A 72,089-nucleotide genomic window follows, 5' to 3' on the forward strand; every position below is an offset into this window, starting at 1 on the left:
ACAAGGATACAGCAATTACAGAAATGCTACAGCCCCCTTTAAACAGCTGATTGGTGGGAGTGCAAACAGCTGGACCCCCAAGTGTTTAATATAAAACATTGCCTGCGCCAAGAATAAGCTAGTAATTTAGAATTCTGCCAAAATGTCTATTTATCAACAGATACAAGTGTTAAGGGCTCACCTGGTAAGGTGGATTCTCTAAGACGTAAGTCTGGGTGAGCAGCACGAACCAGAAGTGGTGGTTCTTAACTGACAACATCTGGAACAGCGAGAACCAGGACAGCAGAATATGCAGGATGGAAGACAGACAAAAAAGCAGGGCAGGTAGCATAGATGAAGCAGAGCAGGTGTGTGGATATATATGAGAGCAATAATTGTAAAAGAAACTAGTATATTCCAGCAGGGATGCAGTTAATCACAGGAATGCAGTCTGCGATCTACAAGCTGGGAAGTAGTTAATCCCAGGAATAACAGAGAAGTAAATGCTCTCTGGTACCTTCAAGCAGAAAAATGGTTTATATGAATGATGTATACAAACTTGGACTTGTAGCAAGGAAATAATTAACCACAGGATAGCAGTGTAGGAGAGACAGATTGTAGACTCACTTGAAGAGGTGCATTACCTTGATTGCAGAGGCCAAGTGTGAACTGCATCAAGAACAGTTGAAAGATGTTGGTAAGTTGCTTGCTGAGAGGTAGGTGTAGTTAACACCTTGTAAGTTGGAATGAGCTTGGGAAAACGCTGCTCGTAGTATGTAAGTCAGGAGTAGCAGAGGAGATGATTAGACACCTTGCTGGAGCTAAGCCAAGAGAAGTAGGAGCAAATTCCTGACAAACTTTAGGCAACTTTGGACAATACTACTTAAAGGGAACCTGTCAGTGGCATTTTTCTAAGAAAAGTACAGACAGGGCCATATTGGTGCTGTCATACTGATTAAAATGATACCTTGTGTGAAGAAGTCTGTTTTGTAGATTTTCTTTAATCTGTGTTTGAAGTTTCCTGGTATTCATATCTTCGTGCATTGTGGTGGGACTGTGGGTAGGGTCTTCAGCTTTGTTCCATCCCCTCCGCTGTGTCTGGGTGTCATTTTTTCTTTATTTAAAATTTTGCATCGGCGTCATCCAACCCGCTGGCGGCGCATGCGCAGATTGAGCTTTTGGAAGTCTTCAGGAAAATGGTGCAGTGTAGATTGTTCAGTGCACTGGCGCCATTTTACAAGTACCTGTATGAGATCTTGCTTTTGCAAGACACGCTGTTGTTTTTTTAGGCACCCTTTTCCCATACACATAAGTAAGCATTACATTTATATTACCTTTTATTAGAGGTAATTACTAATTAGAATAAAAAAATAATCATTTATATTTCTACATTTATTGATCACCATAAGTGACATGTTCACTATCTTAATATGTGGGGAGAGGCGGACGCAACATGCGCTGCTTACGTCATTGGTGCTTTGGTATTCTGGCATTTTCATTGGTTTTCATTTTACATAAATGGCCAGTCGTCCTTCACCCTCACACGCCCCCGGAAGAAGCAAGTGATGAAACGCGCGTCGGGGTGAGGGGGGACGCTGCTTCCATCCTTCTGACTTCTCCTGCCAGCTTGTCTATAATTTAAAAGGTATTTATCAGTGATCTAACCATGCTGACATGGGTATTGCTAACATGACTATATTTGGTTACTATGCATCTCATTGGGACTGTGTTTTTTAACACCGTTTTCTAATAGAGAATGCTATCACTGAGAGATACAACTAGATTTTCCTCACTTATTTGATTACAAATGCTTTATATACCATATTGACTCTGTATAATTATTTAACTCTTGGCAGGCTTGTGAATGTCAGTCTGCACTGCTAATTATGGAGTTCTATTCTTACGATCAATCCTGATTTGCCTATAAATATTGGACTATCCATTGTTTTCTATTATATGATTACTACTATGTATCATAGCTCGTAGTCATTTGACTTTATTTCTAATAGGTATCCCACTTAGTTTTATTTGGTCAGCCAATCTCCTACCAAAATAGCAGTTTATTTATTATTATATTGGATGGTGTAGTGTCCTCCCTACTGTGTATTATGCATTTATTTTAATTTATTTCAAATAAAGATTGTTGGATTTTACTCTGTTTCTCTTCTTTACTGTGGACAATTAATATTGTCTGAATATGTGTGTATTACGTTGTATTGTAGTGCCATTAATGTAGCATTTGGACACCATTTTGAAAATCCATGTTCACTATCTTGTATGGATTGTTTAGGTTTCTACAATAAGAAACTCTTTCTGTATTACGGTATTTACTGTTTTCTTTTATTTATCTAACAAAATGTTTTATGATGAATGTGCTAATTGGAATGATTTTTTAATGCCACCTTTATTGTATTATTAGTACATTTACAAAGAAATAACATACTTAATCTTTATCTCCTTGTATAATACAGTATACTTATATATAGATTGTGTAGCCTATGGTTCACTGTCAATATTTCTGTCTTTCGTACATCAGGTCCTGGTATGGAGTCTTGGAAGAGACTTGCTGATAGAAAAGGTTTAAGACATCTTTGTTATATACAGCGGTATCCCCAGCACTGTCAGTGTATTGGATGGTCACTCCTAACATACGGGACATAGGAAAGAATCTACCCAGCACCGCAGAAAGCCGCATTATCCTGTGTAGAGCAACATAACTATACCAACTATACCAGACATACATTTATAGCAAGGACCAGTAGCAGGTCCTGTTGAATCTCGCTGGGTATAATTTAGTCATGTATACAGTTTCTTTACCATGGTGTTCTTTTGTTTACGGGGTTTATTAGGGGCAGTGAGGGTAAGCCGTCACTGAGTGGGGGCACCACTTTGTCCCTAGGGTGCCAACCTCCATGGCAAGGTAGGATGACAATTAGGCCACTATTAGGGCCAGTACCCCTACTAACTTTTCCAGCTCCACCCTGATTAATTTATAAGCCCCTCCTTTTTAATTACTTATCAGTAATGTTTATGTACACAGTAGGTGGGTCTTTCTTGTTTTGTTTGAGTCTTTTGGGGCCTGCTAAGGTTTATTGCTTCTTATGTGCTTGACTTGTTTAAAAGTTTTGTGAAGTGACCAACTTAAGCACCTACTTAGATTATTCACGTATGCAAATCTTCCTTGATCCATTTATCAATGCCAACAAGTCAAGTCCCTTTGGGCTGTGTTTAGATATTGCCCAATGTGAAGAAAAGCCTAGCTGTGCCTCCCACTGTTCATTGGGGCACCAGGCCTCTTGGTTTTGGAAGACACCATAAATGGAGCTTAAAGTGGACAGCAAACTTCAACCTTATGACTCTAGTGTCTTTAACACTTAACCTTGAAAGGGAGTTCTAGAAAAATAAAACAAAGTAACATAGACCTCAACTACAAACATCAGGATATAAGAGACGTGTACGGTTCTCCATGGTGAGAATTTATGTGACCGATCTCAATGTTCTCCGTAAATTAATTTTGGGTGAAAGCCATGGTGTTAGTATCTTGGCAAGAGTTCCTAGTTAATTATGCTGCTATTTTCCTTTGGAGACTTTGCACAGAGGTTTCCCTGAAGGAACATATAGGATAAGTATTGTTTAGAGAATAAACAAGGATGAAGGAAGAGCTCTGTAGAAGCATTTCCTACCTGTAATAACAGTATCCGGTAGGTGCACTGAAAGGGCAGGTAGATAATGAGCAAGAGAGACCTTAAAGTAATCTACCCGTGTAGAGATATAACAGGACGGGTTTATGTGGGAATTACCAGTGATCCATCGGTCTAGTTCAAAAACAATGGCTACATCCTGTCCCTGTCTCAGTACATTACGGAATATTCTCTACACAAATATTGTAGGCTTCATTCATGCTGAGTCTTCATGGACTGAGAAGGAAGTCATTGTGGTGCCCATCAACTGACTCAAACTACAGACATAATTGGAATGTTAATGACTTGGGCTCCTCAACACAACTAATGTCCTTTACGGGTATGAACCTAGAAATAGAGTTGATATGTGTCTTGCTGTACTTGGGAATGACCACTAGACATCCCTTTTGTTTTTAAGGGAAAAAATCCTTTTACTGAAAGAAAGGAGATGTTTTTAAAAATGACAAAAAATTACAACCAAAAGTTGTGGGTGGATTCCCCCCAAAATTGAATCAGATGACTTTGTCAGTGTTGGAAAACATCTCCCAAATACTCTACAAGGGAATTCCGAGTTCATATTTTGGTGATACCATTCAGGAACATTATATATTAGCGGAGCCTAGTTAAGCTATATTCACACATCCCGTTTTTGTAGTGTTTTTTCTCTACGCACTTTTGCCATGAAAGTGCAGCATTTTACAGTCCCAGCAAAGTGAATGATACTTCTGAAATCTCATGCACATGTTTCTTATTGTTTCCTTTGAAGTAGTTTCATTTCTAAACCAAAGAAATGATCCGGAGCATAAGTTGGTAAAGACTTTTTTTTTAGAGACTAATTAGGACCGTCCCCATTGGGTACACCTTGTCGCGGTGGGATCGATTTTAGGCTTTTTGATCAAAATAATGCTAATTTAGTACCCTATATAATTTGCATGTACTATTACTATTTGCTTATTGCAGGGTATATGCTTTTTTTCCCTTGGGTTTTACAGTTTCATATCTGTAGAATGTCAACGCTTTTAGTGCTTTTGAAGCATTATCCGCCTATGCATCAAAAACACATGCAAAAACACATACTACAACACTGATTATGTGGCATATAAGCTGCAAAACTATCAAGGAAGTGTTTACTAGAAATGTTAAAATTGAAGATCTTTATTTATGTTAAGTTATAATTAAACACAACATATATGACAACATGAAAATGACAAAAAGGTGTCTCAAGCCAAGACACAGGGGAGGCAGCTACAGTGCACAGTATTGGTTGTCAGGGAGAAGCATCAGTGAAACGCGCGTTGGGGTTCAGGAGAGGTAGCGAACAGCTAGCACCACATAACACCCATGATTCCCACAGGTAATATGTATACTTTCAAAATTATTAGTCACTAGCAATGTTAACCTGTTTTTCTATTGCTATATACTGAATGGTGTGCACATACCCCTACAAAGGGTCCCTTTCGCTCTGAAGCACCTTGCACGCCAGTGCATTACATTACTTCCAATTGGCATGGTGCAGTTTTTTTTTTTCACTTGACACTTACGTTTTTAACACTTGTTTCCAGATTTCTCTTCAGGTTACAGCAAATTGTTGTGGATCTCAGAAGTAGGACATTGATTGGTCAGATCATTGATAGGGAAGATCCCCTCTATAATACGTGGATCACCAAAAGATGGCAACTTCTTTGGAAATAGACAAGATGAATTCCCACCTCTAGCAATGTCGGTGCAGCTAATCAGCTGCAGCCTTTACTATGTCATCAGAGCAGACGTCTACTCTGCTGGAATATTAATGAGCTGCAGCAGATCAGCAGCCGTCGATTGACTGCAGTGGTCAAGTGAAACAACAGTGTCACCGGAACAACATCGCTGACATTGATGGATTGCCACCACTGTAGGAGGTGAGTTTACAATATTTTTATTTTCTATGGGATCTTGAATGAATTAAGCAGGAGTTGGCCACTAGTGGACTACCTCTGAGTATGAACGACCATCCAACAACTCATACCAATGTTGGCCCAGCTTTTCTAGGTTCTAGGCAAATGTCATATCAAGAGCGAACGCAGGTGGCTGTCTTATAGAATAGATAGGAGATACTAGGATAGTCTTTCCAGTATAAGGCAATTACTTTATTGCAATGATTAATTACTCATTTTACATGTCAGGATTACTTATTCTGCCACCTCCACACTCCCATATAGTATGGTGATGATCTATACACCAAGGGACATCATGCATTGAAGACCGAAGTCATAGGCTACGGCAATACAGTGGCATTGAGTGAGGTTGGCCAACTGGCCAAGAGAACCTACAAATTGGTCATATGATAAAGTCCAACCAAAGATACTTCAACAGATACCCTTTAATTCCAGTCATTATAAAATGTCTCTTGAATTACAAGGACCATAAGAAGATAATCTCTGTTGATTCACCCAATCTCCTTTACTAAAAAAATCCACATTTAATAGATGAAGACCAAAATTAAGGTGTTAAAATGTTCTTCAGAGCTGAAGTGAAAATCCCCAACACTATAAGTATACCACAAAAAAGGTAGGAGCATGTCTGATGTATACCAAGAAGTCAAAAAACAACTATTAATTAAGTCTCCGGATACTCAACCTGGCTGATGCGTGGTCTCTTGGCAGGGTCCATCTAGTCCACCATGGTCACAAAAGATTTTTCATTGGATCTAGACACAAGCAAGGGTTTCAAAAGTCCAGCAGAAGACAACCCTCGTTGAAGCCATTCATTTGCTGCTAGGGTAAATTGTTCTAAATCAGCTGATGGCATGCATATACTCAGGATTTGATGGCTTTTTTTTTTTTTACGACAACTGACGTATTCTTTGGTCATTGCCAAAGATTTGGCTCCACCTAGGTTGAACCAGGTTTTCCTCATTCCAGGTCCTCCTGGTGCTCCTTCAAACATAGATGGAACCCTGTATATGACCATTTATTTTATTTCCTACTGCATTGACCTATCAGGGAGTCTCAGGTTGTATGGCAAATGCTTTGGCACCTGGTCTACAATAAATATGACAGGTCTCACTGGATGCCTCCTAGTTACCTCCCGATTACCTCACTGTACTGTCTCACAAACATATCTGTGGTCTCACAGTCAAAAGATCTCCCCACCCTGGTCTTAAAAGAAGGTTTCTTTAGGTCATTTCTTAAAGCAGGCTTGATTCATTCTTTCCGGCATGGAAACTATCCTTCCATTAGACTAAACGTGTGGTTTTGAGCAGCAGGCCGTTCCTTAGAGTGACTCTAGAATCTATCCATAATGTTTTTCTTTTCAAAGTAAAGTTTTCTCCCCCATTCATTTCAATGATTTTTGCATAATCTTACCCTTTTTATTCATTTAGTCTTCTCCTTGGGGAGCTTTTGCCACCCACACAAAGTTCAAAGATTACCAATGAGCTATAACGTTCAGAAGCAAAGCTAAAGGGACCATTCTTTAGCAGTTCCCGTCCCCTGAGCTTTCACAAAAGATTTCTCATTGCAGATGTAAAGAGCATCTCACATTTAACACTTTAGTTTATACTGGTTTCCATAGATGTTGATCCTTGTCCCATGATATCATGAGATCTAACTGAGAGAATATCACTTGATTCTGTGCTTAAAAATTGCTGGACATTTACAGATACCTTCTATCTAACTATCTATCTATTACAGTTATATGAAAAAGTTTGGGCACCCCTATTAATCTTAAGCTTAATGTTTTATAAAAATTGGGTTTTTTTGCAACAGCTATTTCAGTTTCATATATCTAATAACTGTTGGACACAGTAATGTTTCTGCCTTGAAATGAGGTTTATTGTACTAACAGAAAATGTGCAATCTGCATTCAAACAAAATTTGACAGGTGCATAAGTATGGACACCCTTATCATTTTCTTGTTTTAAATACTCCTACCTACTTTTTACTGACTTACTAAAGCCCTTTTTTTGGTTTTGTAACCTCATTGAGCTTTGAACTTCATAGCCAGGTGTATGCAATCATGAGAAAAGCTACTTAAAGTGGCCACTTGCAAGTTGTTCTCCTGTTTGAATCTCCTCTGAAGAGTGGCATCATGGGCTCCTCAAAACAACTGTCAAATGACCTGAAAACAAAGATTATTCAACATAGTTGTTCAGGGGAATTATACAAAAAGCTGTCTCGGAGATTTAACCTGTCAATTTCCACTGTGAGGAACATAGTATGGAAATGGAAGAACACAGGTACAGTTCTTGTTAAGGCCAGAAGTGGCAGGCCAAGAAAAACATCAGAAAGGCAGAGAAGAAGAATGGTGAGATCAGTCAAGGACAATCCTCAGACCACCTTCAGAGAGCTGCAGCATCAACTTGCTGCAGATGGTGTCACTGTGCATCGGTCAACTATACAATGCACTTTGCACAAGGAGAAGCTGTATGGGAGAGTGATGCGAAAGAAGCCATTTCTGCAAGCACGCCACAAACAGAGTCGGCTGAGGTATGCAAAAGCACATTTGGAGAAGCCAATTTCTTTTTGGAAGAAGGTCCTGTGGACTGATGAAACCAAGATTGAGTCTTTTGGTCATACAAAAAGGCATTATGCATGGCGGCCAAAAAACACAGCATTCCAAGAAAAACACTTGCTACCCACAGTAAAATTTGGTGGAGGTTCCATCATGCTTTGGGGCTGTGTGGCCAATGCCGGCACCGGGAATCTTGTTAAAGTTGAGGGACATATGGATTCCTCTCAGTATCAGCAGATTCTTGACAATAATGTTCATGAATCAGTGACAAAGTTGAAGTTACGCAGGGGATGTGCAGCGCCCCAGAGTCCTGGTCATTGCAGTACTGATGCTCCGCCGCTAAGGGGGGCTATGGTACGTCTGATGGCACTGAAGGAGTTCACCTGACCAGGTATCACAGGCACCAATACACTTCACAGTCTGGCCTCCAGGGAGAGCTAAGCGTGCTATGTATTAGGCCACTCCTCACAATCTGGTAAAACTGGGGGTTAGATAGGAAGTTAGTCAGAAGCTGACTGGGTTGGAACCAAGCAACATCCTGTGGCAGAGGTGTTATGGATCCCAATGGCTAGGGGATCGCACTGGACAAGCGAAAATAACTCAAATAACGGATGAGCTCTAGGGTGATGGAACCTGGGCTGACCGCTGCCCTACTCCTGACAAACACAACTAGAAATAGCCAGGGAGCGTGCCTACGTTGATTCTAGACGCCTCGCGCCAGCCTAAGAGCTAACTAGCACTGCAGAGAAAATTAAGACCTCGCTTGCCTCCAGAGAAATAAACCCCAAAGGTATAGTTGCCCCCCACATGTATTGACGGTGAAAATGAGAGGAAGGCACGCACATAGATATGAAAATAGAGTTAGCAAAAACGAGGCCCGCTATAACTAGAAAGCAGAAGGATACAAAAGGGGTCTGAGCGGTCAGCAAAAAACCCTAATCAAAAACCATCCTGAGATTACAAGCACCCATGTGCCAACTCATGGCACATGGGGAGCACCTCAGCCCACTAGAGCTTCCAACTAGCATAGAGTAATATTTAGCAAGCTGGACAAAAAACAAAACAACTGAAAAGCATAACTTAGCTTATCCTGAGAGATCTGGAAGCAGGTAGTCAGACTCAGAACCAAACTGAGCACATCTGAGTACATTGATAGCCGGCAAGGGAATGACAGGAAAGCCAGGTAAAATAGGAAACACCCAGCCTCTGATGGACAGGTGGAAACCAGAGACCGCAACCCACCAAAGTCACCCAGTACCAGTTGTAACCACCAGAGGGAGCCCAAAAACAGAATCCACAACAGTACCCCCCCCTTGAGGAGGGGTCACCGAACCCTCACGAGAACCCCCAGGGCGATCAGGATGAGCTCTATGGAAGGCGCGGACCAAATCAGTCGCATGAACATCAGAGGCGACCACCCAGGAATTATCCTCCTGACCATAACCCTTCCACTTAACCAAATACTGGAGTTTACGTCTGGAAACACGAGAATCCAAGATCTTCTCAACAACATACTCCAATTCTCCCTCCACCAGCACCGGAGCAGGAGGCTCAACCGAAGGAACAACGGGCACCTCATACCTCCGCAATAACGACCGATGGAACACGTTATGAATAGCAAACGATGCTGGGAGATCCAAACGAAAAGATACAGGGTTAAGAATCTCCAAGATCTTATAAGGACCGATGAACCGAGGCTTGAACTTGGGAGAAGAGACCTTCATAGGGACAAAACGAGAAGACAACCACACCAAGTCCCCAACACGAAGTCGGGGACCCACGCGGCGACGGCGATTAGCAAACTGCTGAGCCTTCTCCTGAGACAACTTCAAATTGTCCACCACCTGATTCCAAATCTGATGTAGCCTGTCCACCACCACGTCCACTCCAGGACAATCCGAAGGCTCCACCTGACCAGAGGAAAAACGAGGATGAAACCCCGAATTACAAAAGAAAGGAGAAACCAAAGTAGCAGAACTAGCCCGATTATTAAGGGCAAATTCGGCCAGTGGCAAAAAGGCAACCCAGTCATCTTGATCAGCAGAAACAAAACACCTTAAATAAGTTTCCAAGGTCTGATTAGTTCGCTCCGTCTGGCCATTCGTCTGAGGATGGAATGCAGACGAGAAAGACAAATTAATGCCCATCTTAGCACAAAACGTCCGCCAAAATCTAGACACAAACTGGGATCCCCTGTCAGAAACGATATTCTCCGGAATCCCATGCAAACGAACCACGTTCTGAAAAAATAAAGGGACCAACTCAGAGGAGGAAGGCAACTTAGGCAAGGGTACCAAATGAACCATCTTAGAAAAGCGGTCACACACAACCCAGATAACGGACATTTTCTGTGAGACAGGGAGATCTGAAATAAAATCCATGGAAATGTGCGTCCAAGGCCTCTTCGGGATAGGCAAGGATAACAACAACCCACTGGCCCGAGAACAGCAAGGCTTAGCCCGAGCACACACTTCACAAGACTGCACAAAGGTGCGCACATCCCTTGACAAGGAAGGCCACCAAAAAGACCTGGCCACCAAGTCTCTAGTACCAAATATTCCCGGATGACCAGCCAACACAGAAGAATGGACCTCGGAGATGACTCTACTGGTCCAATCATCCGGAACAAACAGTCTTTCTGGTGGACAACGATCAGGTCTATCCGCCTGAAACTCCTGCAATGCACGTCGCAAGTCTGGGGAGACGGCGGACAATATTACCCCATCCCTAAGGATACCAGTAGGCCCAGAGTTTCCAGGAGAGTCAGGCACAAAACTCCTGGAAAGAGCATCTGCCTTCACATTCTTTGAACCTGGCAGGTATGAAACCACAAAATTAAAACGAGAAAAAAACAACGACCAACGAGCCTGTCTAGGATTCAGACGCCTGGCAGACTCAAGGTAAATCAGATTTTTGTGATCAGTCAAGACCACCACACGATGTCTAGCACCCTCAAGCCAATGACGCCACTCCTCAAATGCCCACTTCATGGCCAAAAGCTCCCGATTACCCACATCATAATTGCGCTCGGCGGGCGAGAATTTTCTAGAAAAGAACGCACATGGCTTCATCACCGAGCCATCGGAACTTCTCTGTGACAAAACCGCCCCCGCTCCAATTTCGGAAGCATCAACCTCAACCTGAAAAGGAAATGAAACATCTGGTTGACATAACACAGGAGCAGAAGAAAACCGGCGCTTAAGTTCCTGAAAGGCCTCCTGTTGTGAATTTGGATTCTGGGCTCCCCCGGTGGCTACTGGTGGAATTGAACTGGTGTCTTCATCTTCTCTGTTCACCTGTTCCCATCAAGATGTGGGAGTCGCTATATAACCTTGCTGCTCTGTTAGTTGCTTGCCGGTCATCAATGTTATCAGAAGCCTCTCTGTGCTTGTTCCTGCTCCTAGACAACTACTAGATAAGTTGGACTCTTGTCCATGTTTGTTTTTGCATTTTGTTCCAGTTCACAGCTGTAGTTTCGTTACTGTGTCTGGAAAGCTCTTGTGAACGGGAATTGCCACTCTGGTGTTATGAGTTAATGCCAGAGTTTTAAAGTAATTTCTGGATGGTGTTTTTGATAGGGTTTTCAGCTGACCATGAAAGTGTCCTTTCTGTCTTCTGCTATGTAGTAAGTGGACCTCAAATTTGCTAAACCTATTTTCATACTACGTTTGTTATTTCATCTCAACTCACCGCCAATACATGTGGGGGGCCTCTGTCTCCTTTCGAGGTATTTCTCTAGAGGTGAGCTAGGACTAATATTTTCCTCTGCTAGCTTTATTTAGTCCTCCGGCTGGGCTGGGCATCTAGAATCAACGTAGGCATGCTACCCGGCCACTGCTAGTTGTGCGTTAGGTTTAGTTCATGGTCAGCTCAGTTCCCATCTTCCAAGAGCTAGTTCCTATATATGCTTATGCTATGTTCTCTTGCCATTGAGATCATGACAGTTTGACCGGCCAGCAAAGTGTTAATTGTTTGGGCTGAAGCAGGAGAAAAAGAAGTGTTGAAGGGAAATTTTTTTTTTTTTTTCCCTCAGAGTTTTGCTGCCTAGCCCTTAATTGCTGTCTAGCTGCTTCTTACCTCCTCTTAACCCTTGAATGGCTCTGTGTCCACCTGTTTGTAATGGATCTTCAGAGTGTAACTGCAGGTTTGAATAATCTCGCCACGAAGGTACAAAATTTGCAAGATTTTGTTTGTCATGCACCTGTATCTGAGCCGAGAATTCCTTTGCCGGAATTTTTCTCGGGGAATAGATCCGGGTTTCAGAATTTTCGAAATAATTGCAAATTATTTTTGTCTCTGAAGTCTCGCTCTGCCGGAGACCCTGCACAGCAGGTCAGGATTGTGATTTCCTTGCTCCGGGGCGACCCTCAAGACTGGGCTTTTTCATTGACACCAGGGGATCCTGCGTTGCTCAATGTGGATGCGTTTTTTCTGGCCTTGGGGTTGCTTTATGACGAACCTCATTTGGAGCTTCAGGCAGAAAAAACTTTGATGTCCCTATCTCAGGGGCAAGATGAAGCGGAAATTTACTGCCAAAGATTCCGTAAATGGTCTGTGCTTACTCAGTGGAATGAGTGCGCCCTGGCGGCGACTTTCAGAGAGGGTCTCTCTGATGCCATTAAGGATGTTATGGTGGGGTTCCCTGTGCCTGCGGGTCTGAATGAGTCCATGACAATGGCTATTCAGATCGATAGGCGTTTGCGGGAGCGCAAACCAGTGCACCATCTGGCGGTGTCCACTGAGAAGTCGCCAGAGAGTATGCAGTGTGATAGAATTCTGTCCCGAAGCGAGCGGCAGAATTTTAGACGGAAAAATGGGTTGTGTTTCTATTGTGGTGATTCTACTCATGTTATATCAGCATGCTCTAAGCGCACTAAAAAGCTTGGTAAATCTGTTTCCATTTGCACCTTACCGTCTAAATTTATTCTATCTGTGACCCTGATTTGCTCTTTGTCATCTATTACCACGGACGCCTATGTCGACTCTGGCGCCGCTTTGAGTCTTATGGATTGGTCCTTTGCCAAACGCTGTGGGTATGATTTAGAGCCTTTGGAGACTCCTATTCCTCTGAAGGGGATTGACTCCACCCCATTGGCTAATAATAAACCACAATACTGGACACAAGTAACTATGCGTATTAATCCGGATCACCAGGAGATTATTCGCTTTCTGGTGCTGTATAATCTACATGATGATTTGGTGCTAGGATTGCCTTGGCTGCAATCTCACAACCCAGTCCTCGACTGGAGAGCTATGTCTGTGTTGAGCTGGGGATGTAAGGGGGCTCATGGGGATGTACCTGTGGTTTCCATTTCATCATCCATTCCCTCTGAAATTCCTGAGTTCCTGTCTGACTATCGTGACGTCTTTGAAGAATCCAAGCTTGGTTCGTTACCTCCGCACCGAGAGTGCGATTGTGCCATAGATTTAATCCCGGGTAGTAAATACCCAAAGGGTCGTTTATTTAATCTGTCTGTGCCTGAACATGCTGCTATGCGAGAATATATAAAGGAGTCCTTGGAAAAGGGACATATTCGTCCATCGTCATCTCCCTTAGGAGCCGGTTTTTTCTTTGTGTCAAAAAAAGACGGCTCTTTGAGACCATGTATTGATTATCGGCTTTTGAATAAAATCACTGTTAAATATCAATACCCATTGCCGTTGCTGACTGATTTGTTTGCTCGCATAAAGGGGGCCAAGTGGTTCTCTAAGATTGACCTTCGTGGGGCGTATAATTTGGTGCGAATCAGGCAGGGGGATGAGTGGAAAACCGCATTTAATACGCCCGAGGGCCACTTTGAGTATTTAGTGATGCCTTTTGGTCTTTCTAATGCTCCGTCAGTTTTCCAGTCCTTTATGCATGATATTTTTCGCGATTATTTGGATAAATTTATGATTGTGTATCTGGATGATATTCTGATTTTTTCGGATGACTGGGACTCTCATGTCCAGCAAGTCAGGAGGGTTTTTCAGGTTTTGCGGTCTAATTCTTTGTGTGTGAAGGGTTCTAAGTGTGTTTTTGGGGTACAGAGGATTTCCTTTTTGGGATATATTTTTTCCCCCTCTTCCATTGAAATGGATCCTGTCAAGGTTCAAGCTATTTGTGATTGGACGCAGCCCTCTTCTCTTAAGAGTCTTCAGAAATTTTTGGGCTTTGCTAACTTTTATCGTCGATTTATTGCTGGTTTTTCGGATATTGCTAAGCCATTGACCGATTTGACTAAGAAGGGTGCTGATGTTGCTGATTGGTCCCCTGATGCTGTGGAGGCCTTTCGGGAGCTTAAGCGCCGTTTTTCCTCTGCCCCTGTGTTGCGTCAGCCTGATGTTGCTCTACCTTTTCAGGTTGAGGTCGACGCTTCTGAGATCGGAGCTGGGGCAGTGTTGTCGCAGAAAAGTTCTGACTGCTCCGTGATGAGGCCTTGTGCCTTCTTTTCCCGTAAATTTTCGCCCGCTGAGCGGAATTATGATGTTGGGAATCGGGAGCTTTTGGCCATGAAGTGGGCTTTTGAGGAGTGGCGCCATTGGCTTGAGGGGGCCAGACATCAGGTGGTGGTATTGACTGACCACAAAAATTTGATTTATCTTGAGACCGCCAGGCGCCTGAATCCTAGACAGGCGCGCTGGTCATTATTTTTCTCTCGGTTTAATTTTGTGGTGTCATACCTACCGGGTTCTAAGAATGTTAAGGCGGATGCCCTTTCTAGGAGTTTTGAGCCTGACTCGCCTGGTAACTCTGAGCCCACAGGTATCCTTAAGGATGGAGTGGTATTGTCAGCCGTTTCTCCAGACCTGCGGCGGGCCTTGCAGGAGTTTCAGGCGGAGAGACCTGATCGTTGCCCACCTGATAAACTGTTTGTTCCTGATGATTGGACCAGTAGAGTCATCTCTGAGGTTCATTCTTCTGCGTTGGCAGGTCATCCTGGCATTTTTGGTACCAGGGATTTGGTGGCAAGGTCCTTCTGGTGGCCTTCCCTGTCACGAGATGTGCGAGGCTTTGTGCAGTCTTGTGACGTTTGTGCTCGGGCCAAGCCTTGTTGTTCTCGGGCTAGTGGATTATTGTTGCCCTTGCCTATTCCTAAGAGGCCTTGGACGCACATCTCGATGGATTTTATTTCAGATCTGCCTGTTTCTCAGAAGATGTCTGTCATCTGGGTGGTGTGTGACCGTTTTTCTAAGATGGTCCATTTGGTTCCTCTGCCCAAGTTACCTTCTTCTTCCGAGTTGGTTCCTCTGTTTTTTCAAAATGTTGTTCGTTTGCATGGTATTCCTGAGAATATCGTTTCTGACAGAGGGACCCAATTCGTGTCTAGATTTTGGCGGGCATTCTGTGCTAGGATGGGCATAGATTTATCTTTTTCGTCCGCTTTCCATCCTCAGACGAATGGCCAGACCGAGCGGATTAATCAGACCCTGGAGACATATCTGAGGTGTTTTGTGTCTGCTGACCAGGATGATTGGGTTGCTTTTTTGCCATTGGCGGAGTTCGCTCTCAATAATCGGGCCAGCTCTGCCACTTTGGTGTCCCCGTTTTTCTGTAATTCGGGGTTTCATCCTCGATTTTCCTCTGGTCAGGTGGAATCTTCGGATTGTCCTGGAGTGGATGCTGTGGTGGAGAGATTGCATCAGATCTGGGGGCAGGTGGTGGACAATTTGAGGTTGTCCCAGGAGAAGACTCAGCTTTTTGCCAACCGCCACCGTCGTGTTGGTCCTCGGCTTTCTGTTGGGGATTTGGTGTGGTTGTCTTCTCGTTTTGTCCCTATGAGGGTCTCTTCTCCTAAGTTTAAGCCTCGGTTTATCGGCCCGTATAAGATATTGGAGATTCTTAACCCTGTTTCCTTCCGTTTGGACCTCCCTGCATCCTTTTCTATTCATAACGTTTTTCATCGGTCATTATTGCGCAGGTATGAGGTACCGGTTGTGCCTTCCGTTGAGCCTCCTGCTCCGGTGTTGGTTGAGGGTGAGTTGGAGTACGTTGTGGAGAAAATCTTGGACTCTCGTGTTTCCAGACGGAGACTCCAGTATCTGGTCAAGTGGAAGGGATACGGCCAGGAGGATAATTCTTGGGTGAATGCATCTGATGTTCATGCCTCCGATCTGGTTCGTGCCTTTCATAGGGCCCATCCTGATCGCCCTGGTGGTTCTGGTGAGGGTTCGGTGCCCCCTCCTTGAGGGGGGGGTACTGTTGTGAATTTGGATTCTGGGCTCCCCCGGTGGCTACTGGTGGAATTGAACTGGTGTCTTCATCTTCTCTGTTCACCTGTTCCCATCAAGATGTGGGAGTCGCTATATAACCTTGCTGCTCTGTTAGTTGCTTGCCGGTCATCAATGTTATCAGAAGCCTCTCTGTGCTTGTTCCTGCTCCTAGACAACTACTAGATAAGTTGGACTCTTGTCCATGTTTGTTTTTGCATTTTGTTCCAGTTCACAGCTGTAGTTTCGTTACTGTGTCTGGAAAGCTCTTGTGAACGGGAATTGCCACTCTGGTGTTATGAGTTAATGCCAGAGTTTTAAAGTAATTTCTGGATGGTGTTTTTGATAGGGTTTTCAGCTGACCATGAAAGTGTCCTTTCTGTCTTCTGCTATGTAGTAAGTGGACCTCAAATTTGCTAAACCTATTTTCATACTACGTTTGTTATTTCATCTCAACTCACCGCCAATACATGTGGGGGGCCTCTGTCTCCTTTCGGGGTATTTCTCTAGAGGTGAGCTAGGACTAATATTTTCCTCTGCTAGCTTTATTTAGTCCTCCGGCTGGGCTGGGCATCTAGAATCAACGTAGGCATGCTACCCGGCCACTGCTAGTTGTGCGTTAGGTTTAGTTCATGGTCAGCTCAGTTCCCATCTTCCAAGAGCTAGTTCCTATATATGCTTATGCTATGTTCTCTTGCCATTGAGATCATGACAGCCTCCACAACCGCAGGAGACCAATTAGCAACATCAGCACCCTTTTTAGTCAAATCAGTCAAAGGTTTAACAACACTGGAAAAATTAGCAATGAACCGACGATAAAAATTAGCAAAACCCAAGAACCTCTGAAGACTCTTAACAGATGTAGGTTGTGTCCAGTCACAAATCGCCTGAACCTTGACGGGATCCATCTCAATAGTAGAAGGAGAAAAAATGTACCCCAAAAAAGAAATCTTCTGGACTCCGAAGAGACATTTCGAGCCCTTCACAAACAGAGAATTGGCCCGCAGGACTTGAAACACCTTCCTGACCTGTAGAACATGAGACTCCCAGTCATCAGAAAACACCAAAATATCATCCAAATACACAATCATAAACTTATCCAGATATTCCCGGAAAATATTGTGCATAAAGGACTGAAAGACTGAAGGAGCATTAGGAGGTCCAAAAGGCATTACCAAATACTCAAAATGGCCCTCAGGTGTATTAAATGCGGTTTTCCACTCATCACCCTGCTTTATCCGCACAAGATTATACGCACCGCGAAGATCTATCTTAGTGAACCACCTAGCCCCCTTAATGCGAGCAAACAAGTCAGTCAATAATGGCAATGGATACTGATATTTGACTGTAATCTTATTCAGAAGGCGATAATCTATACAAGGCCTCAGGGAACCATCTTTTTTAGCCACGAAAAAAAAACCTGCTCCCAGAGGGGACAAAGATGGACGAATATGTCCCTTTTCCAAGGACTCCTTAATATAATTCCGCATAGCAGTATGCTCTGGCACTGACAGATTAAATAAACGACCCTTAGGGAACTTACTGCCAGGAATTAATTCTATAGCACAGTCACAATCCCTATGAGGAGGGAGCGAATTGAGCTTAGGCTCCTCAAAAACATCCCGATAGTCAGACAAAAACGCAGGGACCTCAGAAGGAGTAGATGAAGCGATTGAAATCAGAGGTGCATCATCATGAACCCCCTGACATCCCCAGCTTAACACAGACATTGTTTTCCAATCCAGGACTGGATTATGAGTTTGTAACCATGGCAGACCAAGCACTAGTACATCATGTAAATTATACAGTACAAGGAAGCGAATCACCTCCTGATGAACGGGAGTCATGCGCATGGTCACTTGTGTCCAGTACTGCGGTTTATTCATAGCCAATGGTGTAGAGTCAATTCCCTTCAAAGGAATAGGAACTTCCAGAGGCTCCAGACTAAAACCGCAGCGTTTGGCAAATGACCAATCCATGAGACTCAGGGCAGCGCCCGAATCCACATAGGCATCGACGGAAATGGATGACAGTGAACAAATCAGAGTTACAGACAAAATGAACTTAGACTGCAGAGTACTAATGGCAAAAGATTTATCAACCTTTTTTGTGCGTTTAGAGCATGCTGATATAACATGAGCTGAATCACCACAATAAAAACACAATCCATTTTTCCGCCTATAATTTTGCCGTTCACTTCTGGACTGAATTCTATCACATTGCATAGTCTCAGGTGCCTGTTCAGAAGACACCGCCAACTGGTGCACAGGTTTGCGCTCCCACAAACGCCGATCAATCTGAATGGCCATAGTCATAGACTCATTCAGACCTGTAGGCGCAGGGAACCCCACCATAATATCCTTAATGGCCTCAGAAAGACCATCTCTGAAGTTTGCAGCCAGGGCGCACTCATTCCACTGAGTAAGTACCGACCATTTCCGAAATTTTTGACAATATACTTCCGCTTCATCATGCCCCTGAGAGAGGGCCAATAAAGCCTTTTCAGCCTGAATCTCCAGGTTAGGTTCCTCATAGAGCAATCCCAGTGCCAGAAAAAACGCATCCACACTGAGCAATGCAGGATCCCCTGGTGCCAATGCAAATGCCCAATTCTGAGGGTCGCCCCGCAGGAAAGATATTACAATCTTGACCTGCTGAGCAGGGTCTCCAGAGGAGCGAGATTTCAAAGAAAGAAACAATTTGCAATTGTTCCTGAAATTCAGGAAGGTAGATCTATCTCCAGAAAAATACTCTGGAATAGGAATTCTAGGTTCAGACATAGGAGTGTGAACAACAAAATCCTGTATGTTTTGAACTTTTGCAGCGAGATTATTCAGGCTGGAAGCCAAACTCTGGACATCCATGTTAAACAGCTAAGGTCAGAGCCATTCAAGGGTTAAGAGGAGGTAAGAAGCAGCTAGACAGCAATTAAAGGCTAGGCAGCAAAACTCTGAGGGAAAAAAAAAAAAAAAATTTCCCTTCAACACTTCTTTTTCTCCTGCTTCAGCCCAAACAATTAACACTTTGTAGGCCGGCTATACTGTTATGGATCCCAATGGCTAGGGGATCGCACTGGACAAGCGAAAATAACTCAAATAACGGACGAGCTCTAGGGTGATGGAACCTGGGCTGACCGCTGCCCTACTCCTGACAAACACAACTAGAAATAGCCAGGGAGCGTGCCTACGTTGATTCTAGACGCCTCGCGCCAGCCTAAGAGCTAACTAGCACTGCAGAGAAAATTAAGACCTCGCTTGCCTCCAGAGAAATAAACCCCAAAGGTATAGTTGCCCCCCACATGTATTGACGGTGAAAATGAGAGGAAGGCACGCACATAGATATGAAAATAGAGTTAGCAAAAACGAGGCCCGCTATAACTAGAAAGCAGAAGGATACAAAAGGGGTCTGAGCGGTCAGCAAAAAACCCTAATCAAAAACCATCCTGAGATTACAAGCACCCATGTGCCAACTCATGGCACATGGGGAGCACCTCAGCCCACTAGAGCTTCCAACTAGCATAGAGTAATATTTAGCAAGCTGGACAAAAAACAAAACAACTGAAAAGCATAACTTAGCTTATCCTGAGAGATCTGGAAGCAGGTAGTCAGAACCAAACTGAGCACATCTGAGTACATTGATAGCCGGCAAGGGAATGACAGGAAAGCCAGGTAAAATAGGAAACACCCAGCCTCTGATGGACAGGTGGAAACCAGAGACCGCAACCCACCAAAGTCACCCAGTACCAGTTGTAACCACCAGAGGGAGCCCAAAAACAGAATCCACAACACAGAGGGTGTTGCAGGGGAAGATTCAGGGGGGTCCCTGTCAGGGGTGGGATCCTGACAGAGGCCTAGCGAACCGAAAGAACGTTACGGGACCGCGCCTGCACGTCATTGCGGCGGTACCCCAAGAAAGGACAAGAAGCGAGGTTTATTGTGCTGAGTGAGAAACGAGATCAACGCAACAAGGAGAATCACCAGTAGGAGTCGTGCTGTAAGACGAGGCAACATCCTACTGAGGCGCGTAGCCGGTGGCCGGAACACCGAGGAAGTATTGAGCTCCAGGCCTTACTTCAAACCTACGACAGGACAGTCAGTTTTAGGCGGGCTGTCTCACCCAAAATTCACCTAAGCAGAAAACAGGGGGCAACATCTGGAGAGGGGTGACTCTAGGGTCCCAGAAGACCTCCGGGCCTACCCGTCATACGGGTGCGTCCTGGCCATATCATCTGGGGGACGAAACAGAACATCATAATCGAGTTGTGAGGGAACTTCAGAAACAGACACAACAGTTGTGAGGACTATCCCGTAAGCACAGCAGGGAAGGACTACAACACACAAGCGCTAGAAGGTAGGCACAGATTTCGACCTGCAAAGGGAACTCTGGAGGTGCCATCGGACCGGCCGGACTCACGCAGCCCGGTTAACCGTATTCCGGACTGAGGATCCTGAAGCCTTCAGTAAAGAGGTAAAGAGACTGCAACCTGGTGTCCTTGTTATTTACTGCGACCGGCACCACAACAGCATCACTCTCCACCTTCATTGGACGCCCCTCAGCAGGGTCACGGGCCGGGTCTAGCCATCGTGACAACCCCAGAACTGAGACAGAGAGGCCCGGTACCGGGTACCCCTCGGCCCTGCGGCAATGGGGGCGCTCCAGATGGATCTTTCAGCAAGACAATGATCCAAAACACCGCTCCAAATCTACTCAGGCATTCATACAGAGGAACAATTACACTGTTCTGGAATGGCCATCCCAGTCCCCCGACCTGAATATTATTGAACATCTGTGGGATCATTTGAAGAGGGCTGTCCATGCTCGGCGACCATCAAACTTAACTGAACTGGAATTGTTTTGTAAAGAGGAATGGTCAAAAATACCTTCATCCAGGATCCAGGAACTCATTAAAAGCTACAGGAAGCGACTAGAGGCTGTTATTTTTGCAAAAGGAGGATCTACTAAATATTAATGTTACTTTTCTAGTGAGGTGCCCATACTTATGCACCTGTCAAATTTTGTTTGAATGCAGATTGCACATTTTCTGTTAGTACAATAAACCTCATTTCAAGGCAGAAACATTACTGTGTCCAACAGTTATTAGATATATGAAACTGAAATAGCTGTTGCAAAAAAAACAATTTTTATAAAACATTAAGCTTAAGATTAATAGGGGTGCCCAAACTTTTTCATATAACTCTATCTATCTATCTATCTATCTATCTATCTATCTATCTATCTATCTATCTATCTATCTATCTATCTATCTATCTATCTATCTATCTATCAACTATCTATATATCAACTATCTATCTATCTATTATCTATCTATCAATCTACTATCTATCTATCTATCTATCTATTTATCTATTATCTATCTATCTAGATAAGAATTGAAAAAAACAACCTATTCACAAAAATTTGCATATGACCTAAAATAATGGTATCCAATACATTTTTATTGGTATAACACACATAATACAAAAAGATTAATTAAATATAGGCAGTGTGAGCAAACAAATGGAAAGTGACAAAACAGCATAAGGAGATGAATGTATAAATAGTCAGTTAATTAAACAGGTGTACCAAATATTTAGATAAAGTAGAGGATACATATCCATAGTATTCACTAAACTGGATACACCAAATATCCGCAGAGCCAAAGGGATAAGTATACTGGCGCCAGATCCCCTAGATAAGAAGAGGCAGCACTCCATTAATAGGCAAAAAGTGTGGACTTTATTAGCCCATGTGGCGATGTTTCAGTCCTATCACAGAAGCTTACAAAATAATTCATAAGATCTATCCAAAAAATCTAATGTTAATATTAGTCTTCCGGCCGTGGTGTCGCCAAACGTCTTGTTCTGCATTGTGGAGGTTGCAGCAGATCGCCTGCAGCGGTACGATCATTTCCATGCAGTTTCCCGGAAACCTGGTCACAAATTTACACAACATTATAACCAGAATTACCGGAGGCTTTTACTGCAGTCAGTAAATACACGGCGATCTGGTGCACATTTACAGTCTCTATTAGTCAGCTGCTATAGTTACACAAACATCTGAAAATATTGGTTGGTTGTCATTTTGATATAATATTATAATAGAAAAGCCATGAGGTTTAAAGTGTTATTAATGCTAATAATTTGTTCTATATAGCACCAATATATCCTGCAGCCCTTCACAATTAGGTGGAGACATGTAAAGACAATAATGACATCAGAACGTAACACATACTTCAACAGTTACCTGAGGAGTGAAGTAACAAGGTTACCATCTATTAGGAAATAGGGAGGACACAATAGGTAGAAGGTGCTTGTCATGTATGGTCCAGTCATGTATGGTCCAGTCATGTATGGTCCAGTCATATATGGTCCAGTCATGTATGGTCCAGACATGTACGGTCCAGCCATGTATAGTCCAGCCATGTATAGTCCAGCCATGTACGGTCCAGTCATGTATGGTCCAGGTCATGTATGGTCCAGCCATGTACAGTCCAGTCATGTATGGTCCAGCCATGTATGGTCCAGGTCATGTATGGTCCAGTCATGTATGGTCTAGTCATGTATGGTCCAGTCATGTACGGTCCAGTCATGTACGGTCCAGGTCATGTATGGTCCAGCCATGAATGGTCCAGCCATGTATGGTCCAGGTCATGTATGGTCCAGTCATGTATGGTCCAGTCATGTATGGTCCAGTCATATATGGTCTAGTCATGTACGGTCCAGTCATGTATGGTCCAGTCATGTATGGTCCAGGTAATGTATGGTCCAGCCATGTATGGTCCAGTCATGTATGGTCCAGTCATGTATGGTCCAGTCATGTACGGTCCAGTCATGTACGGTCCAGGTCATGTATGGTCCAGCCATGAATGGTCCAGCCATGTATGGTCCAGGTCATGTATGGTCCAGTCATGTATGGTCCAGTCATGTATGGTCCAGTTATATATGGTCTAGTCATGTACGGTCCAGTCATGTACGGTCCAGTCATGTATGGTCCAGGTAATGTATGGTCCAGCCATGTATGGTCCAGTCATGTATGGTCCAGTCATGTATGGTCCAGGTCATGTATGGTCCAGCCATGTACGGTCCAGTCATGTATGGTCCAGGTCATGTATAGTCCAGCCATGTACAGTCCAGTCATGTATGGTCCAGGCACGTACGGTCCAGCCAAGTATAGTCCAGCCATGAATGGTCCAGCCATGTATGGTGCAGGTCATGTATGGTCCAGTCATGTACGGTCCAGTCATGTATGGTCCAGGTCATGTATAGTCCAGCCATGTACAGTCCAGCCATGTACGGTCCAGTCATGTATGGTCCAGGTCATGTATGGTCCAGCCATGTACAGTCCAGTCATGTATGGTCCAGGCACGTAGGTCCAGCCAAGTATAGTCCAGCCATGAATGGTCCAGCCATGTATGGTCCAGGTCATGTATGGTCCAGTCATGTATGGTCCAGTCATGTATGGTCTAGTCATGTATGGTCTAGTCTTGTACGGTCCAGTCATGTATGGTCCAGGTCATGTATGGTCCGGTCATGTATGGTCCAGTCATGTATGGTCCAGTCATGTATAGTCCAGCTATGTATGGTCCAGTCACGTATGGTCCAGTCACGTATGGTCCAGCTATGTATAGTCCAGTCATGTATGATCCAGTCACGTATGGTCCAGTCATGTATGGTCCAGCCATGTATAGTCCAGTCATGTATGGTCCAGCCATGTATGGTCCAGTCATGTATGCTCCAGGTCATGTATGGTCCAGTCATGTATGGTCCAGGTCATGTATGGTCCAGGTCATGTATGGTCCAGCCATGTATGGTCCAGTCACGTATGGTCCAGCCAAGTATGGTCCAGTCATGTATGGTCCAGCCACATATGGTCAAGCTATGTATGGTTCAGTCATGTATGGTCCAGCCACGTGTGGTCCAGTCATGTATTGTCCAGTCATGTATGGTCCAGTCAGGTATGGTCCTGTCAGGTATGGTCCAGTCATGTATGGTCCAGTCAGGTATGGTCCAGTCAGGTATGGTCCAGTCAGGTATGGTGCAGTCATCTTTGGTCCAGCCGCATATGATCCAGCCACGTATGGTCCAGGCACATATTGTCCAGTCATGTATGGTCCAGTCATGTATGGTTCAGCCATCATGATAATAGGGGTTTCATGTAAAGCTGTATGATCCAGTCATGAGCCAGAATCTGGCTAGGTACAGTTACCAAGTGCTACTGAGTGCATGGAGGATTTGGAGAAAGATGATTAGGAGAGACCAGCACAGAGAAGAGTTAGATTAGTGAAGGCTGGTGATAGGCTTGCCTAAGGAGATTTGTTTTTAGAGCATACTTAAAAAAATTTGTGCTAGGTATTAATCAGATTGTCTGGGTTAGTGCATTGCAGGAGACTGGTGCAGCACAAGTGAAGTCTTGGAGACAGAAGTGGAAGGTTTGGATTATGTATGATGCTTGTTTTAGATCAGTTGCAGAATGGAGATCACGGGCAGGGCGATAGACGGAGATCAGTGAGGAGATGTAGGCCGGTGCAGAACTGTGGAGAACTTTGTGTGTGAGAGTGATGAGAAAATTAGACAAAAAGGTGATACATGGTATCCAGCACATTGTAGTGTTCTTCTGGGGTAAGACAGCAAAAAAGTTATACAAAGTGATTTCTTTATTTATTACATTACATATTAAATGAGATCAAGTTGTCTGAAAGTACAAGGACCATTTAAAGGAGAATATCATTATTTCTTCCTTGTCCACGGAGCCTGTATGGCAAGGAGCTGAAGGTTGTATATGTACATACTCAGGATTCTCCCATAGGAATCTGTTGGACTTGGTCTGTCTGGAGAAGTCTGTGGTTGAAGCAATGCTTCTAGAGAATTATACTGCTGCATGGGTCCTCATAACCAGGATAGGCTTCAACTAAATGACAGTGATGACATAGAACTCTCATTATATAATATTAATAACTTGACCTAATTATGTAAATGGTCTATTCAAGGTCAATGGCCTGGGTTTGGTCATTTCATTGAATAAGGTCATACAGGATGTTCAGGAACAACTAGTGACGTGACCTTAAAAAAGGAGCATGTTCATCCAGGTTCTCCCCATTATAATAACAAGGCTTTGGGAAGTAACAGATTACTGACATTGCCGGACGTTATAATTATGGGCATTTGACCAATTAAACCGTATTGGACGTAGAGGTAGCACTTCCCAAATTTGGAAGCTTTGGGATGAAACTAAAGAAAATCTGAACGTGATGTATGAATCGTTGCAACACGGAGGCTCAGTGGTTAGCAGTGTTGATGTGCAGCTCTGGGGTCCTGGGATCAAATCCCACCAAGGAAAAAATGAAACATTTTTGTAAAGTGCTGTAGAACATCTTGGTTCTATATAAGAAATAATGAATCAATAATGGGAAAGCATTGTCAGAAAATGACCAAATGTTTAAATCAGGTTTTTGTGCTACATGTATTTAGTTTCAATTTTTCACAATTTTTTTTTCCATATCACGATCTTTATTAAAACAAAATTAGAAGTCTTGCAATTTTCACTTTGGCAAATGGGGCTTTTTTAGACCCATACCTCCTGTCTTTTTAAGAAGAGTTTTCAGCAGGCTCATTATCGGCACAGGCGGGATTAGATTGACAGATAACACCTCTATACACAGCTGATTACACAGGATTCACCAATCACAATAAGTGATGTCACAGCTCACCTTCTCCCCCTCCTTTGACAATAACCTTAAGATGCTTCAATATAAAAGATTGGGTCAGAATCTGTTCATTGTGGTTAATGTACATGTACATTTTCTGGAACAACCGGAAGATAGTCTAAAAAAAGCCTTGGAAGACAGTGTGAAAACTGTAAGATGTCTAATTTTGCTTTTTAATAAAGATTATGATATGGAAAGACAAATCCATTGCCAAAATTTAAAAAAAATAAAAAAATTAACACAAAAGCCCGATTAAAACAATAAGTCAATAAAATGCAAATGAGGCACTACAAAGTACTGACTTTAGGGGGATGAATAGTTATGCACACTTTCAGTTGTTTTGTCTTATTTATTGTTTGCGTCACATAAAAAGAAAAACAAATGTTCACAGTTGTAGGCATGTTCTGTACATGAACTAATGCAAAACCTCCAAAAAAGAACTAGTGAAAATCCAGGTTGTGAGGTAGGAATACACAAGAAGTGCCAAGGGGGTGAATACGTTTGCAAGCCACTGTACTAATTTAAATATTCATTGTGCAATACTTTATGTCTCCTGTGGGGGTGCTAGACGAAAATTGAACACTTAGCATCAGGTTTTCCCACTGATTACAGCCAACCTTTGGGAAACACCCTAGAAGGAGAATATGAGTTACCAAAACACACGTACAGTACAGACCAAAAGTTTGGACACACCTTCTCATTTAAAGATTTTTTCTGTATTTTCATGACTATGAAAATTGTACATTCACACTGAAGGCATCAAAACTATGAATTAACACATGTGGAATTATATACTTAACAAAAAAGTGTGGAACAACTGAAATTATGTCTAATATTCTAGGTTCTTCAAAGCAGCCATCTTTTGCTTTGATGACTGCTTTGCACACTCTTGGCATTCTCTTGATGAGCTTCAAGAGGTAGTCACCGGGAATGGTCTTCCAGCAATCTTGAAGGAGTTCCCAGAGATGCTTAGCACTTGTTGGCCCTTTTGCCTTCACTCTGCGGTCCAGCTCACCCCAAACCATCTCGATTGGGTTCAGGTCTGGTGACTGTGGAGGCCAGGTCATCTGGCGTAGCAGTCCATCACTCTCCTTCTTGGTCAAATAGCCCTTACTGAGCCTGGAGGTGTGTTTGGGGTCATTGTCCTGTTGAAAAATAAATGATGGTCCAACTAAACGCAAACCGGATGGAATAGCATGCCGCTGCAAGATGCTGTGGTAGCCATGCTGATTCAGTATGCCTTCAATTTTGAATAAATCCCAAACAGTGTCACCTGCAAAGCACCCCCACACCATCACACCTCCTCCTCCATGCTTCACAGTGGGAACCAGGCATGTAGAGTCCATCCGTTCACCTTTTCTGCATTGCACAAAGACACGGTGGTTGGAACCAAAGATCTCAAATTTGGACTCATCAGACCAAAGCACAGATTTCCACTGGCCTAATGTCCATTCCTTGTGTTCTTTAGCCCAAACAAGTCTCTTCTGCTTGTTGCCTGTCCTTAGCAGTGGTTTCCTAGCCGCTATTTTACCATGAAGGCCTGCTGCACAAAGTCTCCTCTTAACAGTTGTTGTAGAGATGTGTCTGCTGCTAGAACTCTGTGTGGCATTGACCTGGTCTCTAATCTGAGCTGCTGTTAACCTGCGATTTCTGAGGCTGGTGACTCGGATAAACTTATCCTCAGAAGCAGATGTGACTCTTGGTCTTCCTTTCCTGGGGCGGTCCTCATGTGAGCCAGTTTCTTTGAAGCGCTTGATGGTTTTTGTCACTGCACTTGGGGACACTTTCAAAGTTTTACCAATTTTTCAGACTGACTGACCTTCATTTCTTAAAGCAATGATGGCCACTCGTTTTTCTTTACTTAGCTGCTTTTTTTCTTGCCATAATACAAATTCTAACAGTCTATTCAGTTGGACTATCAGCTATGTATCCACCAGACTTCTGCACAACACAACTGATGGTCCCAACCCCATTTATAAGACAAGAAATCCCACTTATTAAACCTGACAGGGCACACCTGTGAAGTGAAAACCATTCCCGGTGACTACCTCTTGAAGCTCATCAAGAGAATGCCAAGAGTGTGCTAAGCAGTCATCAAAGCAAAAGGTGGCTACTTTGAAGAACCTAGAATATAAGACATATTTTCAGTTGTTTCACACTTTTTTGTTAAGTATACAATTCCATATGTGTTAATTCATAGTTTTGATGCCTTCAGTGTGAATGTACAATTTTCATAGTCATGAATATACAGAAAAATCTTTAAATGAGAAGGTGTGTCCAAACTTTTGCTCTGTACCGTAAGTATAGGAGTATCATGTGTTCTATATATCAAATTTACATATATATATATATATATATATATATATATATATATATATATATGACATTGAAACGTTTCTACGTATTATTTGGTCCATACTAGTCCAGTCCTCTTTCACATATTACCTATAACAAGTTAAAGAAGCTTGTTCCCTTCCAAAAAATGTTAGTCCCCTGGCATAGTTTCGTTATTTAAAAAAATGTGATTTGCTCACTATCCTCATGTTCAGCTCTGAGTCTACAATACTGCTCACTGAAGTCACTAATGTCACGTCGACAGCGCTGCAGCCAATCACTGAGCTCAGCCGCTCAGCCAACATAGTCAGAATGTCCCACTTTGCTGTCGCACCATCAATGTTACAACCAATATCAAATACTGGGAGCTGTGGTGGAGGCTCAGCAGTGGAACCAGTGATAGTAGGTAAAGCCCAGTTTGTTTTTCCATAACAATTTGCATCAGAAACCAAGATTTTCTGAAAGGGGATATCTCATTAATGTCAATATCATATGCTCCATCCAACTCTCTCCTTACAACTCAAAGCTTTAGACTATGTCTTTGGAAATGGGGCCAAAAATCACAATTTCACGAGAAGATCCAGGACATACTTCTGTGCCTCCTTAAACTGTATGTTTCCTGATTTACTCATAAATGAAATGTATACTGTAGCTCTTCCCACTTTTCCACCTTACTCTACTTTCTCAACATTCAAGACATTCAATAGAACATTTAGAAAAAAAGATTCCTCCAAGCTGTAAAGACAAAAAAATGAAAGGCCTGTAGGTCTGGATGGAACCTCAAACCTTGGTTGATGTTAGATCTCTTCAAAGTCCGATGATACTTTCAGGATTGCTTGTTGTCTTTTGACCCATGTAGAAGTGATCAGGCCATATACTCTTTTTATGCATTGGGTAATTTATTGGTTATAAGGGAGATCTTAGTCTAGAAGAATAGAAATGATCTGCATGGGAATTAACTCTTTCATCATTTTCAGATCCATGACAAGTCTACCGATGACTGGTCATAGACTTACGGCTCTGCCAACCCATTGAAGGCCCAGTCTTGAGTCTTGGACTGATTATTGGCTTAGATTGGAACATCAGACCATTCATGGTCATTCTGATCTTCTGGATTCTAGTATTCTTAGGACTTACAAATATTCTTGAAACATGGTTGACATCCTAGTCAAACCATACCTTGAAGACTCAGGTAAAAATGAAGACTTATCGAAGCCCACTGTGAAAAAAACGTGCAAATGAGGTTTCCTTCTCAACCTTCTTCTCGAACCACGGTGAACAACGTGATAGACATAACAGATGCTTATCAGAATGACATTGCTTTACACCTATGGCTCAATCCCAAGACAACAGTCCTTAGAATTGTTAGTCGACCCGTAGAATCACATCTGCATGTTTAAACTGGTTCCTGTAAATCGCAAAAAAATATTACAAACCTATGGCTCATTTCCTTCTCTTGGTAGAAGAGTCGATCTGGTGTTTTCCACGTAGCCGGCTCAGGTTATGTAAGACGCGGGCTTTGTCAGTGAAGCACGTCAAGGCTTGAGGTCTCCGGTATATAAATAGTTCATGTAATGCTTAGCATTGGCTTAAAAGAGAAAGGTTTTAAGAAATATCACCTGTCTCATCTTAAAGATACAGGCAGGTGATTCATTTTATTATGTAGGAATCACAAAGTGCTTAGTCAAATGTTTCAGAACTGTTAGCTCTTCATAGCCCACACCAGTGGGAATCTGATAAGCGGGTGCGATAGAGTCGCTGTAGTTAACTCTTATGTAGTCCTAAAAGTCTAATAGAAGTTAATCCAAGACGTATTCTCGATCCGGCAAGACATCGGATCGCACTCGGGCCAATGTTAGTCTATAAGGCTCTGCACACATCCGAGGCAGCCCGAGGAAAAAAGATTGCAACTTTCTGCCAGTTTGATCCGTTATTCGCATCACACTCGACCATGCAAGTCAATGGAGAACATCGGACTGCACTTGGATGACATCTGAGTGCAGTCTGATTTCCATGGACTCACAGAATGGAGAAGATGGAGACATGGAGAATCAGATCACACTGTGCTGACACTCTGATCAGAGTGTGATTAGCATAATTAGCTCAATTCTCTTGGATGAGAGAATATACACTCGTCTGCCCTTACCCTAAGGATAGGCTATCAATATTAAAGTACCAGACAACCACTTTAAGGCTTTGTCTTTCCAATTTCTTAAACAGTGGATCATGCCTGTTCCAAAAAAAGAATGGTGGTCGAAAAAGGTCCCAGCTATGAAGTAAATGAGCAGAGTTGGCCCAATTGCGGTTATACTATCATTGTCCAAGACCTGTGCGATATTCACTGTAATATTACCAAATAATGGGGGAAACAATCACGTCTCTTCTCTACAGGAGGTAGGTAAGAGGGTGAACATTATTGTGTGAAGTTTGGCGTGGAAGCCCGAGATGGTGGATGGTGATACTGTAACTCTTCTCTACCTACTCCTCTGTGACCGCCTCCAGCCAATTTCAAGAGACACAGATTCTAGAATATGGGTTAAAAACATGGTGGCTCAGTGGTTAGCACTGTACTATGTGTAGAGCAGCACAGTGGCTCAGTAGTTAGCACTGTACTATGTATAGGGCAGTGCGGAGCGCCCCCACACCGCCGCAGGGCCGAGGGGTACCCGGAGCCGGGCCTCTGGGATCTCAGTCCTGGGGTTGTCACGGTGGCTAGACCCGGTCCGTGGCCCTGTCTGTCAGTGGGGGACGTCCGTTGTAAATAGGTGCTGTTAACGGTGGTGTAGCGGTGCAGTTGTGGGGTGCAGGTCGCGGTAAATAACGAGGACACCAGGTTGCAGTCTCTTTACCTCTTTACTGGAGATCTCTCGGTCCTCAGTCCGGAATCCGGTCCACCAGGCTGCGCAAGTCCGGCCGGTTCAATGGCACCTCCAGAGTTCTCCTCACAGGTGGAAATCAGTGCCTTCCTTCTTAGCGCTTTGTGTTGTAGTCCTTCCCTGCTGTGCTTACGGAAAGTACCCCACAACTGTTGTGTCTGTTTCTTAAGTTCCCTCACAACTCGATTAACTGATCTTCTGCTAATCTTCCGTCCCTTCCTGATGTTACAGTAAGAACGGCACCCGTTTGTCAGGTAGGCCTGGAGTTCTTCCGGGACCCTAGAGACGCCCCTCTCCCGCAATTGCCCCCCAAGACTTCATAGGTGATATGTGGTAGACAGCCCGCCTGAGACTGACTGTCCTGCCGCTGTTTGGAGTATGGCTTAAAGCTGTATATTATTCCACTCCCTCGGCGTTCCGGCCACCGGTAATGTGCCTCAGCAAGGTGCTGCCTCTTTCAACAAAACCCCTACTGGTATTCTCCTTCTGCTTGATTTCGTTTCTCACTCAGCACAATCTATCTCGCTTCTAATCCTTTCTTAGGGCACCGCCGCTATTCTGAGCAGGCACGGTCCCGTTACGTTCTTTCAATGCCAAGCCTCTGCCAGGATCCCACCCCTGGCAGAGACCCTACTGTCTCTTCCTCCACAACACCCTCTCTCACTAGGTGTTGCTTCGTTCGATCCAGTCAGCTTTCTCTACTAACTTCCTGCCTGACCCCCAGTTTACCCACTATGGTGGGGAGTGGCCTAATGAATAGCACCCTTAGCTCCCCCCGGAGGCCCAGCTGTGAAACATATTGGTGTCTGTGATACCTGATTGGAGGAACTCCTTCAGTGCCATCGAACGCACCATGGCTCCCCTTAGTGGCGGAGCCACAGTACTGCAACGACCAGGACTCTGGGGCGCTGCACTCCCCCCTGGTTAAACACAGTACTCCGGGACTGGGAAGAAAACAACAATACAGGTTAGCAAAAAGACATACAAATTTGTTGAGTGCAAAACAATAAGCATACTTGAACAGGCTTCCCTTTATGGGAGGTGAGGACACTTTTAACGTTACAAAACATAATCAAATATCATAGCAACAGGCTACAATTAACTCTCATTACCCAACCGGGTATTCTACTAAGTGCAAATGCTGGAACAATAAATTAACATTGCCTTTAAGAAACATACACTCTTAGTTTATCAAAGGCCTTCCTATAATCACATTACAGGGCAAGGTAACTTCACATTCTCCTACTTTGAACCTGCAGGACCGCCTGTCCCTATGGCACCAGACCTACTGCCTCTCCTTTCTTTTACAGGACCGCCCTGTTCAGCCAGGGCCTACTGCCTTTCTCTACTATACATAGTATAGACATAACATTCCTTCCCCTTCACCCCCGGAGCTTTTTCCGTTTTTCCATTTTCGTTTTTCGCTACCCTCCTTCCCAGAGCCATAACTTTTTTATTTTTCTGTCAATTTGGCCATGTGAGGGCTTATTTTTTGCGGGACGAGTTGTACTTTTGAACGACATCATTGGTTTTAGCATGTCGTGTACTAGAAAACGGGAAAAAAATTCCAAGTGCAGTGAAATTGCAAAAAAATTGCAATCCCACACTTGTTTTTTGCTTGCCTATTTTGCTAGGTTCACTAAATGCTAAAACTGACCTGCCATTATGATTCTCCAGGTCAGTACGAGTTTATAGACACCTAACATGACTAGGTTATTTTTCACCTAAGTGGTGAAAAAAAATTCCAAACTTTGCAAAAAAAAAACAAAACAAAATTGCGCCATTTTCCGATACTCGTAGCGTCTCCATTTTTCGTGATCTGGGGTCAGGTGAGGGCTTATTTTTTGCGTGCCGAGCTGGCGTTTTTAATGATAGCATTTTGGTGTAGATACGTTCTTTTGATCGCCCGTTATTGCATTTTAATGCAATGTCGTGGCGACCAAAAAAACGTAAATCTGGCGTTTCGAATTTTTTTCTCATTACGCCATTTAGCGATCAGGTTAATGCTTTTTTTTTATTGATAGATCGGGCGATTCTGAACGCGGCGATACCAAATATGTGTAGGTTGGGTTTTTTTTTTATTGATTTATTTTGATTGGGGCGAAAGGGGGGTGATTTAAACTTTTATATTTTTTTTATTTTTTTCACATTTTTAAAAACTTTTTTTTTTTACTTTTGCAATGCTTCTATAGCCTCCATGGGAGGCTAGAAGCAGGCACAGCCCGATCGGCTCTGCTATGCAGCAGTGATCATAAGATCGCTGCTACACAGCAGATTTGCAGGTGTGCTGTGAGCGCCGACCACAGGGTGGCGCTCACAGCCACCGGCAATCAGTAACCATAGAGGTCTCAAGGACCTCTATGGTTACAATGGAGGAGCATCGCAGACCCCCGATCATGTGACGGGGGTCGGCGATGCGCTCATATCCGGCCGCACGGCCGGATGTGGTAGTTAAATGCCGCTGTCTGCGTTTGACAGCGGCATTTAACTAGTTAATAGCGGCGGGTGATCGCGATTTCACCCGCCGCTATTGCGCGCACATGTCAGCTGTAAAAAACAGCTGACATGTCGCGACTTTGATGTGCGCTCACCGCCGGAGCGCACATCAAAGCGGGGGTCCCGACATGTGACGTACTATACCGTCACATGTCGGGAAGGGGTTAATTTGAGAGCATGGAGCCCACTCTGCTTGGCTCCTATAAGGACTCACTCACTAACCCCTACGGGTCTACTTTCTGTCCTTAGTAACGAACTAACTTTCTATGGGGACGCAGGGTTTACCTTCTATCCTCACCTTCGTTATTACTTCTTTACTTTCAGTTAAACGGAACTCTACATCTACCCCTACGGGCTTTCTGCATCTTTCTCTTCAAAGAACATTATCTAGGTTTTACATTTTAAACAAATTAAACACACATAACTTTTCCATGAAAAACAGTTACATTTTCTTCAAAGCATTATCTCGACATTACTGTTCTAAAACAGTATCACTTTCAAGTTCAATTCTAACCTCCCCTTTAAGAGGAGATCAAGTCTTTCTGAGGTAGCTCTTCTTCTCAGCCTACCAGTCCATGCAAAGGCTCCGGAATGGTATCTTCGCAAAATGTCTTTAAACAAAACCAGTAGGAAGCACCTTTAAGAAGGTGCAAACTATTTACAAGAAAGTTCAAATCATGCACAGTCCATGATTTCGCAGTTTGTGAAACTTTGTGCAAAACTTCAAGAAAACAACAATAGTGACCCCGGGTCAACAAAGGGGTCACCTTTTTTTTTTTAAAGTTTACCCTGGACGGGTTTAGCAGCAACTTAAAGAACAAACAGTAACTATTTACATTTTCAGGTTTCCGAGGTTTACTCTTGCTCAGGTGGCTTGGGCTCCTGCCCCCCGGCCACTGTGGTGCCAGTGTCCGCGGTTCGAACGTGCAGATGAACTCGACTGGCCAACTCGGTGGCCGCTACCAGGCGCACTGTCGCGATGGTGACAAGGTCGGGTGCTCCTGGGACCAGGTCCGAGGTGGTAAGGGTCGCGGCTCCAAACATACACCGCCGAACATTCCGTGCATACCACCCGAGCGGGTTCTGGTGGCGGCTGTAGGTCACCTGATCCCCCTTTTGCAATGGTTCTCCACTTCGGCCACAGCAGGGAGCCCTCACGTTACAGTGCGCAACAAAAACATCAGTATCCAATCCTGGCTCGTGTATGAGGCCCCACCCCCTTCTTGCATGGTAGGCCAACACAGTGCCCCGCCTTATCACGTCTCTGTCATCCCATGCAGGAGGGGATTGTTGTATTTTCGATGGACCCATCGGCTCGGCCTCTTTCCGGCCTTTCCACTGTAGAATCAAGCACTGTCTATATTGTTCCCACGTAAGCACCGCAAGAGTGGACCCGTTCTCCTGGGATCCATCTGTCCCAACCCAGGGGCTGTCCCACCGAAGAACTACTCCATCTAGACTCACATCCACGGGCTCTCCCACTCTAGTCGACAGCGGTGGCACCATCCTCCCCAGGTCACCAGGGGATAACACCATTAACCCTGCCGAGAAGGGTCGACCTTTACTGAGATGGAGGTGGGTCGTGGAAGCGGACTCGGGAGGGGGAGCAGGGGCGTCTTCCGTACCTACGCCTGATGTGGTTCCACCGATGTCGATCCGGTCCGCCGACAAGAACGCTGGAGTCGGCTGCTGCTCGGACCGCGGCTCTTCCGATGCGGCCCCCGAACGCTGCTCCGCTCGCTGTGGTTCCTCCTCCACGGACTCCAAGGTCAGGGTTGGTGGACTCAGCTCTGCTATCTGCTCCAGGAGTTTCAGGCCCTCCGGCTGCAGGGGACATAAGTCCGTCTCCGGTGAAGAGGGGCAAGCCGGAGTCGCATCTTCCTCGCTCAGGCACTTGCTGTTCATCATCGCTGCCTGATAGTCGGTGGCAGTGCATGCACCTGACTCCGCCATTTCTCCGAGGTCGGGCTTCTCCATCTCCTGCTTCCCGCCGTTGCAAATCAGGAGGTTGTCTTCTGCTTTGGGGCAGGTCATCTCCTTGCAGCCCGAAGCGCAGAGGGCGGTATCCATTTCTCGTGCCATTCTGGTAGTCTCCTCCCATAGCACGCCCTCCTTCTTCTCCAAAGTAGCAATGGCGGCGGCTTTTGGCGGGAACTTCTATTGGTCAATGGTAGCACACAGTCTCTCAATAAAGCCACAGTTCATGCACAACAAATCACAGTCTCTAGGCACACATGACCTGATTCTTCAGGCTTAAGTAGATCCTGTTCGTGACGCCAAGTTGCGGAGCGCCCCCACACCGCCGCAGGGCCGAGGGGTACCCGGAGCCGGGCCTCTGGGATCTCAGTCCTGGGGTTGTCACGGTGGCTAGACCCGGTCCGTGGCCCTGTCTGTCAGTGGGGGACGTCCGTTGTAAATAGGTGCTGTTAACGGTGGTGTAGCGGTGCAGTTGTGGGGTGCAGGTCGCGGTAAATAACGAGGACACCAGGTTGCAGTCTCTTTACCTCTTTACTGGAGATCTCTCGGTCCTCAGTCCGGAATCCGGTCCACCAGGCTGCGCAAGTCCGGCCGGTTCAATGGCACCTCCAGAGTTCTCCTCACAGGTGGAAATCAGTGCCTTCCTTCTTAGCGCTTTGTGTTGTAGTCCTTCCCTGCTGTGCTTACGGAAAGTACCCCACAACTGTTGTGTCTGTTTCTTAAGTTCCCTCACAACTCGATTAACTGATCTTCTGCTAATCTTCCGTCCCTTCCTGATGTTACAGTAAGAACGGCACCCGTTTGTCAGGTAGGCCTGGAGTTCTCCTGGGACCCTAGAGACGCCCCTCTCCCGCAATTGCCCCCCAAGACTTCATAGGTGATATGTGGTAGACAGCCCGCCTGAGACTGACTGTCCTGCCGCTGTTTGGAGTATGGCTTAAAGCTGTATATTATTCCACTCCCTCGGCGTTCCGGCCACCGGTAATGCGCCTCAGCAAGGTGCTGCCTCTTTCAACAAAACCCCTGCTGGTATTCTCCTTCTGCTTGATTTCGTTTCTCACTCAGCACAATCTATCTCGCTTCTAATCCTTTCTTAGGGCACCGCCGCTATTCTGAGCAGGCACGGTCCCGTTACGTTCTTTCAATGCCAAGCCTCTGCCAGGATCCCACCCCTGGCAGAGACCCTACTGTCTCTTCCTCCACAACACCCTCTCTCACTAGGTGTTGCTTCGTTCGATCCAGTCAGCTTTCTCTACTAACTTCCTGCCTGACCCCCAGTTTACCCACTATGGTGGGGAGTGGCCTAATGAATAGCACCCTTAGCTCCCCCCGGAGGCCCAGCTGTGAAACATATTGGTGTCTGTGATACCTGATTGGAGGAACTCCTTCAGTGCCATCGAACGCACCATGGCTCCCCTTAGTGGCGGAGCCACAGTACTGCAACGACCAGGACTCTGGGGCGCTGCAGCAGCACGATGGCTCAGTGATTAGCACTGTACTTTGTACAGGGCAGCATGGTGGCTCAGTGATTAGCACTGTACTATGTAGAGGGCAGCACGGTGGCTCAGTGATTAGCACTGTACTATGTATAGTGCAGCATGGTGGCTCAGTGATTAGCACTGTACTATGTATAGGGCAGCATGGTGGCTCAGTGATTAGCACTGTACTATGTATAGGGCAGCATGGTGGCTCAGTGGTTAGCACTGTACTATGTATAGGGCAGCAGAGTGGCTCAGTGGTTAGGACTGTACTATGTATAGAGCAGTACTGTGGCTCAGTGGTTAGCACTGCTTTGCAGCATGGGGTTCCTGGATTCGAATTCCACCAAGGACAACATCTGCAAGAAGTTTGCTTGTTGTCCCCGTGTTTGTGTGGGTTTCCTCTGGGTTCTGTAGTAACTCCCCACACTCCAAAGACATCCTGACAGGGAATCTAGATTGTGAGCCCCAATGGGGACAGTGATGATAATGTATGTAAGGCGCTGCGGAATATGATAGCGCTGTATGAGGGTATGTGTCCACGGTCAGTAAACGCTGCTTGTTTGACGCTGCGCAGAGCTGCAGCGTCAAACACGCAGCGTCCAGATGTTCCAGCATAGTGGAGGGGATTTTATGAAATCCCGTGTCCACTATGCGTGGAAACACGCATCCGACTTCCCTGCGACTCCGGACATGCTGCGCGTCTTTTCAGATCGCAGCATGTCCGTGCTACCTGCGTCGCCGCAAGTAATATCACAGGGCGCTATACGAGGGAGCGATGATCCCGGATGTGTACAGTAACACATCCGGCATCATCGCGTCCCAGAAAGGGGGCGGGGCTTAGCGCCGAGCGGCTTTGCCGCTCCGGCGATACCGCCGGCCATCCTGACCGTGGACACATACCCTAAGAAAATCGTAATAAATAAATAAAATAAATGACTGCTTCTCCCTCTTGCCTCGCTGTGCATGCTAATAGGGATATATCTACTATCAGTTGTCGCCTGAAAAATCATCTCGTGATTTGCTCATCTCAAGCTCCTTTCCAGGGAAGTGTCTTCCCATGAATGGATCAAAAATGTGTAATCCCCTTTTCCAGGAAAATCAAGCGGTCTCAGTTGTAACATCTGGCTATGGAAGCCTATTAGTTAATCCAACTCCATGGCCGAGTGCGTAATGAGATTTGCTCTTTCCAGTCGGAGGAATATGCTCTAGAAATCTGTCACTGTTAAGTTCTGCCACATATGGAGAGATTTTGATCATTTTTGGTATTTGAGTTGATCTCATTTGTTATTGCTTATGATATATTGTCCTGGGATGGAAAAAGAATTAAAACCACACTACCATACAAGCATAATATATACCAAATTAATATTTAAATCAGTAGATTGCATTGTGTATTGCTGGCTGCAGAATTAATTAACCAAGAATCTGTCAGTGAACTCATTGTGATGGTCTGACCGGAGAATTTATAATTCTTTGCATTTGTCATTTTCTGAGCTGTTCTGAGACAATTTATGACCACAAACCCAACCAAAGATAAATCGGATCCTCGGCAATCATCAATAATCTATGGAGAAACTGATTAGCAAGCGTTCAATTCCCCTGCAGCACCTCCAGAGGAGAAATGAGGAATTACACAGTTTAAATTAAAATCGATGGATTGTCCAAATAAAGCCCAGACCTGATGGGTCCTCCACAGAGAGATGTTCTTCATAGTAGCTCCATGAACATGGGACCCTCCTATTTAGCTCACTACTTCCTAATAGGAGATTTACTATGGAGTTTTGAAGCAAGACAACCCATGTAATTGATATGGAGACATCTGCTTGGGCTTTACAACAGTTACAAAGTCAGGGGACTGTAGGACATTTCTAATCAATGAATAACTAGGATGCCATGGGTCAGTTGAGTCAACTCCTGATAAGTAAATGTAACACATATCTTACAGCTGCTTCCATATTAATGACAGCTGATCGCATACCAATTAAGGTACAGGCTAATGATGCGCACTAACCTTCCGAGTCAATGACCTAGAAATTAACATTATCACCATCGCAGCTGCAAAACATAGTAGGTCCACCAGCGCAAAAAAAAAAAGTATAACTTAATATGAAATCAGAGGTATATGGTGGCACGTTATGGCCTGATAGACTGTCATGAACGTTGAGTTATGGTTCCATAGAACTTATCCACACATTTTTGATCTTCTCTGATGCCTCTAAATTGTAATTCTTTGGGACACATTATTACTAATTTTCCTTGGTTTACTTCATTTACCCTATTGCAGTTACTGACCCTGTTTCTAATAAATCTTAGCACTTTATAGACTTTGACATATCTTTTATATGTAAGCTCAGACACTGGCCAAACGCGTTCATTCCCCGACTACCAATTAGCTACATGCCAGCTAATTGTTGGATGTTTACTAGCGTGATAATAGTGACCAACAAACATTTCTACGCACACAAAACAATCGTTTATGCCATGGTTTAGTGCACTTAGAACATTATGGCTATATGGGTTGAGGTGCTGCCGAGACTGATGATTTTTGAGCTTGCTAGTTCATAGCTTGTTTAGACTGACCAATTTGGAACATGCTCATTCAGTCTAAAGGGGTCTTTGTTCTACCCATTATTTCAATCTTGGTAACCCAATTATTGTTAGATACCTTTCTTATGGAGAACCTTCTTCTCTTTTTGACCAAGTTGGTAGTCACCACTGATTGATATAAGATCAGTAGATGTCTCCATGTCTGTTAGTATTAGTTAAGCTTTGTCCCACTTAAATATCCTTAGAAACCATTTTACAATCTTGGCATTCAATCCGTATAGTGTCTCGAGAACAGTCCAGCACCTTGGTGGATAAGTGAACTGAATTGAATCTACATAACTGTTGACCAAACACAACGTGGAGGTTCTTCCAAGTGAACGACTTCTGCAATTAAAGTAACCGCAGTTGGTGAAATCGCGATAAAACAAAGTGTTCTGGCCCGCTTCATGGACAATAGAACCTTTTACCTGTGTCTACGGATTATGAAGCTTCCTGTCTACCTCTTCCAAAAAGCACAGCAGCATGACATTCAAGACATTGAATTAGAGCACAAAAGGGAGTGCTTTATTTGGCTACTACAATACACCTAGGGTGTGTAGTCTATGACTCAGGAAACAGCACAGTGAGATAATGTTCAAATAAAGAAGTCCCTGCCCAATTATTTTGACTTAACATGGCAGGCGCACACCGTGATCATCAAAACAGATCTACCGTGGAACAGCCAAGGTCACCGTTCAGGAGTCAAGTCCTTATGGACAGTACGTCTACATGTATGTTCATGATGCAACTCAGCCCTAAGTGTTTTATTAGTCCAATATCGAGAATCCAGATAGTAACTTGCAATTATGGGGTCACCCGAGTGTTCTGTACACAGCGGAGTGTTCTGTGAGTATAGCAGAGCAACTACCAAGCACCTACACTGTTGGCTGAACCCTTAGACCTGCTGTTGGACTCGACTCTTTTTTTGGGTGCCTACATCACACTCCCCTCTGTTCTGCCCCTGGCTGGACACACACATGGGAACATACCTTATACCAGACCCAACCTAATTCCTGAGCTGTGCAAAACCCTCCCGCCTCAAAACAGAGTCTTCCTTTTGTAGCACACTCTAGACTACATATTTAAAGGATAGGCCAAACATTTTATTCTTCCCACTCTCAGACTACAGTTGGACACTTTTCAGTTTAATGAGTGGCCTCTTGAGATTAGCCTTTCTGTATAACCAGATTAAAGGGATTTTTGAAATACCCTTTTAAATTTGGGAATTCTGAATGAGTAGCTGTCACTTCCTGTTTAGGATCCTTGAAGGGGTTTCCCACAACTTGAACAACCCTTTTGTTGTATAATATATTCCTCAGTGTAAAATAGATAGTCATCTACCATGCTGGCAGGGGCGTACATAGAAATCATGGGGTCACATAGCAAAAGTCTGAATGGGGCCCCTTCCGAAAAAAAAAAAAAAATCACTGCCGAGCCCAGCTCACCGTCTTGCGTCTCCACACAGCCTCAGCTCCTCACGCTCTGCCTCCAACAGCCGGTAGCCGCCCTCATATGTGCAACTACTTCCGGTCGGGCCCAGCATACACTGCTCTCTCTGGCTGGAAAGCTACGTCAGCCAGGAGGCATGGCATCCTTATACAAATCCAGCCAGAGAGTCCAGCCGGGAGCTGTGCAGGACTAGAAAGGAGGAGTTAGGAGGAGCCAGGTGCAGAGTGACGGCGGCGCGCACATTTAATTAAAGGCACACAGCACAGTGGGGGACACTGACAGCTTGGGGCCCCTGTGCAAGAAATGTGTCTGGGCCCCCTCCTTTTATGGTGACAAAGCTATGTATATATATATATATATATATATATATATATATATATATATATATATATATATATACATATATATATATATATATATATACACTCACCGGCCACTTTATTAGGTACACCATGCTAGTAACAGGTTGGACCCCTTTTGCCTTCAGAACTGCCTCAATTCTTCATGGCATAGATTCAACAAGGTGCTGGAAGCATTCCTAGGAGATTTTGGTCCATATTGACATGATGGCATCACACAGTTGCCGCAGATTTGTCGGCTGCACATCCCTGATGCGAATCTCCCGTTCCACCACATCCCAAAGATTTCATGTTGTTTACGCCAAATTCTGACCCTACCATCCGAATGTCGCAGCAGAAATCGAGACTCATCAGACCAAGCAACGTTTTTCCAATCTTCTACTGTCCAATTTCGATGAGCTTGTGCAAATTGTAGCCTCAGTTTCCTGTTCTTAGCTGAAAGGAGTGGTACCCGGTGTGGTCTTCTGCTGCTGTAGCCCATCTGCCTCAAAGTTCGACGCACTGTGCGTTCAGAGATGCTCTTAGGCCTACCTTGGTTGTAACGGGTGGCGATTTGAGTCACTGTTGCCTTTCTATCAGCTCGAACCAGTCTGCCCATTCTCCTCTGACCTCTGGCATCAACAAGGTATTTCCGCCCACAGAACTGCCGCTCACTGGATTTTTTTTCTTTTTCGGACCATTCTCTGTAAACCCTAGAGATGGTTGTGCGTGAAAATCCCAGTAGATCAGCAGTTTCTGAAATACTCAGACCAGCCCTTCTGGCACCAACAACCATGCCACGTTCAAAGGCACTCAAATCACCTTTCTTCCCCATACTGATGCTCGGTTTGAACTGCAGGAGATTGTCTTGACCATGTCTACATGCCTAAATGCACTGAGTTGCCGCCATGTGATTGGCTGATTAGAAATTAAGTGTTAACAAGAAGTTGGACAGGTGTACCTAATAAAGTGGCCAGTGAGTGTATATATATATATATATATATATATACACACTGCTCAAAAAAATAAAGGGAGCACTTAAACAACAGAATATAACTCCAAGTAAATCAAACTTCTGTGAAATCAAACTGTCCACTTAGGAAGCAACACTGTTTGACGATCAATTCCACATGCTGTTGTGCAAATGGAATAGACAACAGATGGAAATTATTGGCAATTATCAAGACACCTTCAATAAAGGAGTGGTTCTGCAGGTGGGGACCACAGACCACATCTCAGCACCAATGCTTTCTGTCTGATATTTTGGTCACTTTTGAATGTTGGTTGTGCTTTCACACTCGTGGTAGCATGAGACTGGCTCTACAACCCACACAAGTGGCTCAGGTAGTGCAGCTCATCCAGGATGGCACATCAATGCGAGCTGTGGCAAGAAGGTTTGCTGTGTCTGTCAGCGTAGTGTCCAGAGCCTGGAGGTGCCACCAGGAGACAGGCCAGTACACCAGGAGACGTGGAGAGGGCCGTAGGAGGGAAACAGCCCAGCAGCAGGACCGCTACCTCAGCCTTTGTGCAAGGAGGAACAGGAGGAGTACTGCCAGAACCAACAAATGGTTAGAAACCAACTCCATGAGGATGGTCTGAGTGCCCGATGTCCACAGATGGGGGTTGTGCTCACAGCCCAACACGGTGCAGGACGCTTGACATTTGCCACAGAACACCAGGGTCTGGAGACGCCATGGAGAGCGATCTGCTGCCTGCAACATCCTTCAGCATGACCGGTTTGGCAGTGGGTGCGTAATGGTGTGGGGTGGCATTTCTTTGGAGGGCCGCACAGCCCTCCATGTGCTCGCCAGAGGTAGCCTGACTGCCATTAGGTACCGAGATGAGATCCTCAGACCCCTTGTGAGACCATATGCTGGTGTGGTTGGCCCTGGGTTCCTCCTAATGCAAGACAATGCCAGACCTCATGTGGCTGGAGTGTGTCAACAGTTCCTGCAAGATGAAGGCATTGAAGCTATGGACTGGCCCGCCCATTCCCCAGACCTGAATCCGATTGAACACATCTGGGACATCATGTCTCGCAGCATCCACCAACACCACGTTGCACCACAGACTGTCCAGGAGTTGGCGGATGCTTTAGTCCAGGTCTGGGGGAGATCCCTCAGGAGACCATCCGCTGCCTCATCAGGAGCATGCCCAGGAGTTGTAGGGAGATCATACAGGCACGTGGAGGCCACGCACACTACTGAGGATCATTTCCTTGTCTTGAGGCATTTCCACTGAAGTTGGATCAGCCTGTAACTTCATTTTCCACTTTGATTTTGAGCACCACTCCAACTCCAGACCTCCATGGGATATTAGTTGTGATTTACATAGATAATTTTTAGGTTTTATTGTTCTCAACACATTCAACTATGTAATGAATAAAGATTTACAACTGGAATACTTCATTCAGTGATATATAGGATGTGGGATTTTAGTGTTCCCTTTATTTTTTGAGCAGTGTATATATATATATATATATATATATATATATATATCTACACACACATACATGTATATACTGTACATTACATAGTCTCCTTTATTATGTATATTGCTGTCCCTTATACAGTGCCCTCTCTTGCTTTGTACAGCACAGTCCCTTACATATTGGATTATATAGAGCCCTGTTTTATATTAGATACTATCCTCTCTTGTTAGATATATAACGCAATGATGGCTGATGGAGCATGGGAAAGCTTCTTTTCTAATGGAGATGATGGACTGGTAGTCTGGTCACCAGCTCCTCCATCAGCAGTCATTTTATATCTAACAAGAGAGCGGACTATGTAATAAAAGAGGGGGCTGTTAATAACAAAAATAACAAGAATACCCTATGTAAGAGACAGCACTATACATAACAGCAGAGGAAGCTATATAATAAGGTATGGCACTATATATAACTACAGAGGATGGTATGTAATAAGGGATGGTGTTATACATGATAATATACAAGAGATAGTGGGTATAAAGTCTTATGAACGTTTCCTTTACAACTTGAAGCATTTTCCACACAGTTTCCTTCCTTTGTTTCCTCTATGGTTCCCTATGTCCACTGTTTCTCACTACTGCACCACAACCTAGCACTACAGTCCCGCGCAGCATGAGTTGTTTACTCATTCTGGGGTTCCGCGTCCTCTTCTTCCTTTAAGGTGCCAGTATAACCGGTAATGTTGACATTCTAGAGCTCCTGCCCGGGACACTACTCGTTCCACGGACCCTGTCCTGTTTAGGCCCCTTACCTTCAGGCGTTATAAGCTTAGGGTCTTGTGACTAGGCGTCCTTTCACAGAAACCATTCCCAGAAGGTCACTCTGTATCTTAGTCACTACTGCTCCGGATCTTGCTATCCCTTTTCTTCGGTCTCCTCTTATTCAGAGTCACCCCAGAATGCGGCACTGCTCACCATGGACTTTTTGGTTCTTTCTATATGCATTCCAGGTCCTATCTGACTCTCTGACAAGAAACTGTCACTTTCCCTGTAACTCAGCCCCTCCCACTCTGGACTAGTCCCAAACACTAACGCTAACTGTTCCTACGGTCAAAGTACACACATTACCAATATTACTATATATCTAAATGCACATCACAATTCACATTACATCATGTAGCATATCACATTAAAACTTGTTATTTCAAGAGGGAAAGCAGCATATCCATTTCCTTACAACCTACAATTCAGTAATGAATAAATGTAATGTAATTGGTAAACAAAGTGTAAGTAATGAGTGCACGTGGATCTATAGTTACGTCTCATTAACTTTACCGAAGCATTAAATTATGTTGACAAGATGGACTAAATATATACGGGCGTGTGCTGGTTTGCCCGAAGCTACAGGCGACCACCTTCTGACACCCAGGAAGTGATTAATACATAGTATTATTGACACCTTGCTAATCTTAGTATAACATTAGGGAGACAAACAGGTGAGCATGCAAAAAAAGAAGAACTTGTCCAAGCGGGTGATTTACAGGCGAGTTAATATTCCAGGTAGATCATAATGGAAAGAAATTGATCAGTTTAGAAAATCCAATTTTTTTATATTTTTCATCTGGGCATTCCCTTTTTTTTTTATTTTTCTTTAATACAGCAAAATAGAGGTCTACATTTCCAGGACACGTTGTTGTTTCTATATAGACCATAATTATTATTACTATTTAGAAAACTTTGGGTTATGTACGTATTAGCATTTCCTTATTAATTAATGTTTTTTAGGGGTTGAGAAGGCAAATAAACACTGGCATTTTTTCTTCTTTTTCATGTTGTTCTTTAGTTCAATGTGAAGGCTTAAGAAATCTGTGGGTATTATAGTTGATGTGCTTTAGTAGTTTTACTAGATATTTTGCATTTTGTGCAGATTTTTGCAAACTACCAAAAATTCTATTTTTTCCTTTTTTTTCATCCTATAAAGATACTTTACTGATACTGATTTCTGGTGTCTGTGCACAGGTTCTTTTGTCTTAAAAACTTAAAGCAGGGAACAGGAACTACATGGTTACCACCATTTACATACAATTGCTCTTAGTGCTGCAGGGGACAGCCTGTGATCGGCTTATTGTCCTTGGAGGTAGGGACAGTCCAGCAGACAACATCTTTAAAGGTACCGTCACACTAAACGATATCGCTAGCGATCCGTGACGTTGCAGCGTCCTGGATAGCGATATCGTTGAGTTTGACACGCAGCAGCGATCAGGATCCTGCTGTGATATCGCTGGTCGTTGATTAAAGTTCAGAACTTTATTTGGTCGTCAGATCGCCGTGTATCGTTGTCTTTGACAGCAAAAGCAACGATACCAGCGATGTTTTACAATGGTAACCAGGGTAAATATCGGGTTACTAAGCGCAGGGCCGCGCTTAGTAACCCGATGTTTACCCTGGTTACCAGTGTAAAATGTAAAAAAACAAACACTACATACTCACCTTCGCGTCCCCCGGCGTCCGCTTCCTGCACTGACTGAGCGCCGGCCGTAAAGTGAAAGCACAGCACAGCGGTGACGTCACCGCTCTGCTGTTAGGGCCGGCACTCAGTCAGTGCAGGAAGCGGACACCGGGGGACGCGAAGGTGAGTATGTAGTGTTTGTTTTTTTACATTTTACACTGGTAACCAGGGTAAACATCGGGTTACTAAGCGCGGCCCTGCGCTTAGTAACCCGATATTTACCCTGGTTACCCAGGGACCTCGGCATAGTTGGTCGCTGGAGAGCGGTCTGTGTGACAGCTCTCCAGCGACCAAACAGCAACGCTGCAGCGATCGGCATCGTTGTCTGTATCGCTGCAGCGTCGCTTAGTGTGACGGTACCTTAAGCCATTCTGGGCATTAGCCCATGTTCACACATTCAGTATTTGGTCATTATTTTGCATCAGTATTTGTAAGCCAAAACCAGCAGAGGGACAATCAGAGTAAAATTATAATAGAAACACGTCACCACTTTTGTATTTATCACCCACTCCTGGTTTTGACTTACAAATACTGATGCAAAATCCTGACCAAATGCTGAACGTGTGAACGTAGTCTTATTAGAACCATACTTTTTAATATATATGTGCATTTCAGAACAAAAAGAAACATCTCTATTCCTGTTCAGACAAAATTTGAAGGCTGCAGACAATCAGAAGTTGCTGACTGGCAGCAGTGACTTGATGCCCACCCTCTCTGAATGTTCATGTTGGGATACTGGTGGGGAACACAGTAGTGAGTGCAGAAAAGGGAATCCGGTCCAGGAGATGTCTATAGGGTTTTTATATTATTTTTTTATTTCCAACACCACTTTAAGACCTCGCTCACATTTGTGTAAAAAAAAATTGCTCTGATGTTGGTCTAGAAAAATAGGACAAGCGTCATGTGTGTTATGCATGAATAATGTGCTTTTTCTCATCTAGCATCCGTATGACATCCGTATTACATGTGTATGCAATCCACATGCAATGTGTTTTTCATGACCAGCCAAGGTAAAGCACACAGCTGCAGACTTTTATTATCAGCCAAGGTAAAGCAGACAGCTACAGACTTTTATTATCAGCCAAGGTAAAGCAGACAGCTGCAGACTTTTATTATCAGGCTGGGAGGGTCCCTGGTTATTGGGTCCTTACCAGCCTAAAAATACCAGCCCACAGCCGCCCCAGAATTTGCGCATTACATGAGATGCGCCAATTCTGGCGCTTGGCCCTGTCTCTTCTTGATTTCCCTGATGTGGTGGCAATTGAGGAAATGGTTTATGGGGTTGATTATTGTATTTAAAAAAAACACAGGGGGTGTTTTAGGACTCTAACCCTGTTTCACAAATTTATTAAAACTAGATGGCGGCATCGGGAGGGCGGTAATGTCATGTTGGGGTCAGGCTTTTCGCGCAGGCACAGTAAATCAGACCGCCGCCATCTTTGTGCAGATAGTGGCGGTCACATTAAAACTGTGCATGCGCTCCTCTTGTACAAAGATGGCGGCACTCAGTGAATCATTTGGCTGATCCCGGCGGCGGCATGTTCGCGACGATGTTCCACTGGTGGTACCACATAAGAGGCTGCGTACGGCATATACTGTGTGTGTGTGGTGTGTACGGCGTATACAGTGTGTGTTTGTGTGTGTTTGGTGCGTACGGTATATACAGCGTCCCACTTGGGTGTCCCAATATGGAGGTCGGTGAATGTCTGCCACTCGGAATTCTGGGATCCGGACACATCTGGACGGAACAGGATGTGAAGACATTACAAGGTAAGTATATATTAAGATTAAAAAAAACGTATCCAGTCCAGTGATTCAGACGTAGTGCACCAAATCCGAGGTAGTCCACAAATGGGAACCTGAAAGACATAAAAAGAGAGAAGTAAATAAATAAAAACAAGAAACAGTCACTTATTCACCAATTTATTATTTTAAAAAATCCCCTCAGTTCCAGGGAAATCCATGGCGTTCCCACGACATCCACTAATTCTGTACTGCAACCTATGAAGCGTCATTCTCAGAACGATACTTCATAGGTCACTCCCGGTCACGTCTCACTAGCGATGACGTCAGTAACTCAGTAACGTTATCGCTCGTGAGACATGACCGGGAGTGACCTATGGTTGCAGTACTGTTGTGAATTTGGTTTTTGGGCTCCCCCGGTGGTCGCTGGTGGTACTGGACTTGTGTGCTTCACTTTCTCTGTTCACCTGTTTTCATCAGGATGTGGGAGTATCCTATTTAGCCTTGCTGCTCAGTTATTCTAGTGCCGGCCATCAATGTAACCAGAGCCTTTCTGTTGCATGTTCCTGCTTCTAGACTACTATCAGCTAAGTTGGACTCTTAGTCCTAAGTTTGTTTGCATTTTTGTTCCAGTTCACAGTTATGTTATGTTTCTGTAGCTGGAAGCTCTTGTGGACCGAAATTACCCCTCCGGTGTCATGAGTTGACACATGAGTCTTAAAGTAATTTCTGGATGGTATTTTAATAGGGTTTTCAGCTGACCGTGAAGTTCCCTTTTGTATCTTCTTACTATCTAGTAAGCGGACCTCGCTTTGCTGAACCTACCTTCATACTGCGTGTGTCTTTTCCTCTGAACTCACCGTCAATATATGTGGGGGGCTTCTATCTCCTTTTTGGGGGAATTTCCCTAGAGGTAAGCCAGGTCTGTTTTTTCCTCTATTAGAGTTAGTTAGTTCTCCGGCTGGCGCTGGGCGTCTAGGGATAAAGCGTAGGCACGTCACCCGGCCACTGTTAGTTGTGTGGTAGGATTAGCTCACGGTCAGCTCGAGATTCCATCACCCAAGAGCTAGTCTGTTATTTAAGTTCTCTGACATTCCCTTGCCATTGGGAACCATGACAGTATGGCCGGCCAAGGATTAAAACCGTTGGCAGAAGAAAGGAGAGAAAAAGAAGTCTGCAGATTTTTTTTTTTTTTTTTTCTTCTGAGCTTGCTCTATTGTTGACTCAGTTGCATTTCTGCTCTAATTGCAGCCTTTGCCTCTCTCTCTCCTTCTAATCCTTGAATGGCTCTGATCTCACCTGATTAAAATGGATCCTCAGAGTTTGGCTACAGGTTTGAATAATCTTGCTATGAAGGTTCAAAATTTACAGGATTTTGTTATTCATGCCCCTATATCTGAACCTAGAATTCCTATACCAGAATTTTTCTCCGGGGATAGATCTCGTTTCCTGAATTTCAAATATAATTGTAAATTATTTCTTTCCCTGAGATCTCGCTCCACTGGAGATCCCGCACAGCAGGTTGGGATAGTGATTTCCTTGCTGCGGGGTGACCCTCAAGACTGGGCATTTGCATTGGCACCCGGGGATCCTGCGTTGCTCAATGTGGATGCGTTTTTTCTGGCTTTGGGGTTGCTTTATGAGGAACCTAATTTAGAGATTCAGGCTGAAAAGACCTTGATGGCCCTATCTCAAGGGCAAGATGAAGTTGAAATATACTGCCAAAAATTTCGTAAATGGTCTCTGCTTACTCAGTGGAATGAGTGCGCCCTGGCGGCGAATTTCAGAGAGGGTCTCTCTGATGCCATTAAAGATGTTATGGTGGGGTTCCCTGCACCTACAGGTCTGAATGAGTCCATGACAATGGCTATTCAGATTGATCGGCGTTTGCGGGAGCGCAAACCTGTGCACCATTTGGCGGTGTCTTCTGAGAAGGCTCCAGAAAATATGCAATGTGATAGAATTCTGTCCAGAAGCGAACGGCAGAATTTTAGGCGAAAAAATGGGTTGTGCTTCTATTGTGGTGATTCAACTCATGTTATATCAGCATGCTCTAAACGTACAAAAAAGGTTGATAAGTCTATTTCAATTGGCACTTTACAGTCTAAGTTTATTTTGTCTGTGACCTTGATTTGTTCATTATCGTCAATTACCGCGGATGCCTATGTCGACTCTGGCGCCGCTTTGAGTCTCATGGATTGGTCCTTTGCCAGGCGCTGTGGGTTTGATCTAGAGCCTCTGGAAGTTCCTATACCTCTGAAGGGTATTGACTCTACACCATTGGCTAGTAATAAACCACAATACTGGACACAAGTGACTATGCGTATGAATCCAGACCATCAGGAGATGATTCGCTTCCTTGTGTTGTACAATCTACATGACGTTTTGGTGCTCGGATTGCCATGGTTACAATCTCATAACCCAGTCCTTGACTGGAAAGCAATGTCTGTGTTAAGCTGGGGATGTCAGGGGGCTCATGGGGACGTACCTTTGGTTTCCATTTCGTCATCTATTCCCTCTGAGATTCCGGAATTTTTATCTGATTATCGTGATGTTTTTGAGGAGCCTAAGCTTGGTTCACTACCTCCTCACAGAGATTGCGATTGTACCATAGATCTGATTCCGGGCAGTAAATTTCCAAAGGGTCGTTTATTTAATCTGTCTGTACCTGAACATGCTGCTATGCGAGAATATATTAAGGAGTCCCTGGAAAAGGGACATATTCGTCCTTCTTCATCTCCCTTAGGAGCCGGTTTTTTCTTTGTATCTAAAAAAGATGGCTCTTTGAGGCCGTGTATTGATTATTGACTCTTGAATAAAATTACAGTCAGATATCAGTATCCTCTGCCACTGCTGACTGATTTGTTTGCTCGAATAAAAGGGGCTAAGTGGTTCTCTAAGATTGATCTCCGTGGGGCGTATAATTTGGTGCGAATTAAGCAGGGGGATGAGTGGAAGACCGCATTTAATACGCCCGAGGGCCATTTTGAGTATTTAGTAATGCCTTTTGGTCTTTCAAATGCCCCTTCAGTCTTTCAGTCCTTTATGCATGACATTTTCCGGGAATATTTGGATAAATTCATGATCGTGTATCTGGATGATGTTTTGATTTTTTCGGATGACTGGGATTCTCATGTCCAACAGGTCAGGATGGTTTTTCAGGTTTTGCGGGCTAATTCCTTGTGTGTGAAGGGTTCTAAGTGTATTTTTGGGGTTCAAAAGATTTCTTTTTTGGGGTACATTTTTTCCCCCTCTTCCATTGAGATGGATCCTGTCAAGGTTCGGGCTATTTGTGATTGGACGCAACCTTCTTCGCTTAAGAGCCTTCAGAAATTTTTGGGCTTTGCTAATTTTTATCGTCGATTTATAACTGGTTTTTCTGATGTTGCTAAACCTTTGACTGATTTGACCAAAAAGGGTGCTGATGTTGCTGATTGGTCCCCTGCTGCTGTGGAGGCCTTTCGGGAGCTTAAGCGCCGCTTTTCTTCCGCCCCTGTGTTGCGTCAGCCTGATGTTACTCTTCCTTTTCAGGTTGAGGTCGATGCTTCCGAGATCGGAGCTGGGGCGGTCTTGTCGCAGAAAAGTTCCGATTGCTCCGTGATGAGACCTTGTGCGTTCTTTTCACGAAAATTTTCGCCCGCCGAGCGAAATTATGATATTGGTAATCGGGAGCTTTTGGCTATGAAGTGGGCTTTTGAGGAGTGGCGTCATTGGCTTGAGGGGGCTAGACATCAGGTGGTGGTATTGACCGATCACAAGAATTTGATTTATCTTGAGTCTGCCAGGCGCCTGAATCCTAGACAGGCGCGCTGGTCGTTGTTTTTCTCTCGGTTTAATTTTGTGGTCTCATACTTACCAGGTTCTAAAAATGTGAAGGCGGATGCCCTTTCTAGGAGTTTTGAGCCTGATTTCCCTGGTGATTCTGAACCTACAGGTATCCTTAAGGATGGGGTGATATTATCTGCTGTTTACCCAGACCTGCGACGGGCTTTGCAGGAGTTTCAGGCGGATAGACCGGATCGTTGCCCGCCTGGTAGACTGTTTGTTCCTGATGATTGGACCAGTAGAGTCATCTCGGAGGTTCATTCTTCTGCGTTGGCAGGTCATCCCGGAATCTTTGGTACCAGGGATTTGGTGGCTAGGTCCTTCTGGTGGCCTTCTCTGTCTCGAGATGTACGAGTTTTTGTGCAGTCTTGTGATGTTTGTGCTCGGGCCAAACCTTGTTGTTCTCGGGCTAGCGGATTGTTGTTATCTTTGCCTATTCCAAAGAGGCCTTGGACTCACATCTCTATGGATTTTATTTCTGATCTCCCTGTTTCTCAGAAAATGTCTGTCATCTGGGTGGTGTGTGACCGTTTTTCAAAGATGGTTCATTTGGTGCCCTTGCCTAAGTTGCCGTCCTCTTCCGAGTTGGTTCCTCTGTTTTTTCAAAATGTGGTTCGCTTGCATGGTATTCCGGAGAATATCGTTTCTGACAGGGGGACCCAGTTCGTGTCTAGATTTTGGCGGGCGTTCTGTGCTAGGATGGGCATTGATTTGTCTTTTTCGTCTGCGTTCCATCCTCAGACTAATGGCCAGACTGAGCGAACTAATCAGACCTTGGAGACTTATTTGAGGTGTTTTGTGTCTGCGGATCAGGATGACTGGGTTGCCTTTTTGCCGTTGGCGGAGTTTGCCCTCAATAATCGGGCTAGTTCTGCCACTTTGGTTTCTCCTTTTTTTTGCAATTCAGGGTTTCATCCTCGCTTTTCTTCTGGTCAGGTGGAGTCTTCGGATTGTCCTGGAGTGGATACTGTGGTGGATAGGTTGCATCGGATTTGGGGACAGGTGGTGGACAATTTGGAGTTGTCCCAGGAGAAGACTCGGCATTTTGCTAACCGCCGTCGTCGTGTTGGTCCTCGTCTTCGTGTTGGGGACTTGGTGTGGTTGTCTTCTCGTTTTGTCCCTATGAGGGTTTCTTCTCCTAAGTTTAAGCCTCGGTTCATCGGCCCGTATAAGATTTTGGAGATTCTTAACCCTGTGTCCTTTCGATTGGACCTCCCGGCATCTTTTTCTATCCATAATGTTTTCCATCGGTCACTTTTGCGCAGGTATGAGGTACCGGTTGTGCCTTCCGTTGAGCCTCCCGCTCCGGTGTTGGTTGAGGGTGAATTGGAGTACGTTGTGGAGAAGATCTTGGACTCCCGTGTTTCCAGACGGAAACTTCAGTATCTGGTCAAGTGGAAGGGCTACGGTCAGGAGGATAATTCTTGGGTGACAGCCTCTGATGTTCATGCCTCTGATTTGGTCCGTGCCTTTCATAGGGCTCATCCTGATCGCCCTGGTGGTTCTTGTGAGGGTTTGGTGCCCCCTCCTTGAGGGGGGGGTACTGTTGTGAATTTGGTTTTTGGGCTCCCCCGGTGGTCGCTGGTGGTACTGGACTTGTGTGCTTCACTTTCTCTGTTCACCTGTTTTCATCAGGATGTGGGAGTATCCTATTTAGCCTTGCTGCTCAGTTATTCTAGTGCCGGCCATCAATGTAACCAGAGCCTTTCTGTTGCATGTTCCTGCTTCTAGACTACTATCAGCTAAGTTGGACTCTTAGTCCTAAGTTTGTTTGCATTTTTGTTCCAGTTCACAGTTATGTTATGTTTCTGTAGCTGGAAGCTCTTGTGGACCGAAATTACCACTCCGGTGTCATGAGTTGACACATGAGTCTTAAAGTAATTTCTGGATGGTATTTTAATAGGGTTTTCAGCTGACCGTGAAGTTCCCTTTTGTATCTTCTTACTATCTAGTAAGCGGACCTCGCTTTGCTGAACCTACCTTCATACTGCGTGTGTCTTTTCCTCTGAACTCACCGTCAATATATGTGGGGGGCTTCTGTCTCCTTTTTGGGGGAATTTCCCTAGAGGTAAGCCAGGTCTGTTTTTTCCTCTATTAGGGTTAGTTAGTTCTCCGGCTGGCGCTGGGCGTCTAGGGATAAAAAGTAGGCACGTCACCCGGCCACTGTTAGTTGTGTGGTAGGATTAGCTCACGGTCAGCTCGAGATTCCATCACCCAAGAGCTAGTCTGTTATTTAAGTTCTCTGACATTCCCTTGCCATTGGGAACCATGACACAGTACAGAATCAAAGTTGCCGACTCCCACGAGACCTGGTGACTGAACAATGATGACATCAGTAACTACACCACTCATCAGAGTCACCGAGTCATGCTGTCCTCTATGACAGTTACGGAGCTAGTGACATCATCACTCGTGAGACCATGATCGGGAGTTACCTTGCAAATTTCGTTCTCACAACGGCATTTCAATAGGTTGGAGTATAGAACGGTGGATGTTGTGGGAGCGCCATGGATTAGGTCAGAGCTGCAGGGACTTTTTTTAACAATAAATTTGTGAATCAGAAACTGTTTCTCATTTTTATTTCTTTCTTTACCTTTCTCTTTTTAGGCCTTTCAGATTCCCATTTGTGGACTACTTCAGATTCGGGGGACTAAGTCGGAATCCCTGGACTGGATGGGTTGTTTTTTTTTAAATAAATTGATGAAACAGGGTTAGGCCAGTCTCACACGTCCAGATAATTCCGGTACCGGAAAAATCGGTACCAGAGTTATCTGTGTCCGTGTGTCCGTGTGCTCACGTGGCATATCAGTGTGGCACACGTGCGGCAGCCGTGTGCTGCCCGTGTGCCGACTGAGGACCACACGGACCGTGCAGGAGACTGCGCTAGAGTTAAGCGCTGTCCCCTGCTTTTGGTGCTGAAGCCGGCATTCATTGCTTCTCTCCAGCAGCGTTCGCTGAAGAGAAGGAATGAAAAGTCAATGATTTTTTTTTATTTTTTTTGTTAAAAATAAAGTTCGGGGTCACCTCCCGCCTCCCACCCCCTGTGCGCCCGCCCGTTTGCATTAAAATACTCACCTAGCTCCCGCGATGCCTCCTCTCAGCGCCGGCAGCTTGTCCTGTGTGAGCGGTCACGTGGTACCGCTCATTACAGTGATGAATATGCGGCTCCACCTCCCATAGGGGTGACCCCCAAACTTTATTTTTAAAGAAAAAAAGTAAAACGTCATTTTTCATCTCTTCTGCTCTGCAAGCGCTGCTTTCAGCCAAGCAGGACAGAAGGGATGAATGCCGCATTCAGCACCACAAGCAGGGGGGACAGCGCTTACTGTAGCGCTGTTTCTCCTGCGGCGGTACGTGCACACGGAGGAGAGTGCACACTGTTCTCCGTGTGCACGTGTGCGGGACGCTTTGCTGCAGGAGAAAAATGGACATGTCTTCGTGTTTTGCACACGGACACACGGTCCGTGAAAACACGGAGACATGTGCATGGACCCATTCATTTGAATGGGTCTACGTGTGTCAGTGTCTCCGGTACGTGAGAAAACTCACTACACGTACCGGAGCCACTGACGTGTGAAACCGGCCTTAGGGTCGGGGAGTTTTTTTTTCTTTGAACTTACTGGTTAGTAATGGGGTGTCTGATAGATACCTATTAGTGATGAGCGAATATACTCATTACCCGAGATTTCCCGAGCCTGCTTGGGTGACCTCCGCGTATTTTTTAGTGCTCGGAGATTTCGTTTTCCTCACCTCAGCTGAATAATTTACATCTCTTAGCCAGCTTGATTACATGTGGGGATTCCCTAGCAACCAGGCAACCCCCACATGTACTTATGCTGGATAACAGATGTAAATCATTCAGCTGAGGAGAAGAAAGCAATCTCTGAGCACTAAAAAATATGCGGAGGACACCCGAGCGTGCTTGAGAAATATCGAGTAACGAGTATATTCGCTCATCACTAATACCTATCCATTACTAACACTGTGGCTTGATGCCAGCTGACACTACAAAACCTCATAAATAGTGTTGAGCATTCCGATACCGCAAGTATCGGGTATCGGCCGATACTTGCGGTATCGGAATTCCGATACCGAGTTCCGATATTTTTGTGGTATCGGAAATCGGAATCGGAAGTTCCCAGTGTATGGTTCCCAGGGTCTGGAGGAGAGGAGACTCTCCTTCAGGCCCTGGGATCCATATTCATGTAAAAAATAAAGAATTAAAATAAAAAATATGGATATACTCACCCGTCCGGCGGCCCCTGGACCTTACCGATTGTAACCGGCAGCCTCCGTTCCTAAGAATGAGGAGTTTGGGACCCTCGATGACGTCGCGGCTTGTGATTGGTCGCGTGCCGCTCATGTGACCGCTCACGCCTCAAGAGTTTAGGACCTGCGATAACGTCGCGGCTTGTGATTGGTCGCGTGAGCGGTCACATGAGCGGCACGCGACCAATCACAAGCCGCGACGTCATCGAGGGTCCTAAACTCCTCATTCTTAGGAACGGAGGCTGCCGGTTACAATCGGTAAGGTACAGGGGCCGCCGGACGGGTGAGTATATCCATATTTTTTATTTTAATTCTTTATTTTTTACATGAATATGGATCCCAGGGCCTGAAGGAGAGTTTCCTCTCCTTCAGACCCTGGGAACCATCCAGGATAGCTTCCGATACTTGTGTCCCATTGACTTGTATTGGTATCGGGTATCGTTATCGGCGATATCCGATATTTTTCGGGTATCGGCCGATACTATCCGATACCGATACTTTCAAGTATCGGAAGGTATCGCTCAACACTACTCATAAACCATTACCCCGATTGCCACCACACCAAGGCAATCAGGAAAAGCCAGGGCAAAGTACCAGAATTGGCGCATCTAATGTGATATGCCAATTCTGGGGCAGCTGCGAGCTTTTAGTTTTAGACTGAAAAGGGCCCAATGATCAGAACCTTCCCAGCCTGATAAAATAATCCTGCAGCTGTTTGCTTTACCTTGACTGGTTATCAAAAAATAGGGGGGACCTTACGTATTTTTTTTCTTAATTCTTTATTTTTTTAATAGATTAAATAGGCCACTCGTGACATGCTGCAATTTTTTCCTCTGCCGATTACAGCTGACGAAGAACTCGCAGATGAGCACTGCCTGATTGAATAACATTGGTGCGAGTTCAATGCGATTTTTCCTCGCGTTGCACTCGTCTGATTTATATGCCGATGTGAACGAGGCCTGGATCTAACTTTAACTAACTACGGCTTTTGGCATAGTATTAATTCAAGTTCCAGGAAGGGATTTAAATAGAATCAGTCACTGGATTCATGCTGGCTGCCTATGAAACTAATTTTTGTTCATAATGAAATCATTTTAAATTAATATATGGGGGTCCATCTCTCGCGGGACGCTCATCTATTAGACAGAGATTTTCTCTCTGGGGGACCAGACACATCCATGCATTGCACAGATATAGTCCGCTAATTTAAATTGGAGCTTTTTAATGCTTCACTTACCCTGTGGTGTTAGAGGGAACTGGAATAAATGCTTTTGGTTTCCCCAAACCGATGGTATCTAATTAGGGAAATATCGTGCCGGCATCCTTCATGTTTCCATTATTATTGTTATATTAAGGGATCGCTAGGTCAGCCATTTTTAATTGTACTCTGTGAAGTGCATCTTCACTAAATATTTTTCTATTCATTTTCTCATATTTACAATGAAATTTATACAATCTGTCTGAGTTGTTTATTTTTGCTGTCATTAAGATATGAAACAGGTCTTCCTCGCTCCCCGCCTTGGATTTAGAGCAGATTATTGTGTCATAACCCAGAGCAAAAAAGAAAATAAACAATCCTGTCTGATTATGTAAATTTCAGGCTATAAGTCACAAAGAAAATTACGAAGTAACACATGATATTTGGTAAATATTGACAGAAGTGTCAAATAAAAGTGAAAGACTACTATAAGGGGAAATCAAGCCAAACGAGGTTGTCAGACAGAAAGTTATGTCTGCGTGGGACTTTCTGATTTTTGGATTAAAAGAGTGTAAGTGATACAAGTGAGGGGGCACAAACCTTTCTGAAATCAAGTGGTTGTTTAGGCTTGGGGATCAAGTCCGCAGCCATTTTATGAGAATCCTGACAATGCACAGTGCACGTGATGTGAAGATTCACAAGTCCGCAGTTACATAAAGTGACTGCAGACTTATACCCCAAACCTGGACAACCCCTTTAAAGTGATTGCCCCATGTAACCTTTTTGTTTCCTTTAATTCTGTTTCTGAGATAGACCCTTTAAATATCCTGAGATGATTAATTGCTAAGGAACAGGACGTTGCAACTACAGCTGTTGCTTATCCAACTACATACAGTGGGAAAATAAGTACGGTATTTGATACACTGCCGATTTAGTAACTTTTCCCACCTACAAAGAAAGGAGAGGTCTGTAATTTTTATCGTAGGTTCACTTCACTGTGAGAGGCAGAATATAACAATAAAAAACAGAAAATCACATTCTATGACTTTTAAATAATTAAATTGCATTTTATTGCATGAAATAAGTATTTGATCACTTACCATCGAGCAAGAATTCTGGCTCTCACAGACCTGTTAGTCTTTCTTTAAGAAGCCCTCCTACTCTGCACTGATTACCTGTATTAATTGCATCTGTTTGAACTTGTTACGTTACATGTATAAAAGACACGTGTCCACACACTCAATTACACCAACCCCTCCACCATGGCCAAGACCAAAGAGCTGTCTAAGGACACCAGGGACAAAATTGTAGACCAAGGCTGGGATGGGCTACAGGACAATAGGCAAGCAGCGCGGTGAGAAAGCAACAACTGTTGGCACAATTATTAGAAAATGTAAGAAACACAAGATGACTGTCAGTCTAGATTTTATGTAGAAACTCGATCCTGGTGCTAAAACTCAAAAATAAGCGGAAAAAAGAGCCGTAACCCATAAAACATAAGATAATGATTGTGGCTGATCATACAGCTGATACATTGCTGTACAATCCACTGAGATCTACTTATCTAATTCTGATTACCGCAATTGAATGGGCACAGGCTTGGTAAGATCAGCAAATAGTAATTATGTCAGTACGAACACCCAGTGAGTAAGCGGCTATTATCTGTGCCCTGTTCTTAAAATGAAACAGCAATTAAAAGTTCTAATAAGGAAATTAATTATCCTTAATCCAGTATCCGGTCTGTTCATCCTTTAGCTCTCCCTCCTTATCCCACCGTAAACCTACATTCACAGGGTCACAGCTGGTTAATAAGCCACCTCAAGATCCCAATTTTCCCCTTACCCATTTCATAGAAGATTTATCAAACTGGACACCTGGTAGGGGTATTTGCACCATGGTCCACCTTGTAGAACTCAATTTATGTCCTAAAATTGGGTAGAGTTTCAGTCTTACACATTCAGACTCACTAGACTTTAGAGGGATTGTCCACTACTTAGACAACCCCCTTCTTCAATACAAAAATGCCCCAGATAGAATGAAAAAAACACATAGTCACTTTCCGGACCGGATTCGTGTTAGTGATATCGGTGCGGTCTCTCAATCATCACGTGACCATGCCATACAATTAACGGCTGCTGATGGGCTGCAGCCTACACAGTTCCATCTGATGGAATAGTTTTGGCTTATGGAACTGAAGCGATGGCCAGGGGACCACCACGGTGCAGGAAGACTACTGTACACAAGATGAGTTGCAAACAACAAAGGGTAGATTTATTGGAAGGCAAGGAACGAAGTGAATGAGGAAGATGCAAACAGGGGTATACAATGGTAAAAGACAATTTACAAGAGTTATAAACGTTATCTTTCCCGTAAAATAGCACGGTGCTCCAGCTATTACAGACTTAAAATATGTCTAACCAGCAAATGTAGACAATAAACAAGTGATGATGCTACTCTACGTATAACCTCCCTGGCCTTTAATAAGCAGGCCACGCGGCTCCCGTGTACTGACTATTGAAGCCTACACTAGGCCCTAAGAGGTGCACCCAAACAGGAACAGACTCACGGTGATGTTGGAGAATCAGCTCCAGTCCCAGGGGGGCCCCCAGCAGTCTATACGGTGGTGCGCACGGCTTCCTGTCAGCTCTGTGAAACTTGGTCTCCTTGCTTCTGGATCCTAGGGATGCTCCTGGAAACTGTAAATCCCTTTCTCTGTATCTTCGTGGCTCTCCTGCAGCTGTCAGGACACAGTTCTTCTCTCTTTCAGCTATCAGCACAAAAAGTCCTCTCTGCAGCAGCCTCAGTTCACACACGCTGCTACAGCTCCACACCTGCACTCTGCCAGACTAGTTCATCACACCGACTATTGCAGGGGAGAAACAGAACATTCCATCACGCCAGACAAGGGGGTGCAGCCTCTTAAAGTGACAGCATGTTCCTTACTGTCCATAACAGCACCACCCTCTTACATGCCTCCCTTCTTAATGATGGTCGTCCTCGGCCATCACAGCATCAGGGTCAAATTGTAATGGAATAAGGTTCAATGCGGAAACAGCACCTATAGAGGAGGCAATAAAGTTGCAAAAACAGACAGAGCACACTGTTCTACATATCGGACTGGTGGAACCCCTGCATTAGACCTCTGAGATCTCCGAAGCTCTTGGCTGTCAGGCAAGGCTTGACTATCTTCCAGAGGAACACTTGTTGCAGGAGACATTGTGGCCTCTTGTCTGGTCTCGTCCTTGCATGGCGGTATGGGTACATCAATGGGATTACCGTCTCTGTGCGGCTCAGGACCCCCTCCTGTGTCAGGGATGGTCCACCACTCATCATCGATTTCACCATCAGGCATGACAGATTCAGGAAGTGGAGTAGCGCCTTCAGGCGACAATGGTGTAGAACAGACCTCAGACCGGCAAGGCCGCAGCATATTTCTGTGAAGTACTCTAGGGGCGGATGCCCCAGTCTCAGTCTGTACCTTGTAGACAGGGCCGTTAGCATACACTCGCTCGATAACTTTGTACAGCTGTACTTCCCATCTCTCACTTAGTTTTCCCTTGGGGAGTCTCTCTCTGACTAATACTCGGTCTCCAGGTTGGAGGGGTAACTCTTGAGTCGGTTTGCGGCTCGTATGTTCTTTTTCTTGCAGCTGCTGACCCGCCAACCGCCGTATCGTTTGCAATCGTTGCCGATGCTCTTTCACCCATGAGGTGACAGTTCGCGCCATCAGCTCCTCCAGCTGTTCCAAATTCATTTCAATGATCTCTCGTCCAGCTCTTCCAAACAACAGTAGATAGGGGGTATTACCCCATGGTGGAGTGGACCCGATTGTTGTAGGTCCAGACCAATTCCGGCAGATAGTCTGGCCAACACGCCTTCTTTTCCTCCTCCAACATTCTCAGCATTTGAAGTAAGGTTCAGTTGAAGCGTTCACAAGCTCCGTTGCCTTGAGGGTGGTAAGGGGTGGTCCGGGACTGCTCGATGCCATACATACTATACAATTCTTCCATCACCTTGCCTTGGAAACATGCGCCTTGGTCAGAGTGGATGCGCTTTGGGCACCCATACACCCGGATGAAGTCTTGACAGATGGCTCGCGCCGCCGATTCCGCAGTCTGATCTCTAGTCGGAGTGACTACTGCGAACTTAGAGAAATGATCGGTCATCACCAAACAGTATTGCAGCCCCCGGGCCGAGTGTCCCACGAGGAGATAGTCGATCATCAAGACTTTTAGCGGTTCCTTAGTTTGTATGGTTTGGATGGGTGCCCTCTCTTCAGTACTCTTAATGAGGTCACATACTCGACATTGCCAGCAAACCTCTTCCACCACAAACTCCAACCGGGGGCAATACACATACCGCTGTAACCATTGGTAGGTCTTTGTGGGGCCGAAGTGTGCTCCAAATTCATGGGCTTCTGTAGCTACTTCTTGAGCCATTCTTCCTGGAATGACCACTTGCCACCTTACTTCCATATATTTTGGCTGTTGCCTCTTACGATATAGCACTGACTCTCGCACTTCCAGTCTATCCCACTGGTGTAACACACTCCTCATTTCAGAGTCCAGATTATCTCTCTCTTGTTTGCTAGGCTTACGCTTTTGAGTTACCCACCATTTCATCTGTCTCAGCCCTTCGTCTTCATCCTGAACATGTCCCCATTCCTCATTGGTTCTCCCCAGGGACCGGGGTAATGCGCAGGCGTCCCTTTTTGACTGGGCCGCACCCATTGGGGGCTTAAACTTACGAAAGTCTGGAGTTTCTTCCTCTTTGAGTTGCTCATCAAGATCTCCCACTGGAGTCTCCACAGTCACTCTTGACAGCCCATCAGCATTTGCGTATTCAGTACCAGAGCGATAACGGATGGTAAAGTCGAAGTTGGCTAGGCGAGCCACCCACCGTTGTTCCAAGGCCCCAATTTAGCATTTTCAAGGTGGGCCAGGGGATTATTGTCTGTTCGAACTTGAACCTTGGTACCTGTCAGGAAGCCTGCAAACTTTTCTGTCATGGCCCACACCAGGGCCAGGAGCTCTAACCGGAAGGAGCTGTAATTGTGAGGGTTTCTTTCGCTGTCTCGCAGGGACCTGCTAGCATACCCGATGACTCTCTCATGTCCATCCTGTATCTGAGAAAGTACTGCACCAAGTCCATGAAGGCTACCATCTGTGTACAACAGGAATGGTTGATCGAAGTCTGCGTAGGCCAAAATCGGGGCTGAGGTAAGGGCATTCTTTATAGCCTGGAAGGTCTCATCTTGTCCCTGTTCCCAGGGGATGCACTGGGTCTTCGGCACTCCAGTGGTCCCCCTCAACAACTCATTAAGAGGACCCGCCACCTTCACGAAGTCTTTAACAAACCGGTGGTAGTACCCAGCGAGTCCCAGGAAGGCCTGGAGTTCTCTCACTGTTCGAGGGACTGGCCACTTCTGGATAGCAGCCACTTTTTCTGGCGAGGGTAGAACTGCATCTTGTGACACTATGTGGCCCAGGTACTCGATCTCTCTCTTGAAGAGGTGGCACTTCTTTGGCTTCACCTTCAGGTTATGAGCCCGCAGTCTTCCAAGTACCTGTCCAAGCCAGGCAAGGTGTTCTTCGAATGAGGCCGAAAACACAATGATGTCATCCAGATAGATCAGGGTAGCCTCAAAATTTAAGTTTCCCAAACACTTTTCCATCAGCCGTTGAAATGTGCCTGGAGCATTGGAGAGCCCGAAGAGCATCCGGTTAAACTCGAACAGTCCCATAGGGAGGATGAAGGCAGTTTTCTCTTTGTCTTTCTCTGCCACGGCTACTTGCCAGTATCCGCTTGCTAGATCCAGGGTGGAGAAGTACTTGGCTTTCCCCAACGCTGTCAAGGGTTCCTCGATGCGGGGCAACGGATACGAGTCTCGAACACTGCAGGCATTGAGTTTCCTGTAATCTACACAGAACCGGATGGTCCCATCCTTTTTCTTGACGAGCACCACTGGGGCTGCCCAAGGGCTCTGACTACTCTGCACCACTCCTGAATCCAGCATCTGCCTCAGTAATGTTTTCACCTGTTGATACATCTTGGGCGGGATCTGCTGGTATCGTTCTCGAATTGGACGAGCTTCCCCAGTCAGTATCTCATGCGTGATGGCTTCAGTACAGCCGAAATCTTCGGCGTGACGGGCGAATGTGGCCTGATTTTCCCACATCATAGTTTCTATTGCTTTCACACGCTCAGGGCCTAGAGCCTTCACATCCACTTCCATTTGATCGAGGATGACCCGTCCACTCTACTCCGGGGATGGCGTCTCTTCGTCCCCTGCAGCAACTGCTAGGGTCCACCCCGCACCTTCTTTCTGTGATAAAGACATCTCCTTCTGACTCACCACTTCACCCTTATGTAGGTACACCAGGGCCAGATCTGTCCCTCGTGGCAAGGTAACCTCCCCGGGGCCCACACTCAAAGCTCTTATGGGGACATGTCCTCGCTGGACCACAGCTATCGTACGAGCTATCATGACTTCTTGGTCCACCCCTCCGCCTACCACAGGCTGAACAACCACTTCCAACCCATCAAGGTTGCGGTGAGTCCCCACTGGAAGGTATACTATAGTTTCTCACTCGGGAGGTAGGATTACAGGTTCTTTGCCAGGGGCCCTGATGACCCCTACCGTCTGATAAGGTGGCACACTCTTCTGCGTCCCACAGACGCGGATCAGTCGTTGAAGGGCTTCTTGAGTGGGCTTATGTGTAGTAGACTTCTTCCAATATCCAGGTCCCCGTTTGGTAAACATAATCTGATCGCGTTCACGTAGGATATTCATTCCCAGTACTACAGGCACATCTTCCTTGATAGGCTCAGGAACTAGCAGGATCCCTTTTCTCCCAACTCCTTGCCCACAGATTTGAATATTCATCCACATGACCCCTGTGACCGGGATCGGTTGTTGGTTGGCAGCAAACAACCGGATCAATGTCTCTTTTTCTGGCTTGGCCAGGTCCTGGAAATGCTGCTTGAAATACGCTTCCGGCATTGTTGTCACTTGTGACCCGGTATCTATCAGGCAATCCACTATAACGCCTTCGAATTCAGCACGTAGGATGGGGCTCCCAGCAATCAAGTGTTCGTTATGCTATGGAGCGGCCTCTCTTCTCGCCTCCCCCGCAGAGTGCCAGACTACTGCGGGGGTTGGTAGTTTAACGGCGGCTTCCGCTGACCTTGAGTATAGTTCCGACAGTCTCTGGCAAGGTGCCCCCGTTCTCCACAATCCCAGCATTGGATGCCTCCTCCTCGCCGGGGGGTACCCCGAGCCTGTCTTCGTGCCTCCGATGCCTGATGGGAGGGGGCTTGCTCCCACTGATCCTTTATCGGTCGGGCTGAAGAATGGTTGCATAAGTACGGTGGGTCAGACTGTTGTAGTTCCCCCCACTCTTCGCTCCATCTGGGTCAGTTTCTCTTGCACGTTGACAAGGGACCGCTGCAAGTCCTGCACCACCTGGACCAGCACCTCCTGATGGTTTGGGTCCCCTCTGGTGTTGGCGCCCTGGACACGTATCACCCCAGACGCATAGCTCTCTTCTTTACTTCGGGCCACTGTTTCCGCCAGGATTTGACAAAACATAAGAGCCGGATCTGCCCGGATCCTTTCTGACAGTGCTCACCTCAAGGATGTGCTGTGCAGTCCCAGAATGAATTGCTCCCGGAATATCCGGTCTTTAGAGCCCATGCCGCCAAATCCATCCACCTCCTTTCTCTGCACCTCTGCTAACACTTCTTGCAGTGTTACTGTTGCATACTGAGAAATTCCTTCTTCTTCCCACTGCAGCCTAGAGAAAAATTTGGCGCGAAGGTGTCTGCCGCTAGCAGTCTCGCCGTAGATCTGTTTCAGGAACTTCACTAGCTCCTTCAGGGTACTGCGGGTGAGTTCTGGTTGTAGGCAGACATATCTACGGGCTTCTCCCTCAATGTCCACTTCGAGGTCTGGGCTGATGTTATAAATCTTCAGGGTGCTTTGCAGCCGGGACACTTAGTCGGACAGTGGCATATTCTTGCCGTCAAACTTTGGTAGCACACTAAATATGGTGCCCATAGGGAGTGTCCTTGCAGGGGTTCCACCAATGCCCACAGCATCTCCATTAACATTAGCATTCCCGCCATTGCTGTCTGCTGCCTCCATCTTAGTGACAGTACCCTGCTCACAGCGCCACTTGAAGCGATGGCCGGGGGACCACCATGGTGCAGGAAGACTACTGTACACAAGATGAGGTACAAACAACAAAGGGTAGATTTATTGGAAGGCAAGGAATGAAGTGAATGAGGAAGATGCAAACAGGGGTATACAATGGTAAAAGACAATTTACAAGAGTTATAAACATTATCATTCCCGTATAATAGCACGGTGCTCCAGCTATTACAGACTTAAAATATGTCTAACCAGCAAATGTAAACAATAAACAAGTGATGATGCTACTCTATGTATAACCTCCCTGGCCTTTACTAAGCAGGCCACATGGCTCCCGTGTACTGACTATTGAAGCCTACACTAGGCCCTAACAGGTGCACCCAAACAGGAACAGACTCACGGTGATGTTGGAGAATCAGCTCCAGTCCCAGGGGGGCCCCCAGCAGTCTAATATGGTAGTGCGCACGGCTTCCTGTCAGCTCTGTGAAACTTGGTCTTCTCCTTGCTTCTGGATCCTAGGGATGCTCCTGGAAACTGTAAATCCCTTTCTCTGTATCTTCGTGGATCTCTTGCAGCTATGTCAGGACACAGTTCTTCTCTCTTTCAGCTATCAGCACAAAAAGTCCTCTCTGCTGCAGCCTCAGCTCACACACGCTGCTACAGCTCCACACCTGCACTCTGCCAGACTAGTTCATCACACTGACTATTGCAGGGGAGAAACAGAACATTCCATCACGCCAGACAAGGGGGTGCAGCCTCTTAAAGTGACAGCGTTTTCCTTACTGTCCATAACAGCACCACCCTCTTACAGAACTGGGAAGGCTGGAGACCATTAGAGGCTGCTGATCGACCGCACTGTTCACTTTGCATAACAATATTACACGACCACCGACATCACTAGTACTACTGCAGTCCAGGATGTGAGGATATACTTTTTATTTTACCCGGGGCACTTTAGCATTTAGGAAGGAGTTGTCCAGTAGTGGACAACCCCTTTACCAAATTGCATTTTAATATCACCACTGAGTGTCGTTTGTTCAGGATAAGGAGTACTTGAGCTAAGATGCAGTGAGTTTACCTCCAGATCCTCGGAATCACAAGGAGAGTGCATCAGGATAACCAGAGGCATAGTTATACAGGGTCAAAGGTAATGTTCACAGTATTGACACCCCTGCAATTCTGTCAGATAATACTCAGTTTCTTCCTGAAAATGATTGCAAACACAAATTCTTTGTTATTATTATCTTCATTTAATTTGTCTTAAATGAAAAAACACAAAAGAGAATGAACCAAAAAGCAAAACATTGATCATTTCACACAAAACTCCAAAAATGGGCCAGACAAAAGTATTGGCACCCTCAGCCTAATACTTGGTTGCACAACCTTTAGCCAAAATAACTGCGACCGACCGCTTCAGGTAACCATCAATGAGTTTCTTACAATGCTCTGCTGAAATTTTAGACCATTCTTCTTTGGCAAACTGCTCCAGGTCCCTGATATTTGAAGGGTGCCTTCTCCAAACTGCCATTTTTAGATCTCTCCACAGGTGTTCTATGGGATTGGTAGTCTTCAGACTTCATAATGCCATGCACACGGTCAAGCAGTCCAGTGCCAGAGGCAGCAAAGCAACTCCAAAACATCAGGGAACCTCTGCCATGTTTGACTGTAGGAACCGTGTTCTTTTCTTTGAATGCCTCTTTTTTTCTCCTGTAAACTCTATGTTGATGCCTTTTCCCAAAAAGCTCTACTTTTGTCTCATCTGACCAGAGAACATTCTTCCAAAACGTTTTAGGCTTTTTCAGCTAAGTTTTGGCAAACTCCAGCCTGGCTTTTTAATGTCTCGGGGTAAGAAGTGGGGTCTTCCTGGGTCTCCTACCATACAGTCCATTTTCATTCAGACGCCAACGGATAGTACGGGTTGACACTGTTGTACCCTCGGACTGCAGGGCAGCTTGAACTTGTTTGGATGTTAGTCGAGGTTCTTTATCCACCATCCGCACAATCTTGCGTTGAAATCTCGTATCAATTTTTCTTTTCCGTCCACATCTAGGAAGGTTAGCCACAGTGCCATGGGCTTTAAACTTCTTGATGACACTGCGCACGGTAGACACAGGAACATTTAGGTCTTTGGAGATGGACTTGTAGCATTGAGATTGCTCATGCTTCCTCACAATTTGGTTTCTCAAGTCCTCAGACAGTTCTTTGGTCTTCTTTCTTTTCTCCATGCTCAATGTGGTACACACAAGGACACAGGACAGAGGTTGAGTCAACTTTAATCCATGTCAACTGGCTGCAAGTGTGATTTAGTTATTGCCAACACCTGTTAGGTGCCACAGGTAAGTTACAGGTGCTGCTAATTACACAAATTAGAGAAGCATCACATGATTTTTCGAACAGTGACAATACTTTTGTCCACCCTCTTTTTTATGTTTGGTGTGGAATTATATCCAATTTGGCTTTAGGACAATTCTTTTTGTGTTTTTTCATTTAAGACAAATTAAATGAAGATAATAATAACAAGGAATTTGTGTTTGCAATCATTTTCAGGAAGAAACTGAGTATTATTTGACAGAATTGCAGGGGTGTCAATACTTTTGGCCACAACTGTAATCTTCTGGTGACTGAGGTGGCCCAAAGGATCCTCTACTGTAACCGAAGTCACCAGTGCTACTATAAATGGAGATTGGTAATTAGAACGCCTATTTCCAGATTTTGCATAATGGCCCAAGAGCTTCTTTTATATGGCAAAACATTTTGGCAGACTAAGCTGTAATTAGAGGTATCGGCTGCAGTCTTGTTGGAGATCTGTGGCTGATCTGACACTGAAGCTTGGCTACTGTGGCTGTCACTGGAATTATGTGGCTGTCACCAGAGATCTACCGTATATCTGTTACTGGAGGTCTATAGTTGGCACAGAAGTTCTATGGCTGTCATTGGAGATCTGTGAATGCAATATTTCTGGAGGTTTGTGGCTATCACTGCTTTTTTTAGTTCTGTAGCTATCACTGTTTCTGGAGGTTTATTGTTATCACAGTTTCTGGAAGTCTGTTGCTATCATGGTTTTTTCAAGAGCTTTGGCTCCACTATTTCTGGAGGTCTGTTTCTATCACTGTTTCCAGAGGTCTATGGCTATCAGTGTTTCTAGAAGTCTGTGGCTCCACTGTTACTGGAGGTCTACAGCTCCTCTGTTACTGGAGGTCTGTGGCACCAATGCTAGTGGAGGTCTGAGGCTCTCACTGTTTGTAGATGTCTGTGATTCTACTGCTAATGGAGGACTGTGGCTATCACTGTTTCTAGAGGTCTGTGGCAATCACTGTTTTTAGAGGTCTGTGGATCCACTGTTACTGGAGGTCTATGGGAGGTCTGGGGCACTCACTGTTTGTAGATGTATGGGACTCTACTGCTAATGGAGGTCTGTGGCTATCACTGCTTCTGGATGCCTGTGACTATCACTGTTTCTAGAAGTGTGTGCCCACACTGTTACTGGAGGTCCGTGGCTATTACTGTTATAGCGATCTGTGGCTCTGATGTTATTGGAGGTCTGTGGCTCCACTGTTACTGGAGTTCTGTGGTTATCATGGTTTCTGGATGGTTGTGGCTCACAATTTCTGGAAGCCTGTGGCTATCACTGTTTCTAGAAGTGTGTAGCCATACTGTTACTGGAGGTCTCTGGCTATCATTGTTTCTAGAGGTCTGTGTCTCCATTGTTACTGGAGGTCTTTGGCTTTGTTTTTGGAGCACTGTGGCTATCACTGTTTCTAGAAGTGTCTGGTTCCACTGTTACTGGAGGTCTGTGGCTATCATTGTTTCTAGAGGTCTGTGGTTCCATTGTTTCTGGAGGGCCTGTTGCTCACTTTTCCTGGATATCTGTGGCTATCACTGTTTCTAGAGGTCTGTGGTTCCATTGTTTCTGGAGGGCCTGTTGCTCACTTTTCCTGGATATCTGTGGCTATCACTGTTTCTAGAGGTCTGTGGTTCCATTGTTTCTGGAGGGCCTGTAGCTCACTTTTCCTGGAGGTCTGTGGTTATCACGGTTTCTGGAGGTCTATGTCTAAAGGTACCTTCACATTAAGCGACGCTGCAGCGATAGCGACAACGATGCCGATCGCTGCAGCGTCGCTGTTTGGTCGCTGGAGAGCTGTCACACAGACCGCTCTCCAGCGACCAACGATGCCGAGGTCCCCGGGTAACCAGGGTAAACATCGGGTTACTAAGCGCAGGGCCGCGCTTAGTAACCCGATGTTTACCCTGGTTACCAGCGTAAAATGTAAAAAAACAAACAGTACATACTTACATTCGCGTCCACCGGCGTCCGCTTCCTGCACTGACTGAGCGCCGGCCCTAACAGCAGAGCGGTGACGTCACCGCTGTGCTGTACTTTCACTTTCACTTTACGGCGCTCAGTCAGTGTGGGAAGCGGACGCCGGGGGACGCGAATGTAAGTATGTACTGTTTGTTTTTTTTACATTTTACACTGGTAACCAGGGTAAAACATCGCTGGTATCGTTGCTTTTGGTGTCAAACACGACGATACACGCCGGTCTGACGACCAAATAAAGTTCTGAACTTTGTTCAACGACCAGCGATATCACAGCAGGATCCTGATCGCTGCTGCGTGTCAAACACAACGATATCGCTATCCAGGACGCTGCAACGTCATGGATCGCTAGCGATATCATTTAGTGTGAAGGTACCTTAAGAGTGATTCTGGAGGCCTCTTATCACGATTTCTGGAGGCCTGTGGCTCTCTGTTTCTGGATCCCTTTGGCTCACTGTTTCTGGAGGTCTGTGGCTTCACCCTTACTGGTAGTCTGTGACTCCACTGTTATTAGAGATCTGTGGCTATCACTGTTTCCGGCTTCAGTCATAATCTTTTTAAAAATATTGGAGGAATTTCCATTTGATAAACATTCTAGATAGTGTGTAAGCTCCGGACAGCCCGTATACCCTCTGCACACATACCTTCCCTTCTCAACTGAGGACGTCACTCCATACAGTATAAAAATATTTGAAATGGAACGTATGTCAAAAACAGAGGAGGATGATGAGAAGCCTGACATCAGAGGATGACCTCATCTAGGCTTCTGATTAAGTCACCGCTGCTCATGCGGTGCGATCTCATGCTTTAACCTCTGTCTACTGTCACACAAGTGAAAGGAAGCCCTTGTCTAGCTGCCTGTCGTCTGGGAATGTTTGGATCCAGTTTAAGCCTCTGGTTCAAGTTTCTTAGATTGTCATTGCAGAACAAGAGCTTTATATAGAATGATATTGTACAAGCTGGAATTAACTCAAAACTGTGTGAAAAATGCTGTAAATGGTTTCTGCAGTCGCTGATGTTAGTGATCGAGAGCCTCAGCACATTTACCGAGACATGCCCTTAATTCTAAAACCATACTCACCATTGCTGCAGATCCGCCACGCACCAGGCAGGACAGAGGTAAGACTTCCTTCTAAGAGCGCATAGTCTGTATGAGATCGATTATTAAGGCAAAATAGGGAAGGTAAGAATGTGTGGTCTATCTGGGGGACCCTGTTACTCTCAGTCACTCAAGGGTACATGTATCGATGCACCTACACTAGGAAAACTGCATCAAAATGTATAATGTTATTAAATGAAAAGACATGCCAAAACCTAATAATTATACAGAGATAGGAAGCCCCTCCAAAGAGATACCGATTTCTTCATGTAGTTTACAAAAAAAAACAGTTTCTTTTACAGAACATCATAATACACATTAGTGGTTGCAAAATATACACCTCCGCTGCTGCAGAACATCATACCATACAGTTAAACTGCTGCAGAACCTCATAATACACATCTTCGCTGCTGCAGAACTTCATAATACACCTCAGCTTCTGCAGCATATCATACCACACATCTCAGCTGCTGCAGAACCTCATAATACACACCTCAGCTGCTGTAGAACCTCATAATACACCTTATCTGCTCCAGAATCACATAATTCACCTCATCTGCTCCAGAACCACATAATACACCTCAGATGCTGCAGAACCTCATAATACACCTCAGCGTCTGCAGAACCTCATAATACACCTCAGCTGCTGCAGAATATCATAATACACCTTAGCCACTCCAGAACCACATAATACACCTTAGCCACTCCAGAAACACATAATACATACCTTAGTTACTGCAGAACATCATAATACTCCTCAACTTCTGCAGAATATCATATCAGCACCATAGCTTCCACAGTTTAAGAAAGGAAACCGTCGTTCCAACATAGAGTCCTTACTGAACGATAATTTGATAACAGTTTTGTACAAGGGATAGCGGATACAATTCTTATGGTCGTTTTCCTCTAAAGCATACATTCTTCTTCACTCATTTTGACTCTCATAGTTGTGGTCTACCTATGATG

The sequence above is a fragment of the Ranitomeya variabilis genome, chromosome 4 (genome assembly GCF_051348905.1).
Source record: "Ranitomeya variabilis isolate aRanVar5 chromosome 4, aRanVar5.hap1, whole genome shotgun sequence".
NCBI classification, from domain to species: Eukaryota; Metazoa; Chordata; class Amphibia; order Anura; family Dendrobatidae; genus Ranitomeya; species Ranitomeya variabilis.